Source organism: Erpetoichthys calabaricus, chromosome 14, assembly GCF_900747795.2.
Source record: "Erpetoichthys calabaricus chromosome 14, fErpCal1.3, whole genome shotgun sequence".
NCBI classification, from domain to species: Eukaryota; Metazoa; Chordata; class Cladistia; order Polypteriformes; family Polypteridae; genus Erpetoichthys; species Erpetoichthys calabaricus.
Genome location: NC_041407.2, coordinates 46642632 through 46702425, shown reverse-complemented (window position 1 = coordinate 46702425; position 59794 = coordinate 46642632). Strand labels below are relative to the sequence as shown.

Below are 59794 nucleotides of genomic sequence, written 5' to 3'. Positions count from 1 at the left end.
AGCGATTGAGTGCAGTTGTGTGTGACTGAACCTGTAACAGACTGCCAATTCTTCCAGGCTCACGTTTTGCCTAATGCCTGATCCTACTAGAACAGGCAATCTCATGATACTCTTATTTAAAAGGCTAGTTTTAAAAATGGACAGAAGGACAGCTGGGCATTGGCACATTACTTTATTTATCTTAGTGATTCTGAGTAAGCTCTGTCCTAAGCTCTTGAACATCATTTATGGGTCTGAGTTTGATAAAGCTTTAACTATTATTTTAGTCTTCATTTTTTTTTATTCTACACTGTATGTTGTCTTCCTTCTAAGGACTATGAACTTAGCATACTGGAGGGGCTTGTTTGATCTTTGGAATTTGCTCCCATAGCTAGGTTACCTTTGCCAAAAAAGTCTGAAGGGCAGAATATAATATAGATCACTTTGAAATTTCTGTAAGAAATGTAAACACCTTACTAGTAACAGTAAAATACAGAAGGGCTCACTTGAAGCTGGGCCTGAGATTGTTTTTCATCGATGAGCAAATGACAGTTGCATAACACACTTCAACCACCCACAAGGTGAAGAAAGAGAGATAGATGGGATGCCTGTCAGGTGACTAGCAGGAGCAAAACTGATATAGAGAGACAGAAGGAATGGCATTGGGGCATGAAAAGAAAATTCACTGGTGGGATGACAACAGGCATTGGCTGAAAGTGGTGGAAAAGTCACCAAGACATTGCTGGTCTTTCTTCTTGTATACAACTGATTCTGGAATCCACCTGCTAGCAGTGGACAAGAGAGTCACTTCAATGTGCATGTGATGTTTTGGGGCAATGCACTTAATGCAGACTATTCAGCCTTCTTAAATATATCAGGCAGACTGGGACAAATAATATACAGTCAGCCTGCCTTATCTCTGGGTTTGGCATCTGTGGTTTTGATGCAATGCGGTTCAAAATAATATTCTCGGAAAAGAACATCTGAATATTCCACTTGCAGCACTTCATGATAATTACACACAAGAAACAACACGTGCAGGCTGATGCCACTGAGTCATGGTGTACCTCAGCCCATCCAACCCTCAGTCCCTCTGTATCTTCAAGTGGTTTTTGCACATCCATGGGGGGTTGTGGATGAATATACCTGCGGACAAAGCAGTTTGACCTGTAGTATAGCAATGGCTTTGGCAACCTATTGTGGTAATGCAGTTTTTTTTGGGTAATGTTCTTTCTTTATCAGTCTGCCCACATCTTTGTTTTCTTTTATTGTCAAAACCTATGAGGAATTACCTATGACTATGGTTGTATGTTCAAGTTCTAAAAACAAGGCCTGAGATATGTTAGATATGCTGTCACTTGGTTGGGACTGTGCTATAGGAGGAAGACATCAGAATAACATTATTGCTTCTCCACTTTTGGAAGGGCCAATTGAGACTATTGGGTGAGGATGGCCTCTAGACTCCACTTATAGAGTGGCTAATGGAGAGAAGGCCTATCAGCAAACCCAGGATAATTCAGAGGGATTGTGTCTTATTTAGCAAAAATCCCATAAGAACAGTTGTGACACCTCAAAGGAAAAGTGATGTCTAGGCTGCACTGTCACCTCTTCTTAATAATAATAATAATAATAATAATAATAATAATAATAATAATAATAATAATAATAATTCATTACATTTATATATCGCTTTTCTCAGTACTCAAATGTGACCCTCAAGGAATAAGCAACACTAAAAATAGATTGTTATGGTTTAAATTTATATTGCAAACTATGTCTAAAAAATTGAACTTCAGAGGCTCATTACTGCCAAATTTAAAAATAACAAAACCTATAAATTACACAATGTCCTAAATACTTTGTGCAAAGCACTGTGCATCTCCTTTTATGTATGAGTATTTATTTGGTTCCTTCTGTATGGCACTGTTGTAAAGGGCCTTGTCTGTATGGGTTGTAGCACATAATACATTTACATTGAATACTTTAGTATACAACATCTTGAAAATTTATCAAACTAAAATAATGTATATTTTAATAGCTGTGACCTTCATGTGTTGTGTAGAGTATTTAACAAGCTGAGCTTAATGTTTTTATTATGGAAAAAATATTTGCAGCAAATCTCAAACAAAAGTAATGGCACCACATTTAAAACTATTCTGCAGCTTTATGTAAACATGGAAGTATAGGCTGTCCACAGTACACTGCACTGATCATGTACTACGTCTGCGGCCTCATCGTGGAGTTCTGTATGTATGGTGAAGGTCACGTTTCCTGATCTCTTCCTGGGCTGCAAGTAACACATATTTAAGTGTCAAGAAACTTGAATGTGCAATACTGCTACTGTCACAACTACAATTGCTGTCATCCATGCTAGCTTTTCACAATATAATGTGTGTTGAGATCCTCACCATTTTTTCACTACCCAGTTTTCCCTCTTCAGTAGAAAAAAAACTTTTTCTTTCAGGGTAGCATTTACCTTTTCCTATTTTTCAGTTTGTGGCATTGACATGGTAACCTTGGTAAGTGTTGTAAAAATCCAACATATCAAACATTCCCTAGACACAAGTGGAAAATTCTGAATAAAATGTAACCATGATGCAACTCCTTTATGAAAGTAGGTTCTATTAAAATGGAATTCTTATTGCAGTAGTCTACTCATACTTCTGTAGTTCTTTCAACTATTTTCTGAGAATGTTTTCTTACTTAACTAGACATGTCTTGAGAGCTTTTGTTTGCCAACAACATTGCAACATTTAGGTGAGAGGAGGCACAAGCTTTAACTATTGTGTTATCTAGACTTAAGGGTGTTTCTTCACTGCTGGAACGGGCTGTACATAATCACAGGAGCACAGTGATAAAATGAAATTCTACAGATAAAAAAGACATGTTTAGAGGCTTTTCACTTTGCATTTTAGCTAGTTGACAGAGATCTGAACTAAAAAGAATTAATTCTGCAAGCCATGATCACCATTATTTTCATTTCAAAGTTTCACTTTGAGGCTTTAAACAATAAGATTGATGTACATATCAGGTGAAATCAGTCAAAATGCCTTTGCCATATGAAAGCTGTAGTAAGTGCATATTTATAGCAATCAAATAGGCAAGAAGAACCCCACAACTGCATCCCAAAAATGAACCTTCCAGTTACAATGAAGTATAAATCTGCTGCTTTTCAAAATTCTCCTGATTTGCAAAATATGAAAATAAATTTATAATTTGCCCTGAGCTTGCTTGCCTTGAAAATTAGTCTGACATTTAAACCATTTTACTAGCTTTACTAGCTTTTTTACTCATTTTTCTCTTACAATATTATCTACATCTGTATTTACAGTACATCTCCCAACCATTTCAATTTAGTTCAGATGTCAAACATAAAACTCTGCAATACATTAGAGTCTCATAATTGGATGAACAATTTTACAGCAAATTTCAAAACATAAAAAAAGTTTCCAGATTCTTTTCCATGAATTTTTTTCAGGAAGTTGGAAAAAAGTATATTATAGGGGGGTCAAAAAGTAACTAATAGTGACATTTTAGTCATTAAGAGAAAACACTGATCTGTACCTCCCTCTCTCTCTCATATATATATATATATATATATATATATATATATATATATATATAGAGAGAGAGAGAGAGAGAGAGAGAGAGAGAGAGAGAGAGAGAGAGAGAGAGGGGGATGACCAGCATCCTTACCTGGTCAGGACCCCTTCATTGTGGAAGGAATGGGGGAGTGAGCATACACAGGGAAATATCTCCCTCCGGATTGCTAGATGGCAGCTCCCTTGAGTTGCAGAGATGCCTCAGATTCCCACAAGGCATGCTGAGAGTTGGATTGGTGGCTCAGCCCAGTTGGGTTGTGGGGGTGCCACCAGAGGGTGCTGTGGGGACTGCAGAGCTCCATTTTGTTGGGCTTCTTCCTCACCCGGAAGTGCTTCCAGACTTGCTTATGAGATAAACATATTTATCACAATCCCCCATATAAGCAATCTGTTATAACTTTACATGGTAAAACTTTACTGATGAAATGAAATAAGAGAAATTCCTCATCAAATTGAGAATTTAGAAATGGAAAAGACTTTTATGTCACTTTGAGGATATTTTACTTTATTTGATATCATCAAACCGGGAAGCAAAATGCACTGAGGATTTCAGTTTAGGGAGCACAAGGAGTGTTTCGTAATGACAAGATGACAGGCCATGGATGTCAAACGTCTTTGGGTTAGAGGCTCAGATTATAGAGAGTAGCAAAGTAGCTAACTCGGTTTTGTATTTTGAAGGATTTTCCAACTATGTATCATAGATAGATAGATAGATAGATAGATAGATAGATAGATAGATAGATAGATAGATAGATAGATAGATAGATAGATAGATAGATAGATAATGGTAGTACTGTTTTTTTTAGCTTTCCAGCAAATCATAACAAAGCAAACCCATATTTTCATGAATGGAACAAGCTATGTCTTCACACCAGTTATAAAATGATTCCCTGATTGCATCAAAAAATGAACACTTTGCATCACTTTTGTACCTCAAAATTCTTCTTTCAGTTATTAAGCAGGAAATATTTTAATATCAAAATGTATGATATAAAGGCAGTTTACAGAAAAATTACAAATTCTACTTATACCTCTTAGCAAAATAAGGAAATTAATTTAGAATGAAAATCAGACAGCATTTGTTGAAAATGTGTTTCTGTGCAACCAGACTATAAAGGGTGTAATGAATATTCAGGAAAGGGTACTCAAAATTCCATCAATGAGAGAACAGAAAGGAAAAACAAATGTTATTGTAACAGATTGGTCTGGACTTTTAATTTATTCTGTAATTTGCTGTTCCTTATATTTGGTTAATAGAATCAAAGGGTGCTCAAGTTATAATAAAATGAACGAACTACATTCAATGAAACCGTTATAGCAAGAGAATTGTTTTTACTTGATTGTGACAAAATACATTATCTGGATTCCTCCTTTAACTTTATGCAAGAGTACATCTATTTGAATTTTCAGGGGCAGCTTCAAAATAAAGGCTCCCGCAATATAAAAAAACAAAGTACTGCACTCAGCTGAGTTAAGTTACAGTCGATCACCATTAAGACATATTGTCGACATAAGAGACTCTGAAACACTAATATATTACTTAGCGTTTAAAATGGTAATTACCGAGCCTTGATAGTCGAACCCTTTTTCCAATCATTGATTCTTAAAGCTCCACCTTGACATCTCTGACTACAACAAAACCCCAGATCTGGACGGGACTGCGCGACTTACCTAGAAAACAAGACGCACCAAGGCAAACTTTGAGTCGCCTATTAACCTAAGACTGCGCGTGTTTGGGGCGTAAGTGAAAATCCCAACAAAGCCGAAAACATGGGGTGCGGGTGCTCATTTCTAACAGGAGGCTAGTGAGCTGAACCCCCATTAACGAAAACGATGTGTGATTCTGCAGTGCCAACCACTGTGCCATCGGTGTTCAACCTGCGTTTTAACTCCGTGAAGGCATTTTAGGCACTCGCTACTAAACCTCAAGCCGCCGCTAGAGAAGGTCGTTGTAAATAAATAATACAGATAAAAATCTAGCCTAGCGATTGTTAGAAACGTGATTAATCCTACTTGTCCAGAGATACATTTGTTTACAGTATTAACATTTCGGTAAGTGTTAATATTATATTACGGCTTCATTTTAACCAATATGAGACAAATGAAGATTAAAACAGCAATTAATACGGCCAGAACTCACAAATAACTTGAGGACAAATCTTAATAAAGCAAAGACAAGTTTAAATGAAGATAAGTTAAGCAGAAGTTTTACCAGCCCAGCCGTAAAGACCTGAAGCCGTATGTACATTCCGCACGCACGCTGTCTACTTTTCATCTGCCGCCTTACTTGTTCGCTCCACGTCGCTTCTCTCTGCTCCGCGCCTCTCGATCAGGTCGCAGGCGGACCCCTTATCCCGTCGCCTTTAGTTGCAGCGCCTTCGGTGGGTGTCTCGCGCGCCTTTCTGGAGGTAGCAGGTAGCCTAACACGTTCGTGCAGTCTGTCTGGCAATACCACCTCCTTACCCCGTCTCTCCCTCTCTCTCGGTTTCTCTCTGCCCCCTCAGGCAATCACAGATTTTGCTGCCTGCTATTGGTTTATTGGGTGCGGCCGTCCACACCGAATTGAGAGAGGTGCTGCAAAAAAGGGAGTCGTGTTCATCGCACTGCTTTGCCAGGTCGTCAACTTACTCGTTATTTCTTTATTTTCCTTCTGTCCAGTTTGTGGTTGCTCTCTTTGTCAGAAGTAAAGATTCGTAGACATTTCCTAGTGCTCTACCATGGCCAATCGCTTTGTGTTCTCCACGCATCTGGATTGCATTGCGAAGTGCTTACGTACAATGTACAGTATTGGTGGGCAGGGACACGGAAGCCTTTTCAAGACTAATAGCGGCGCACCCGTAACTTTTTTTTTCGTTTTTTGTTAAGTTTTATTAATACTCTTGATTCTCGAAAGACACCAATATATGTGCACCATCCCTTTGTTTAAAAGATAGGCTTCAGATGTACGGTGTCATACTTTTCCCCGCAGTGACTGAAGAGTCAACAATATGTACATGAGAGAGTGTGCGTGGAAGACAGAGAGCTGACACAATGGTGTCTCACTGCAGTGTGGCTAGTGTGTGGACCTTACATGGGTCTGAACGTGGATTTCTTTGGATTTTGTAATTGCTTCTTTTCAACTTTCATCCCAAAGGCATGCAGGTTAGCTAATTAAAGATTCTAAATTGTCCATGTGTAAGTGTGTGCCTTGAAATGGCCTTGTGCCCAAGGCTGCCAGGACAGACACATCACCCTGAAATCCTGAACTGCTAGTTAAAAAATGGATGAACAGATGGACCAAGTGTGATAATGTGAGCAGATTTTGTGTAAGCACACATTTGATTAGTAAAGATATGATTACCAATAACGTCATGTTGGCTTAATACTGTAATTCTGCAATTTACTTTTGAGTTTTTAGCCAATGACCACAGTTAACTAATTCAGGGTTTTCACTTCAGTCCTAATCCCAATACAATTTCTTCTTTTAATTAGACTCCTCAATTAATTAAGTGAGTTGTTAAGCTGTTAAGAGTTGTTTGTCATTTTCAAGGTTCTGTGTTTTCTTGTGTTACTCCAGAAATTACAAACTGGCTATGTTAAATTATTACTGGATGAGGCAAGTATTTATGTGTTTTAGATGGAGATAATTTTGTTCTTTCTATCTTGCTATTTAATGTTTCATTTGTATTACAGTTAAGTTTATTTGAGCAATTATTTGGAAATAAGTTCACAAGTGGATAACCCTGAATTATCTACTGTACTTTACTATTCAGTGTCATTTCCACCTGTGTCCTCTCCATTGATTATTAATGGTCAGTACAGTATTCAGATAAGAGCAAACTCAGAAAAAGTGAATTGAAAATAAATGACAAGACAGAGCTAAGCATTAAAAATGATAGCAAAAAATCTTAATCAACATACATTTTATATGACTACGCTTTTTGAATGCAAAATAAGAGAAGGACAAGGGTCAGCTAATTAAACAATGAGATCAATGAAAGGTAAAAGTGACACACTGATTCAGACATTGGTTGAGACGAAAACCAGCAGCCACAGACAGACCCCAGGGCTGTACTTAAAGACCCTTGTACAACTCAGAGTGTGTCCCCATTCTTATTTATTGTTGTAAACTGTAGGCAGTGATTACAAGGGTAAGATTGTTGGTACAGGCAGCAGAAGTTAGGTTTTCAGCAGGATTGCTACTCTGTGATGAGCCATGGAATCTTGTGCAACCGTGCAGTTGGTTCTATGCTCTGCTGGACTGAGCAGTGCCACTTGGCATGCTCCAAACATCTGAATAGTATGCCCACTAATGCGTCAGCTTGAGTTGAAGCAGAGATGGACCACTGGGAGTAGCACCAAGAGCATTTTATGGACACATTGAAGGAATTGTATTTCATAGCGGACCTGTCAAGATCTGGATATCCTTCAGTTACAATTTTAATCTGTGGCCTAGTAAGAAGTATGGTCCACCATACTCATGTCCACGCTGTGCTGCAACAGTAAAATGAGGACTTCAGGATGCTGGCCTTAGAAACAGAGTTTCAAAGAAAAAAACATATGTAAAACTGACAAATAAAAAGAAAAGCTAAAAACGTACAAATGTTTGGAACCTCCCAGAAATCCACTGTCCAATGTCTCTGTTGTTTAGCCCATTTTAGCCTTTTCTTTTTACTGGTATTTGGCATGTACTAGTTAAGAGAGCAGCCCACTAAGGACATGTAAGGTGTGGATATTTCACAAACCAACAGTAGACTGTCATGTTTCTTGAGAAAGCTGTTACACTAACAAGTCAAACAGTTAAATACCAGGTTTCATTATCAGCAAGAACTGTCTTCTAATTAGGAAACTGGCTGGAAGGAAAACCTGCAGCCATTGTGGCCCTCCAGGACTGTGACTAAGGACCCCTGGTTTATTCCTTATATCAGTGGGGCACTTCACTGTTTATACATTTCTGCTCCAAGTATATTTCATATTAGAATAATAAAGTCACTGGGATTGGCTCCAGCTGACCCCCGTGACCCTGTAGTTTGGATATAGCAGGTTGGATAATGGATGGATGGATGGATGGATGGATGGATGGATGGATGGATGGATGGATGGATGGATGGATGGATGGATGGATAATAAAGTCAACGTAACTAAAAATAGAGGCACAGAAAATGAAGAAAAATTGACCACTCAGAAGGTTTGCAATAGTGGGTGGGCTGGCTTCACTCATGATTTAAAGAATGGAGACGAGTAACTGCTTTACAGATCTTAAATGGGTTTACCCAAGTTGGCTACTGAAGAAAATTTTTCATGGTCATGATATGAGGGTCTTCTAAGAATTGTAATCATATGGAAGCTAATGTAATCTATTAAACAGGTTTTATGGGAAGACTTTCAGAACAGAAAGGTAATTAATTCTATTTTTCTACATCCATGATATACAGGAAATGCTAAAGTATGTAGATTAAATTCAAACCAATTTAACAAACCGAATTTATTTTTATGCCATATACATACAATTTTCAAACAATGTGCTGTACATATTTACAGGTTTACAGATTAGATTCCATATTTACTGACAGATCTTAACCAAGCATCCACCTCTGAAGGGGGCACCAGTCTGTCATAGGGCACATTCACAAACACACCTGCATTCACATACCAAGGGTAATTCACCACTGATGGGGGAACAAAAAACAGTCCACAGCTTTGGCAATCTCTGGTGGGGAACGTGTAGATTGCGTCATAAGTGATCTGGAAGAGACTACACCCATTATGACGGTGAAATGCTGATAGAGGACCCCTCCCGCTGTAACAGAGCATCACACCTGGAGCGCGAACACTGACCTCTAGACACTGTCTTAATACTTATAGGAGGAACACAAAAAAAAAATGTGCAATGCTGAAATACTAACCTATATATATGTAGAAACACCAGTGAAGACAGATGACTTTCTGGACTTGTGGCTCCGGTATAAATCCAAGCTCTTTTTGTATACAGCAGAATTAACAATTTTAACTTCACTGTCCTAACAGTTAGAGTATACTGTGCACTCCATAAGTGTTGGGACAGGACAGCCAAAAATGGGTGATGGACGTTCTATGGGTATTGGGACATTAATTTGGCAACGTGTACAGCACTTTTATCTCACCAATGGCAAGTGTGATATGTAAAGGATAAAATGAAAAAAGTGAATTTACAAATGCAGCATGTGTGCTGTGGTCAGTTTCTTCTATATGGGTGTTTATATAAGTAAACATATAGGAGGATTTATTTTTATCCTTGTAATGGCTGCTGAATTTCCAGTCAGGATTTAAGGTTATAAATCAGACGAGTTGGAATTATTACTAAGGGTTAAAATCTGCCAATGTGTGTTTGTGCAGTTTATAATAAACGCCCTGGGGAGATGAAGTGAAGAACATGTAAAGGCCTGACAACATTCCTTTACTCCTGAAATTTGTTGTAAACAGAAATAAAAGCTTTTCTGAACTTGAATCAACACAATCCTTTACGTAAGCCACGATTGGCAGTCTCAAAAGAATTTGTTTTTAACACTTCACTTTTATAGCAGTTTTCCTTTCTGAATTTTATTGTTTTTACAATGTTAATGAAAGGAAACTCAGAGTAGGACACAATGAGCTGACGTTTCCCTGAGAAAAGCTTCTGAACAAGGACAAACAATATGGGGCAAAATGCTTTAGGAACAACACAGTAAGAAACATTAGAGTGTGATTCACAGTGGGTGAAAGTGAACTTGATAAAACCTTCACAGCTGACCAAGGTGTGTGTGTGTGTGTTACAGTTTAGTAATTATGGTTTGCAAAAAAAAAAACAGAAAAAAAGACTCAGAGAAACAGGTGATCAAATGCAGCAGGCTGCACAAAGAGTTTTAGATTTGTAGCCCCTTTAATAATAACGTTGGCACTCACAGCAAAGGAGTGGTATGTAACAGGCTAACAAAGACTCAGCTCATTGGAAACTCACCTGGGTGTGAAAGAAATCCAATGCAGGATGACAAAAGCATTTTAACAAAAGGCTGAAAAGAATTAGGCAGCTGAAGCCCAAGCAGGAAGTTGCCTCCCCATGAGGGTAACACTGGCCCTTTGTCAGGAATGGCTGCGCCAACCAGTCCGACAGACTGGGTAAATATGCTTATGTTTTTCCTTTGCAGAAGATATGAAATAAAAGGTGAAAGGGCAAATGTGAGAAACTTTGTTAATAAAGGCGCTCTGACATATCACACTTTACCCACCAAATTTAACTTACATCTTTTCTAATGAAATACTTTGCTAAACTAGTTATCTGTAGTCCCCATTATGTAACACAGTATTATTTTACACCCAATTACACTGGTAAACCCCCATCCAGTTCTATTCTGTTTGAATCTTGTATAAAATACCCTCCAGCTGTTAATGGGACATGACCTGACTCCTGCCAATTGAAAAGCTGATAGGAAGAAGCACTTAAGTTCTGGATTTGAATCATGTGAGGGCTTTGTATGTTCCCCCCATGTCCATGTGGGTTTTTCCTTGTGTTCTCTGGTTTTCTAAGAGATGTGCACGTTATATTAAATGGTGATTCTAAATGGCTAGTGTGAGAATCAGTGTATGTGTTTGAGTGGACCCTGTGGTGGACTGGTGCCTCATCCCATCTTGTACTGATGCTGCCAGAAGAGGTACAGGTACCCTGTATTAAATTAAAGGGATTTGAGAATTTTATGCTAGACTTGTCAATAATAATACTGATGTTTTGGGGAAATAGTTAAATTCAAAAACTCCCATCATTCAGCCTGGTCTGGCATTTAATGGCATGCATCCAAAGTTGTAATTGGATGAGAATGTTAGAGTCAAAGTGAAAGAGGTTTTGTGGCATTGAAAATGGAAGTTGAGCTAAATGCCTTAAACTCTGCATTGAATTTTAGTTTAGGATCTTCTATATCCATTTTATGTTATGTTCCCATTCCCTCTTCTTTATTGCACACAATGTTTCACTGCTATATTTCTTATCTATGTCATTTTGTATAGTAGCATTGATATAACATGTAATTAAAAAAGCAGTTTCCTTCTGTTTGGATTACTTTACTTGACATGGTTCACTCAATTCCCTAACATCAACTGGCACTCTGTCCTTTATTGTTATTTGATGGTGTAGGTATAGGCTGCTTCCTCCTGTGAACTTTCCAGACCTTGAAATCAATCAATTTTTTTTGTTCAGTAGGAAGAAATTAGAATGTTTTAGGGGTGTAAGACATTTTATTGTTGGCATTCTGGAACACATGATCCAGACCAGAAAAGTATCGGCCACTTGTGTGACAAATTTAGAAATTAAATAAGCCAAATGCTTTTTTCTACCTACAAAGACACTCCAAACTTAAATCAGCGGGTGTTTCCGTGACGTCTCTACATTACCTAATAAAAATACAATTTTATCTCCTTACTCTCAATTTCAAAAGTCCCTTCACAACACTCTCCCTATTTTTAATAGCTGGTTTTAAAATCTCTCCTCTTAACTGAAATACTATACAATAATAGGGGAATACTATTTTAAGAATATTAAATTATGTTCTAAAAATCCAGTTTATTAGTACAGGCAGTGTCAAATGGTTAATAGACTTTGCCTGTCCATGTAAACACTTTCCATGGGGCTTTTGTGTCAGCTATGGTCCTTTGAATATCCCTGAAGCATTCCATTACATGTTCTGGTTCTTGTCCTCTGTGTTTTCATTATGGTCTTCTTTCTGTCTCCTTTTTTCTTTTTATTAGGAGTACAGTTGCATATTTTCTTCTATATCTACATACTGTTGGAATGATCTAGTCATAAGCTCTACTTGACAACTTAAGCCCTTTTCTTTGGCACAATTACTGCTAAATCTGCATTAGCCTCAAGGGGAAGCACTCAAGACTACATGGAAGAAGATTCTGAGCTTTCAGGACATGCTAATTGATCTTTCTGAACTCACCACTAAGAAATGCTGTATGCTTTGCTCATGCACAGATTATTATATATTTAAATCACACCTTTAACCAAAGTAACTTACAAAATCAAGGTACAGTACAGTCATAACACACAGATTTCAAATTCCTTGCTCAGCGAGTCAGATATGGCCTTTGAACCAGGCCAGTTCCTTAGCCACTGCACCACATCACCTTGAGGATGCCATTATGAAAAGGCAGTAGAAGTGTCATGCTGTGGGGGTGCTTCTCTATGTAAGTGGCTGGAAGGCTTGTTAAGATAGAAAGTAAAGTTAATTCAGAAACATAAAAACACTTGAACAAAGCCTTGTGCATTCTGCAAGAGACTTATGGTAAGATTCATTTTAAAGAAGGAGAAACAACTGCAACAATCAGCCAAACCTATAAAAGTTACCAGATACAGTAGATAGATAGATAGATAGATAGATAGATAGATAGATAGATAGATAGATAGATAGATAGATAGATAGATAGATAGATAGATAGATAGATAGATAGATAGATAGATAGATAGATAGATAGATAGATAGATAGATAGATAGATAGATAGATAGATAGATAGATAGTGGAGTTACCCAAATAAAGTCAAGACAAGGCAAAATTACTGCATATAAAGGATACTGTTTAACAATTCTCCCCATCCAATGCAAGGGAGCTAAACAGTAGAAGCTTACATTGAAAGACTTGTGTCATTTCTGCCATTGATGTCTCTCCTGAATTTTAACTCATAATGTGACTAAATTGTGCATAGATTGATCATAGATACACATCCAAAAACATGTTTTTCTTTTTAGGATGGCATCATGACATAGTGACTAGTACTTCCACTTCATGAATTCAGCATTCAAGTTTGAAATCCTGCAGTTGGTTGTTGTCTGTAAGGTGTTTCCTCCAACCTCTCAAATATTCCTCTCCATTCCCACAGTTGTGCAGGTTAGATTAACTGGCAATGTGTGGCGCTGTGTGGCGCTGTGTAAATGTGCGTGGATTCTGTGATGGACAGGCACTCTCTCCAGGATTACTGCGTTACAGACATTGCTGCTGGGATAGGCTCCTACATCCCACAACTCTGAAGTGGATTTAGTGCATTTGTGAATAGCATGTTTTGTTATTTATCAATATGAAAGTAATTGGACTGTAGAAGCAAATTCCTTCACAGATCTTGATTTTTCACAACTTCAGCAAGTGAGGAGGCCATGTTTCATTTTATTTCTGACATTTTGTTTGTAATAACATCTGAAATAGAGTAAGAATGTTTCATCCTTACATCATTTCACAGGAACTAGAAAACAGTGAATAGATGGCATTTGACACTGCAGGCATTAACATTCAGAAAACTTATTATATGAGTTACCACTTACTTTAAAAGCATAGAAACAGATCCAGGAAAGCAAAGCTGGTCCTTCAATCCTTTTATTTCTGTAAACTGCTTTTTCCATTGCGTGATATGATTCACAGAGCTCCTCCCAGCAGCACTAGGCGCAGAACCAACCCTGGATAGGGCACCTGGCTGTCACCAGGCACCCTTACACATACATCTATCATGTCTCATCAACCCTTTCATCAGCATTGTATTGTCTTTCTTAGGAAACTAATTACACAAATGGCCATTAAAAATTAGGTCCTCACTATCTACATTTTTTTAGGTGTGTTTTTATATGAATTAAAATGTTAAGTGTCAGTGCATGTCATTTTCGATCAATTAATCTTAATCATATTAATTTAATACTACAGCTGTCCATATATTCAAATTAGGGTGCATGGTCTTTCTTTAAATATTACTTAAAATGATCTTTTCACCATTTCATACAATCAGAATTACACTCATTCTGTAAATTTGGCTTACTGATTCAAAACGGCAGATACTGATAAAACCTTCTTTTTGTTTTCCTATCTTGCTTAGCAACAAAAAAAACAAAAAAAAAAAACAATTTAGGGCTATTAAGACTGCATATTGTCACAGAGTAATATGTGAAAATGTCTAAGGAGGCATGATTACATTTTAGAGACATTGGGTAGAATACCCCAGGACTATGATGACACTCTCCCATTTACATTACAGCCATTAATATACTGTATTGGTATTTCTTTCAAACAAACTAACGATCATAGTGGTAATAAATCACTAACAAAATATAGACAGTGAAAAACAAACAGCAGTTTTCACTTTTTCCAATGATAAAATGGAGTGTATAAATTTCCTCAATAAAAAGTTTGCACCTTTTCAACAAAGAAAGGCACTCCTAGTGTTTGATTTACTCTGAGTAATCATAAAATGATGAATAATCCTAAATGCTTCTTCATTCCTCATTTCCTGATTTAGGTAAGTATAATTGTTCTTATTTCATCTTAATTTATGCTATTAATGATATTCAGCCAAGTTTGACGTGTTACATTCTTTGCTTTCTCGCAGTTTTATTCCATATGTCCCTGTAGAATCTTATGTCCTATCTCAACTCTGATGTGTGACTTATACATTTAATGTAAGACTGAAAAAATATATTAATCTGTGAGTCTTTGGTCCACCAGAAAAAAAGAGTAATTTGAAGTGCCAGCATAATACAAAAGCAATTAAGCAAACCTGGGGATTAGTACAGTGTACCAAAAACAGCCTTTAGAGCCTACAGCCTACCAGGACCAGGGGCACTACAGAAGCTTACTTCCTTTTGGATCTGAGCTTCATTTCTAGGGAATATAGTAAGTACTGTAGGTGATGAAATATTTCCATTAATTTTAGGGGATCAGGTTGCCATAGCAGATCAATTGGAAAGATTGCAAAGCAAAAGCCAAACCTATATCCTGTATCAGAGTTTTATCCATCCATGGTTAGGCACATTCATCCACAACAGGCCTCTTTACATTAATAAATTAAACTAACAGCATGTCTCTGGATTGTGGGAGGTATTTATAGTTTCTGAAAGAAATCAATATGTATTTATAATGATAACTTTATGTTACAACCCAATTGCTTGATTAGAAGTTAATCCTTACTGAAAACAGAACCTTTTGTCTAAATTTATTTCTTGTTAGTCTTTTTATTCTGCCACATCAGGTCATTCTTTTTTTCAGGGTTTTTCCTTTAAGAGATTATCATCCAAACGATTTGGTTCCTCAAGAAGTTTAGCAATTCACAGTCCTTCAGTTTTTTGTTTCCTTTTACCAAATATTTTATCAAAGTAAATACTTCCTCATGAACATGCAACATGTAAATGAGACTAGTTTAGATGGTGAACTGCTGGCTGCTTTGTTGGCGGCTGGTTAAGAAAACAAGAGACAATTATTAACAAAGAATGCTGCTGTTTGAGAGTATAACAAGCAACTACTGTAAGTGTTTGCAGTCTTAACAAGTGGGTTAATAAAAATGAAGCACAAGCATATTTTAATTTTGGCACAAATGATTAGCTTATAATTAATAAATTGAGTGGAAATAAAAACCTGCAGCCACTGTAACTTCCAGGACTGAACTTGGGAGCTCCTAATAGATACAGTAGCATTTAAAAATGTGAAATCACAGAAAGAAAGACAATTTACTTACTTTATTGAAGAGCATAACAGGGTTTAGGGGTGGTAACACAGTTACAAAAGCTTCTCTAATACCCATTTAGCATTTAAGCATAATTAATTAAGGATAGTAATAATAATTAATCACATTTATATAGTGCTTTTCTAACTTACTCTAAGCACTTTACATAAACAGTTGGTCACCTCTTTAACCACCATCATTTATGCTCTAGTACACATACCACACATGAACTATTAGATGGTGAAGGGTTGAGAGAGATAGTTAGCCAATAAATGATGATTATGGGGGCTAGAATGACCAGGCAGAGGTGGGCAACTTAGCCAGGATATCAGGAACACTGTACTCTTTCCGAAAGATGCCAAAGGACCTTTTATGACCATTGAGAGTCACACCTCAGTTTTACTTCTCATAATAAGGACAGAACCATTTTTTAACACAGTGTTACTGCACTGGGGCTTTGGAATCCACACTGACCACAGGGTAAGTGCACCCTGCTGGACCCACCAACACCTCTTCCAGCGGCAACCTAACCTTTTCCTAGGTGGTCTCCCAAATACTGGCTTGGCTCAAACATGCTGAGTTCCAAGGGGATGATTACCTGTTTGGAAGTGCAGGTGGTATGGCTGCTGAGCTATGAGAGATGATCATTAAGTCACTAGAGTAATAGCTGCTGAATACGGGGTTTTGTAGTCATAAATGTGAATAATAAATTACATATCAGTCATTTCAAACAGTAATAGCCATTTGCAAAATTATTTTAAAATTAATTTTATGGTACCTTGCTAAAAAAGTACCCAGTTTCTATCAAAAAGTGAAAACTTCTTGCTCACTCCAAACTTTTAACACTAGTGTGTATGGAATAGCACTTCATAGAAGTCTTAGGCACATGTAATAAAATTCTGTACAGTTTATAAATACTGAAAAAATGCAATAAGGAGCAGTAAACATAAAAAAAAAACTGAATGAAATCAATAATGTATGTGACTACTCTTTGCTTCTAAAATTTCCACAGTTCTCTTTGGTCCTCTGTTGTGCAGTTTTGTAGGAAAATCAGCTGGTAGCTTGTTTCAAGAATCTTGGAGAAGTTGTCCCTGTTTTTCTGCAGGCTAAAGTAGGTTGAAGTGGTAAGGACATATGATGAGGAGAGACAATAAATATGTTGGTAAAAGAGTGACATAAATGAAAATACAGGGGAAGAGAAAGCATGGGAGACCAAAGCAGAAGAGGATGGATAAACTAAAAGAAGATTTGAAGGAAAGGGGTCTGATTGGGGAGGAGGTACAGGACTGAGCTGTATGGACAGAGGTGATCAGACACATTGACCCCACATATATAAGAAGGTAGAAATGATTAGAAGAAAGAAAAAGACATCTAGAGCAGTTGTTGGAAAAATTGCTCATCACCTCAGTCCTTGTGTTCTTGTTTCTTCTTTAGAGGAATGGATTTTGGGATCAACCTTTCCATTAAGACCACTTCTGACATGACTGTAAAGTGTTGTATATGGGCTGCAGTGGTCTCTGTGAGTTCAAAGCTGTTAGCAGTGGTGGGCTCTCTTGATTAAAAAGGGATTTTTTAATGTATCCCTCATCTGCTGCACTCATTTCCCATGGCCAACCACTATGTTTGTTGTTTTCAGCATTGCCCACAAAATTTCTGCTTGGGAGTAATTTTGCCATGGCTAGATGACCACCTTGTGAATTTGTTGCTATATTCACTCTTTCTGTGGTGTATGATTTGATGACTTAAAGGTTCAACTGTAATATCTGCCATGTCGTCACCTTTTTGTTTTGGTTGTAACTTCACCCAGCTTGAATCCTTCTATACGTGTTTCTGTTTAAGTTGATCAGCTTTGTTCAATTGACTCATTGCATAATTAGCACCTGTTTGTTCTCTTTGTTTTTTCGAGCACTAGGCTATAGGCCTACAAAGCTATCATGTTTTTATCTGTCACTTTCCCTAAAGAAGTGCAAAAATGTCTGTAACATTTATGTTTTTGAAAATGAATCTTTGGAAATAAGAAATTTGTTCTTTTCTACTGATATATTAATGCAGAAAAGAAAAAAACAAACATCTCAGACAAAATGTATTTAAGAAATTAAGGATGCCTTTTGTACTGTACTATACTGCGTACATTTATATGTAAAAGAGTCTCAGCTCCACTTAATCCAGCTCTGGGTCAAGAAGCTTACCCTAAACTCAAAAGAAGAAACAACCACATACAAAACACCAGGTCAATGCAGGTCCACACACAGACGTCCACACTGTGCCCCATTCACCTGACCAACATGTCTTTGGAGATGAGGGAAGTGACAAAGTGAATGTGTAAACTCCACATAGACAATGACCAGGAGCAGAATTTAAACCCAGTGTGCTTGCTCAGTGAATCAGCAGCTGTAATTGAATGTTGTGGAATATGGCCCTGACACAGACAGGCAGACACTGTTGGTTCCAAAACCAGCACACGTTTATTATACATTTTATCAAAGTGACACACAGCACAAAACCCACTTTCACCCCCAAAGTCCAGGCCTCTCACAATGCCTTTCTCTCTTCAGGTCCGCCTCCAGTCCTCTCCTCCCGAGCTCTGTCTTTCTGCCTCCCAACTCCAGCCATCAAATGGAGGGAGGCGGACCCTTTTATATCCACCCGGATGTGCTCCAGGTGACTCCCAATGAGTGCCTGCCGGTACTCCCTGGTGTGGAGGAAGTGCCGGCTGTGCACCCAGAAGCACTCCGGGTGTCCCTGGTCTTCTTTCCCCCAGCACTTCTGGGTGTGGTGGAAGTGCTAAGGGCCAGGGTTCCTCTGGCATTTGGGCACCCCCTGGCAGTGACCAAGGGCCTCTATAGGGTTGAGCTTCCAAGATCATTTCCCGTGGTCCCCATAGCCACCAGGGCAGTCGCCCCCTCGTGGTCAGGAGTAGGCATAATCCCCCCTCCGGTCCTTCCAGGCATCCCAGCTGGGTACCACCCCCAGCCACTCACCACAATGGGCTTCAAGGAGACCAACAACAGCATGGGCATTTTGGAAGAAACTGAAACCAAATGTGCGTGTCATAAATAATGAATGAGGGGTAATTTTTGTTCACTTCAGCTTATATTTTATAGTAATTTCCCACTTATATTCTCAAAGTGCTGTACATATTTAGAAATGTAATACTGTATATTTAAAAAAAATCAAAGGCACATAATGACACAAAAAACATAATTACATTTTTATTTATTTTTTTAACTTTAAGTCTTAAGGGGGAAAACAGAGTAGCCCAGTGATTAGTGCTGTTGCCTCAGAGTTCTAAAGCCTTGTGTTCAGTTCCCGTCCAGGTCCCTCACTGTGTGGAATTCTTCTTGAGTCTGTATGTGTTTCTTCTAAATACACGTCCTCCTTCCAGTAGGCATGATTGTCCATACTCTGTGTCACATCCAGCGCTAGTTTCTGCATTGTGTCCAATTATGCTGCAATGGAATCACAATGGAATAAGTGGGTTAAGAACTGTAAAATTGGATGGGTTTTTAAATCTCCTAATAGTGGTGATGTGAAGGCGTCCCACAACCTGGGACTTTTAAAATAACCAGAACCCAGAGCAAGTTTAAATGATCTTTTAATAAAGCATGGCATACCAGTTTTTCATGTGTTAGTACAGAATTGTAGCACACCCTTAACGTTTAACGGCTGGAACGTGTCTTAAGCTGCACATGTTGGCTCTCTGTTGTAGTCCTGCCCATTGACTTGTTCTGACTTATACTTGCGTGCAGAGTCTCCCACAAATGTGGCAAGCACCCAAATGCTAAATGGATTGCAAGCTGCCTTCCTCAGCACGACAAGTCAGCACTGGCTTCAGGAATGAATGGTAGAAATGTAAACTTGGGCACCAAAATGCAGGGAGAAGAATCAAATCCTGACAGCTATTCTGTCAAGTCAGTGCTGTATTACAAAAGCCTCGGGGTCACTAGAATTGAGAAACCTGCAGTTTGCTCTCAGTTTTATGGACAGTTCTGAGTCTTGTTAACTTATTTGTGACACAGCATTATGAGTCATTTCAAGAAAAGCTAAACAGACTGTTCTAAGGAACTAGTGTTTTTCAGTTTTTTGCAGTTTTTGAATTTCTGGTGATCAGAAGCAGAGCAGCAGAAGTCCTCTTTTATTGACAACTATAATGTTGTTTCTTAATGTTTTCTGTGGGTAGATACAAACACCTTTCTAACTGTATAAATATTCTTATATGGTAATTTGCCACTGTCTTAAAGATGGATGTTTTGGTTTCATCGTTATGTATATGCATGTTTATCACAATTTGGCTTCATGTCAGTTAGTCCTCTGCTGAGGTATGCGACGTTTCCATATTCCTCTGTTTGTGTTGAGCTGTGAAGATACTTTACTTTTTTCTAAAATCATGTCTGTTCTTGCCTGTGAGGGATATCAGAGGTGTTATAGGGAGATTGTGGAAAGACATCTGGGTGGAAAACATTTTATCTGAACTAGGTAGTTCATCTACATTGAAGGGATCAAACCAATGGAAAACAAGCCCAACTTTGTATAACTATCAGAGAGCATAGATCTTCAGGAAGATGGCAGGCTCAATCAGCAATAGGAGCTACATCACTACCAAACTGGCCAGTTCAGTTATAAAGAGTTATCAGATAAAGGTTAAGTTTGGACCAAATTCTACAGTACAAAGAACTTAGAGTAGGTGCCTTTAATGTGTGACCTATTTTCTGTCTACCTCCAGTGAGTATACAAGTATTCAAAATCTGTCTCCTCTGTCATATTCTAACATTTCTGTGTTTAAGCTCATGTACTTGTGGTATGTGTAAATTTTTGTTATTTGTGTCTATCAAATTATTTGTGTGTTATCATGAGTAAGTCTTTGTAGATCTGCCAGTTAGGCAATGTGCGTACAAGAACACAGAACATGGCTTTTAACTGACCACTAGCATGACCGGGCAGATAATTAACTAATAGCAAGTAACTTGAGAACCGAATGGAGGTAGGATGGTGGTATTTGCTTATAGGCCTACACAGGCATTGTAAAGATGAAATCAAAAGAGAAAATCAGGAAAACGCAAAGGCAGCAGTCAAGGAATTAACAACAATTAATAAACAAATAAAATTTAAAAAATCAACCTAACATGACTTATGGGAAACAACAACAACAAAAAAAATACAAAACCTTGGAAGCATGCATTTTCCAGGTATAAAGTCAAAGCCCAGCATACTCAGGCTGAACTGTTCTTGGGCCTCCTAAACGTTTACAGATACAGCTGTACATGCATGTATTTAACAGATAAGATTAAGGGGCCAAAAAGAATGTTTTCCTTTTCATTTTATTGTATTTGCTATGGCCTTCAGAAAACCCCTTCCATCAATGCTGAACCCTCTTTTTTCATTAGGTTGGCATTTTCTTCAAGACTTTAGAGTCCTTCATCAAATACCTTTTTAATTCAATAGTGTCTTTTGTCTAGCCACCATAAACACCTGATTGATGAAGTGCTGCTGAGATGACCACTCTTCCAACAGTTTCTTTCATCTCAGTAGAAGACATCTAAAGCTCTTTGGTAGCATTATTGAGCAAGGCCCTACTTCAGTAACCCAGTTACTCAGTCTGGCCAGACGGCCAACTCTAGGAAGAGTCCTGGTAGTTCCAAACCTCTTCCATCTCATAATTATTGAGGTCACTGTGCTCCTGGAAAACACTCAAAGCTTTAGAAATGGTTTTATAACCTTACCCTGATCTATGCCTCACCACAATTTGACCACAGAGGTCTACAGAGAGTTCTTATTGACTTCATGGCTTGGTTTTTGTCCTAACAAACAGTGTGAATTGTAGAACCTTATATACACCACCTTTCTAAACTTGGGTAGAGTGGTGGTCCTGAGGCTAGGGATCTGCACCAGTAATTGGAAGGTTGCTGGTTCAGATCCTCCAAATGCCAGAGGTGATTCCACTCTGTTGGGCCCTTGAGCAAAGACCTTAACATGCAATTGCTTCATCCTGGGTATGACATTAATATTCATCCAGCCCTGCAAGCAGGTCCTCCAACTTGCAGGGAAAACTCGATGGGTGGTGGCAGGACTGGCACTACAGCCATTGTAAAAAACCTCACACTATTCAATTCCATCAAACTAGTGTGGTGCTGAGCTGTCACCTGCTGCACTTAGGTCCTAATTTGGGATCCTGAGGTGGTTTGTTGTGTGGTGGGTGTGGCAATGTGCGGTATCAGTGCAGGCTCCCAACCTCTTTCTATACAATGTCCAATCAATTGGACTTTTCCACAGGTGGACTGCAACCAAGTTCTAGACACATCTCAAGGATAATTAAGCAAGCAGGATGCATCTGAGCACAATTTGGAGTGTTCCAGTAAATTTTTGGTATACTTAATATAAATGTGAGATTTCAGTTTTTGAAGTTTAATTGTTTACAAATCCTTCTAAAACATCTTTTCATTTTGTCATTATGAGTTAATGAATGAAGACTGATGGAAAAAATGCAATTTAAAATTAAATCTGCAACATAACAAAGTGTGCAGAAAGTGAAGGAATCTGAATATTTTCTCAATCCATTGTAGATAGATAGGTAATGCAGGTATTTCTGAAAACTAAATTCAATTCTCTTAAGTCAAAATAGCATAAGAAAAAGTCTAAATTAATGAAAGCTATTTAGAAGTATTTAGTACTTATGAATGCTTTGAAACCACTTCAGTTTTTCTTTTGTTCGGACTATCCTGAGTCTCAAGAAAACCCCCACATATGACAAACCATTCGACTTGTCTTGATGTCTAGTTTTGTAGAATTTAGAGCTTTTTGGGTGCTCCCTGCTATTTTTGTGCTTCTAGTCCTGAGAAATCCTCATTTTTTAGGCCACTTTTGGAACATATGTTGCGCACATATTTACACCTATACGGTAAAGAGTTAATCCATAGATGTTGTCATGAAAAATTATCAGAAGGACTTGAAGTTTGTGCATCCCACTTCAGGGGTTTCACTTCCTAATGGGATATGAGGGGTCCAGAGAAGAGAAGATGTAAAATCCATACAGAGAGTGACCAACCCAAGGATCAAAGTCTCCTGTTATGAGGACCATTGCTAACAGCATTTTGTCACCAGTGACTATAAATGTACACTTATGGTGACAAATGTGCTTGCCTATACTAAGATTATGGGCAGACTGTGAATAGAGTCATTCTACCAGTCATTCTTCTCACAGAACACCTCATTGTGGCTCAGATGGCATCTTTACATTAGGGGAAGTACCATATTTACTTATCCTATTGGGTTGGCTCCAACCAGTGGCGTTGCAGTGTCCCGCTTGGTACAGCTGGGTTTAGATTATTTGTTAAACAGGAGTTTTTGCTCTCCTTACATTCCTCCTACTGGAAAGTAAACATACAATCTGAAATCTTTTGCTTAAGTTGTAATTATGCGTCCCCAAAAATTATCAGCCGGTCAATAACCTGGTGAGTAAGGCTGATATGTTTTTTAATTTCAAACAAACTGTTATGAGGCAATGGAGTGCAAAAATGTGTTTAGTCACTGACAGTCCAGAGATTTCAGCTGGCTGTATTCTTTGAATATTTTTAATGTTTTGGTTGCACAGACAAATTTCACACAACTACTGTAAGTGCATTTAAAAATGACAGGTGGAAGAATCTCTAAGGTCAGATGGCTTTAGCAATGAAGAGGATGCTTTGGTCAAGGCAGTTTCCATATGGCTAGGAATCCCAGATCCAAGAAAAAGACTCACAGCAAAAGTTATGAGTAAAGATGTGTCAACATGTGTGACTCCATGCCAGTCTAATAGTGGCATAAAAGGCTGCAGGGCCATTTTAGATATGCATTGCTTTTTGTAACTCAACAGCACTAATCAGCACTAACACAGAATGACGGTGGCGTGTCACACACTTGCTCCGGTGCTGTAGTTCAGCCAAGTTTCACTCCCCTCAGCCTCAATTCAAACTAGTCTATTGAGCTCTAAGGTTATCCATGTGTCCTGACCAGTCTGATTGTTGTATTTTGAGGTGCTTCAGTCTATATGTCCAATTTTACTTTCGGATTTTTAAATTTTGAAGAAGATATAAAACAATCAGATTTCTGTTTGCCATGTTTGTGTGCTGGTATCATCACTATATATGAAGCAAATGTTGGTGGTGTGCTTAGAAATGCAAATAAAAAAGATATTTCCCTTTATTTAGAACAGAAGTGTTCAACAGAAGACCTGTTCGCTACAGTGTCAGTTGTTAAAGCAGCTTGTCACTGATATGTTTGCAGGTTTCAACAAGTAAGCGTGCCCCTGAGTAAGATAAGTACAAGAAAAACATTTCAGCGTCACGGATTCCTGCAGTGAGTATGTTCACTCTGCCTTCGATAATGTGCATTCAGACTTACCCAGCTGCCTTTACAAAAGAACTGTTTCTGGTTTGAAAGCAGGTAAAAATCTCTGCAACTAACATCTAAGCAAACATACAGTGCATCCGGAAAGTATTCACAGCGCATCACTTTTTCAACATTTTGTTATGTTACAGCCTTATTCCAAAATGGATTACATTCATTTTTTCCTCAGAATTCTACACACAACACCCCATAATGACAACGTGAAAAAAGTTAACTTGAGATTTTTGCAAATTTATTAAAAATAAAAAAATTGAGAAAGCACATGAACAGAGAAATCGAATGAATTCAGTTAAACTCCTGTCCACATAAAGGCTGGCAGCTGGGTAATGGATATTTTACAACTGTGAATAGTGGAGAACATCCACACTAACTCAAGTACGTACCTGGATAAAGGCATTGAGTGTGTGTGGGGTCTGTTCCTGCCTTGTAACTGATGCTGCTTGGATAGACTTCAGCAACTTCTGACCCTGTAACTGAGTAGAAAGGTTAAAAATGTTTTTATTTTAATGTAAGCACATATATTTTTTGTCAATCTTTTATTAATTGGTTTACTTTTGTTTGGCGCAGTGGTTAGTGATGCCACTCCATGCATCCAGCTTCCAAGTCTTGCTCCTGATTGTTTTCTGTGTGCAGCTAGAATGTTCTCCCTGCTTCTCTGTGGGAGATGTGCAGGTTGGGTTAGCTGGTGATGCCAAGCTGGGTATGTAAATGAGTGGCCCTGTAATAGACTGGTGTTCAGTCCTGGGCAGTTTCCTGTCTTGTGCCCCATGCTGCTTGTTTATTCTCTGGACCCCAGGACCCTGAACTGAATTAAGAGGGGTTTGGGAATGGCATGATATAATTTGATTTTTATGTAGTACTAGTGGTGGGATAACTTTAATACATATTTAAGCACACACTGCACACTGTTGGAAATTCCTTTTGACTTTTACCCTTCTTTCAGTTTCTGGTACAGTAAAATTAAATTATTTTTTATTCACTCTGACACCAAAGGTAGGGCTGCCTGTGAGTAACAGAATTGGAAAATCTACTAGCAGAGGCCCATCTTAGCTGTTGGATCATAATTGGATTCATTTTCTGCAGCTTATGAGTCTGCTTTTATTCAAATGTTGCCTTCCCTATGCATTGCCATCATTTTCTGGGAGATGTGGCGTTCCTACTTTCTTTAGCATAAATAAAAGAAATCTTAAATTGAAATATTTTTAAGAACCTTTTTATTCATACTCATCAATTTTCAGAACAACTTATTTGAGAATAGGAATACTTAAAACTTGATTCATCTAGACTAAAGTGTTAACTAAATCGAAATTACTTTTCCATATGTAGCGAGGTCCTGCCTTGCTTCCATGAATTATTCCAGGCTGGTGACAGCCCTTCTGCCACCACTAAGATTACAAACATGCATTCTCAAACTTGCATAATCCACTTCCAGGTTGCCAGAGCCTATTCCAGCAGTACCGAGTGCCAAGCAGGAGTCAACAACAGACAGAGTGCCAGTCCATTGTGGGGTCCATCTAAACACACATCCTCACTCACAGAGTTAATCTAACCTGCATGGCATTCACACACACAAGGGAAGAACATGCAGACTTGAAACTGACAACATTCAGTCTTGGGAAACTGTGCCACCCTGCCATTAATGTTGTGAAATAAAATAAATGAAGCTGTTTAGTTTATAAATAAAGTTGTTGGAGAACAGAATTTTTTGTGAGCACTTAATGCAAGACTCACAACGAACAGTGGCTTTCTGACATGCGGACGTTAGATCCAATGCAAGGTTAGTATTTCACATTGTAGCCATTCTTTCATAGATTTTTTCAGGTAAATAAACTGTTAATAATGGACTTTGTTTCACAGACCTACCAGGAAATAAGTAAATCGATGGCGTTTATCTTGACATTCCTTGAGCCAAATAATGTGTGTCTGAAAATATCTGCTGAAACAACTGACTATAAGTATTCTGTGATTAAACTGCTGCAGAAATGTAGACAGGCAAAGTAAATTGAGTGAAAACATTTTAGAAATCAATATCTTGTTCTTATGGTTAAATCAGAAATTTGAGGAGATTGGAGAAAATGAAGCTGCAGATTGATGATGTTTTTACACTTTGCAATTGGGTTTCATACATAAAGCAACTGATCACAGTGACTGTATTTCCATATCATTGTACAATAAAGAAGTACATTTTGGGAATTAATTCTGTTACAACTGCTGACAGATTCATTTGAATTTTTTTTCTCACTTCATGAAAATAATCAAACAAGGAATAAATAACATCATTCATTCTTTAGCACTGACACTGAAACAAAGAAGATTCCCAGGCTAGTTGTATCAACTAATATCTGTACCTCATCTTTTAACAGAATGCCATCTCAAAAAGATTTCCACCCTGAGTGTATGGTAATATTATAATTGGAACACTTTAAAATAAATATACTGTATTGCTGTGTATAGCAGAGTATGATGAGTTCACATTCTGATGGGGTGTACCTTCCATTTTCCTCAGACCTACTGTTAGGCTTATTGGTACGTTTAATTTGCCCAGTTAGTGTGCCAGTAGCTGTTTACAAGGGTCTGCATCTCCTACAACAGCCAAGCATTGTTTGCTCTTTTGCATAAACTGCTGCAAATACAACCCACCCTTACAGGAAGAAGAGCATTCAGGAATTCAATAAATGAATTCATCTAGATGTGCAAGTGGCAACAACCTGTGGTCAGGACTCTGCATATAATAAGCAGGGCCTAAAAACAATTCAGGAACCACTTCAGTTACATTAGATCAGTTTCTTATTAACATAATGATTTCAACAGCAATCTGCAGCCACAGTGAGACAGTATAATCCAAACTAGTACTTTAAGATAACATCAAATATTCCTAGTCAACCTCAGAGCTCCAGGGGCTGGAAACATTGAACTCATGGCAGGAACCAAAGCTAGATGGGGCACCTTCCATCACAGGGGCACTCTTGTGCACACACATAGCCTGTTTGCAATCACCAGCTAACTTAACATGCTCAATTATGGAATATTGGAAAAGACATGAGTACCTTGGAAAACCTTGGAAAACCTTCGATACTTCAGTTTAGTATACCCTGACTAGAGCTGCTGATTAGCTGTGCATACTGCATGTTTGTGGTTAGTCATAAGTACTAAAACATAAGTAATATATTTATAAACTGTTACTAACCCTTGCCTACCCTGTTTCTCTTCTCGGTACTCACATGTGGTACTTGATGCCACTGTTCTACTGCCAAGTTTTTTGCCTGCCGTGGAAAAGTCATCTCAGATAAAGGAGCACTGGAATCATCGGGTAAAAAGGTCCTTTCATCAGATTGACAGGCCCAGCACTGGACAATAGAGGGGAGTTGGCTTGTCGGCAGATGTCTGCAGAACTCTTGACTGTTTCTGTCTTGTCTGACTCCTTTTCTACGTTCTGGAAGTGGTTCTACAATTAGCTGATGTACAGATTTGACACTTTCTAACTGTGGATCAGTGGTAGATGTGGTGGTTATCACTGCAGCTTGACAACTCCAATGACTTTGGCTTGACTACCAGTTCATTTTGTGCTTGGAGATTACATATGTTAACACAACCTGAATAAATGTTGACAAGCCATTAGAGTCTCAATGTTATTTTCTTACTGTTTTATTTGGGATTTTTGATGTCTACTATTGAATAAAAATCTATGTGTTGCTTGTGAGGTTCTGGTGCCCTGAGCAATGATCTTCCCGAAATGATTAAAGAGGAAGCAGTCCTGTACCTTTTGGAGTGTTACAATGGATGCAGGGTTGAGATGAGGGTCCACTAGATGTCACATATTTCCACCCCTATTTATGAGTCTCATTTTTTTTTAAATCAGTACTTGGCCTGTACTTTACTTCTAATGTCGACTAGGTTGCTGCTTCACACAGTCTCATGCTCCATCAGATTTGTATTTCATCATCAAAAACACCAGTGCTCTTTAAAACAGATAAGACCTCACCAATCAGATGAGCTGTGATTTCAGGGCTTATGACTGCGTCAACGTGCTCTTAAGTGACATATAAATCTTGCTGCTTTTTTTCATGTAGCATGGAGCATAAATTCTTACCCATCTAGTACTTATTGAAAAACACAGCAAAGTGTTTTGTAATACTTGAAAGAAAAACAGCAAGGACACATTTTGGCTGCTTACACTAAGGATTCATCGCTTGCACTGCACCAAATATGGAAAATATTTACTGTATACTGTATGTTACAGCTGTTGAGAAAAACACACAGATTTTCTATTTAGTTTATATTATTTGTGTATGTATGTGGTGTGCATTCATATTCCCTGTGACAGGATCCCACTCTCTGCAGGCTTGATTCCTGCCTTGCTTCCAATACTACTGTGATAGGCACTGCCCTTACCCTTCTGAACCAAACTAAGAAGATGATAAAAGGAACGTTATTTTCCCTTGTGTACATTATATTGTATTCTATACCATCCCAGACAAATGGGGTTGCTGCACTGCTGGAGACCTGCTCTGTCAGCTTGTATCGACTGTCCCACATGCACAGTATGAATGCACTTATGTTATTCAATGTTGATTAATGAAATAAACAAACCTCTACTATGTGGGTGATAAAGACAATCTAAGCCTAGAATTCTCAATCTGCTGTATCTGTACTTATGTCCACTGCCCAGAGACATTCATATGAATTTCTATCAGTGCATACTACAATGGATTGGCATCCCATTTGGTTCTACCCTCAATTTCTGTTACTGAAATAAACTCCGCTTCCTGGAGACCCTGAGGAATGAAGAAGAGGAGGCAGTATAGAAAACAAATTAAGGTCCCATCAAATGTGTAAGATTTTTAGTTGATTAATAATGCAAAGATCACTTGTAGAGCAAATGAAATTACTATGGGCTAAAGCAGTTTACAAAAATAATTCAGTGACCCAACTTGACTGACAGATTCACCAATGAATTTCACCTCAGATACCCATGTGAAAATGTCACAACTTTTCAAAGTATGTTGAAATTTTAAAGGCAAAAAAAAAAAAAAACCTAAAGTATCCATCACTGTCATATGGAACAACAAAAAATGTGCCTACTAGTAAAAATTATTTCTGAGTATGTGAGTACATGGAACTTTACTTTTATCCTTTAGGCATATTTGATTTGTTGGTAGAAGTGTTTTTGGCCTTATAAAAGAACTGTGATGGAGACTCTTCCAGGTGGGGAGAGTCTGTTCTATGGGTAGCATGTGTTTGCCACATCAATGACAGGGTGACATGGTGGACCCCTGAATGAGGTCTAGAATGGACATAAGACATGCAGATCCTTGGGGTCAAATTGGGGGCTTTTATAGTAAACCAAACGCAAGACTTTGATTTCATTCATAGCTGTCCCAAATCTGAAGAAAGATGCGAAGCAGAACTTGAATTCTTTTAAAAGACAATTTTATTGTTGCTTAGTAGTAAAAAATACAAATCATTTCTATCATATCACAAAAATATTTCAGAAATAAGAAAATGAAATGAAACAATTATGTGGCAACCAAGTGAAATATTTCCAGCTGTTCCTTTCATCTCCTCACCATATAGACTATTATGACATAACACCTTGGAGTCAATTAATTCAAATACTGTACAGGATAGCATGCTATCCAATAGGATATGAGCAGGGGCTGGAAGAAATTACAAAAAGATGATTCTGTGCACACTGGCCAATGAATTCAAAGGAAACCTGAGCACCAAGCAGCAAATCTCTGAGACATAAACCTTTTTAATAGGCCATGCAGCATACTGGATTAAAATGTAGGCTTAACATTATAATAATCCATGACATTATAAAAAATACAAAAAATATAAGGCTCTTACAAAGATTCACTGGACCCCACCAGACTGAGATGATGTGATTTGATTTAAATAAGAAGAAAAGAGCATTGTTGATGATTTTAAACATATTCTGAAATTCCCCCAGGACACTTCTAAAAAGAAAATGGAGTGCTGAAATTTCCTGTAAGTATTGAATCCCAACTGGGCTTCATAAAAATAAACCAAGTCACATGTGCATTAACTGAATGGACATTGCAGGCTAGAGTTATTAACACAAATGGTAAGAAAAGAAGACCAAGAGTTACAGCAGACACCAGCTTGTGGTGGCACTCCAAGTTCTATGACTTAGTTGGTTCTGAGAAATAGGAAGGCCAATCAGTCATCGCTTAACATTTTTAATATTTCAGCATTCCAAACTGCAGTTGTTTCTTAAAAGACTTGTTTGCAGATTTTTGTCAGCCCAAGGAGGTGAAGGTTACTGAATTCTGTTTGAACAGACGTCACCGAAATGACTCTGGGTCAAACATAATATGACAATTCCATTGGTGGACAGATAATGCTACATAGACATTGTGACGCTAACCCTGATTAGAAATATTAATAAATATAATACTCTTCTATAGCTTGAAATTTAACCTTTTTTTAAGCACTTAATCTTTCTTTTTTTAATGTGATCAAGTATTTGAGCAAGTGTCATACATGCTTTTCATCACCGACTACCAGTTCCATGAGGGTATAAACATTAGCACAAAATGTTTTTGACTGTCTCCACTCTGAGGCACACTGGGTACTTTTAAACTGTTAACCGGCCAAGTGCTTGGCACTGCTGACTCTCTGCTCTTCAGTCCTGGGATTGAATCCTGGCTCAGTCCCTATCTCTGTTGAGCTAGCATGGTTCTTCCGGTGAATACATGAATTTTTCTTTGGGTACTGTGTGTTGAGATTAGGTGACAACTCTAAACTGACAAAGAGTGTGCCAAGTGATGGACTGGCACCCTGTCCAAATTTGTTGCTGCCTTGTACATGATACACACGCCTGGAAACTGAACTGGGTGATGTATGAGAGGATAGATGGATAATTGGCCAAGCAGAAAAACAAAAAAAAATTAAATGAAGACTTTTTTCTTAACAGTTAAAAAGAAAACAAAAAATCATCTGATGATATATGCCAGTATGAATTCATGCATCAATATCTCAGTGATCTTTCTACAAGTAAGACCATGTGTGTGCATATGGTACCTAGATGCTGAAATCTATTGGAGTCAGGCATTCAAACAAAATAAAACATACAATAACTGTTCCTTTATAGTTGTTCTTGTCTTTGTATCTTTTGCACAGTCACTGCGCCTTTTTATGTGCACAGGCTTTTCACAGACAAACTAACTCCATTAAATTGGCCACCCATGCATTTCCCATTATAAGGTTGTTATGCAGGGACTTTTCAAGCTGCACTGGAAACAAGACAATAAACCCCTCTGAAGGGGTATCAGCCAATCACAGGATACATTTATACACATAGCCACACTCAAACCAGCGTCAGTGTAAAGTCACTTAATAAGCTAATGCAATAGCCATGTGGATGTGAAAAGACAGAAAGCACATGGAGAAGACCATTAAATGTGAAGAGATTTCACAGACTCCACATTGACTGAGCCAGGAACTCAACTGAGCTTCTGAGGTTTTGAAGCAACAGCGTAACCAGCGCAGTAATGATTTGTCTCCTATATAAGCTGGGTTATAAAATTAATATCATCGACTGCAGTATATAAATGCATCATGCAAAGCATTGTTGCTACTATGATTAGGCTGCTGACATTTATTATAACATAACTAGCTATGTAAGCCCGTGCTGTGAAAAGCCTGGGCTCCTAGAAACTATTGAAATCATCAGAAAAAAAACGGAAACTCAGAGTCGGCGGTTTTGTTTTGTGGATGTGCTTGCCCCCCTTGTCTATCAGCGGCTAAGAGGGTTTCTGTCTTGTTTGTCTTTCAGCTTCATGCTCTTGCCTCGTACTTCTTTCTTTTTCCGAATCTCGTGAACTTGGGGCCATCTTGCCGGCTCTTTGAGCTTCATGCTGTAGCCTCGCACTTCCGGGCCGGACAGATACACACACTTCCACACATAGACGTATATATAAGACTATTTAAATCTGCTTAACCCCACCCAGTTCATTGTAAAGTACTCTCTGTCTCACACGCGCACACACACACACACAGACACTTCCAGGGGCTAGTTTGGAATCTTTGAGGATTCAGGAGAAAAACCCAAACAGACAACGAGAGAACGTGCAAACTTTGCGCAGATAACTATCAGGTGCAGGACTGAAACACAGGGCACTGAATTTAAGAAGCAGCATAACTAACCACTATGCTACCATGCCAGCCACCTTATATCACTCAATTGAAAATTCATTTTATCCAGGATATGTTAATTGCAACAGCATTGTAAAAAATAAATAAACTTCTGTATCCAAAATGTGTTGAAAGTGGTGTTGGAGTGTAGGATCATTTTTTAAAAATGTATTACCTTCACTATATCTGCCACTCCCAGTGACCCTGAATGAATGAGTATTTGGTCAATTTAACATACTCCATGCAAAGCTGCATTATTTTTGCCAAAGTCCTTCAAAGTTTACAGAGTTGGTCATTCGCACCAGACCCCAGCTCTCCTCTATCTTCAGCTTGAACGCTGATAAGTGATAATGACAACACAATCCCGGACTATAAAAAGTACTAAGTTACACCAGAAACTGTACAAACATCATTCCATGTGTTTTTTTTTTTTTTAGAATAAACATTGAAATAATAAAACAAATTAAGTGCTCTAAGAAATCTCCTGGCTGGCAGAAGTGGCAGTGTACAAACGCAGACCCTGACAAGTAATAAATGTCTGACTGAAGCCTTAAAAAAGGAAATCAGGCAGCCACTCTGGCAAACAAAGGGCCTGCCCGCAAACCCACAGTCAGTCTTCCATGCTCTCTGGAAAGAAACAAGATGCCAGCTTTGGGGTTATAATGCAGGCTTAAAGACGCCAGCAGTGGCCATGTCTGTCACTACTTATGCATGTTAGGATTATAGGCTGGGACCAACAAGCTATGACTTTGGAAAATGTTACCATTTTCCTTGTTGCTCATCAGAGACACAACATTCATTTGATTCCGCCGCTTTCGTTCAACTATACAGTCCCGGCAGCGCTTGCCAAGCAGGTAGAACATCTCAATAATGCTCAGGATGATGCAGAGAATGGAGGTGCCCACCATGAACAGTGTGAAAATGCGTTTTTCTGTGGGCCTGGAAATGAAGCAGTCCACAATATTTGGGCATGGAAACTGAGAGCACTTCACCATACGAGGGAAAGTGTAGGCTTCATATATATAATAGAGCACGTAGAGAAAGGCTGCATCTACCACAGCCTTGAAGACTAGGCTCAAGAAGTAGGTCCACCAGAGGCCTCCTCTCTTCTTGCCTGTGTCCAGGTAAAGACGTCCACAGTTCTCTCCATGTTTTTCCCGATTTCTCCTCTCACGTTCTTCCCTGTAGGCCACATGCATGACAACAAGAAATGAAGGGCAGGTCACAAAAATCAGCTGCAATGCCCACAGGCGGATGTGGGAGACGGGGAAGAAGTAGTCATAGCAGACATTGTGGCAGCCGGGCTGAGCTGTGTTGCAGGTGAAGTCCTTCTGATCATCTCCCCAGACACGCTCTGCTGCCACCACATACACCAAAAGCCGGAAGATGAATACCACCGAGAGCCAGATGCGCCCAAAAGCGGTTGAATATTTGTTCACCCCACTCAGCAGGCCTTGCAGGAAAGCCCAGTTCATCTTGAACGATAGACAGGTTCACCTCTAAGATCTGAAATCAAGAAATGGATGACAGTATCTTTAGTGAGAATGTTCAATAACACATTATGCAGCTTAGATGTCAAAGAAAGAATTTGAAGACAGTCAAGATCCCATATGCCCAAGTGTGTGGAAAAAGAGCTAAAAAATGTAAACATCAAAATGCTGTCATGCTCACTTTTCATATAACATGTCACAAAAGGCATGGGACTTGTTTAAAAATGATTGGATACTTTATTTTAGACTCCCGCTACCATTTCCACAAAAGCAAATTTCCACTTCCTGCCTGATATCTACATTCCCAGGCTTTTCAAAGATGACCTTCAGTTCACGTTTTACTAGGGAACTGTAAGAAACCTGCTGTAAGTGGTCATAGGGGCACCTTCGACACAGTCTCTGCCACAGCAGATGATTAGCTTTCACCTTTAAGACTGAACCCTGATACATGATTGACAGAACAGGACATTTTCAAACCTGCTTAACACAATTCAGGCTCTCTGGGAAACTGGGCACAAAACAGGAAATACTCCTGGACACGGTGCCATTCCAACACAGAGTTCAATGTTCTGAACTCTTAGCATCACGCAGAGTTAATTTGGAATTACCAGTTATCCTGACTTGCACATCTTTAGGGATGTGGGAGAAAAACTAGAGCACCAGTAGGATGAAATAATTTGGAGACAAGGAAAACATTCAGAATCTACACAGACAGTGACTGGCCACAGGCTTCAAAACGAGGAGAATGCAAACATGAGGTAACAACACTAAGCAGAGTGCCACCATATAGCTCATTAAAGTCATGAATACTTATAAAGAATCAGAAGGCACAGTGGTTAAGGATATGTTCCGGCTTTACAGATCTGAGTTCACTTCCTGGTTTTGGCACCGTGTGGGTTTTACATGTTCTCCCTGCACTCAAGTGGACAGTCCAGTCTCATATACATATGAGATTAACTGTTGACTGTAATTTGGCTCTGGATGGTGAGTGTGCCCTGTATTTAATTGGGTGACACATTCTGCCATATGTAACTAGTCAGCGAGTACCTCTGCCACCTAAGCCTTCTGCTGTGTGACATGCTCTCGGAAAAGCAGTAAATCCAAGTTTCCAAGTAGGAAATTCTACATCAACATCCTACAAACTTGGAGCTAAGAGTTGGACAATACACACAAAACAGAGCTGCACAGATTGTCTGAGTTGTGATGTAATGTTGACCTCTGACCTCAGTCAACTTTGTAAAATAAAACATATAAAGTCTGCCTCTGTTTTTTATGTTTCTGCTGCTGTATACATCTAAGTTTCCCCTTGGGATTAATAAAGTTCAAGCTAATTTTATTTTACACGTAATCTAATCTAATTTCTGGTCAGTCAAAAATGACATTTGTTTTGTGGAATTTCATTTGGAGCAAAGTGATAAAAAAATTAGTACGTTTTGTTTTTGCTCTTTATTTCCACAATTAATTGCATTTTTTCAGCAGGCCAAGCAACAAATCAAAAGCAACCTTGCATTTTTCTGAATAGTTTGACTACAAACCTAGATGAATGCACTGAAGTTGGAAGGTGAAACATCTTTGAGCTCTGAATAGTCCGATAGCACGTGAATTAATTCATTAATTAATTAATCATGGCTCATGATGGTGCCGGTGTTCTTTGAAACCCAGTCTGGATTAACAAATTGGCAGCAATCTCAAAAGGCTAAACACACCAACTACTGGTTCATGCTCTCTTTGGGACTATTTCAGCATTTGCAACTTAAGTTTTGAATCAGAAACACGGAAACATCACATCCTCCATGGGAGGGTTTCCTCAATCACAGTCCTGGTGGTTTTTGTTCTAACCCAGTTACTTAATTAGAAAGTAATTCTTGACAACAATTTGGTTTCATGGCTCGTTAGTGCTTTAACTCTGCTATGTCAGGTTATTCTCATATCCTGGATTTTCTTCCCCTTTCTAAGGATATCATCGAAATGATTTGAAGGCTAAAATGGAGGAGTAATTCTCAGTCCTTCACTTTTTCTCTTCACTTTCCTTCCAAGTATTTAATTTAACCCAATAGTGCATGATGAATACATACAGGTGTGAATGGTAACAAGCTAAATGGAGAAATGTTGGTCTCTTTTGTCATTTGCATGTTATTGCTAGGGCGGCACGGTGGTGCAGTGGGTAGCGCTGCTGCCTCGCAGTTGGGAGACCTGGGGACCTGGGTTCGCTTCCCGGGTCCTCCCTGCGTGGAGTTTGCATGTTCTCCCCGTGTCTGCGTGGGTTTCCTCCGGGCGCTCCGGTTTCCTCCCACAGTCCAAAGACATGCAGGTTAGGTGGATTGGCGATTCTAAATTGGCCCTAGTGTGTGCTTGGTGTGTGGGTGTGTTTGTGTGTGTCCTGCGGTGGGTTGGCACCCTGCCCGGGATTGGTTCCTGCCTTGTGCCCTGTGTTGGCTGGGATTGGCTCCAGCAGACCCCCGTGACCCTGTGTTCGGATTCAGCGGGTTGGAAAATGGATGGATGTTATTGCTAATTAGGAGCAATTAAAAACCAAGAATACAGCTGTTTAAGACTAAAATAAGCAATAAGGGTTCAAAATCTTAATGAGCGAGACAACTAAAGTGAAGCAGAAGTGTTACTTGAGCTATAAGGGCTTCTTATTAAGCAACTGAGTTGGAGCAGAAACCTGCAGTCCCTGCAGCCCTCTAGGACTGTGATTGAGGACCCCTTCTCCATGGTCTCATGTTGTGATTTTGACATGAAAACATATGTGAATTTCTATAAACTGACTGTGGATCATCAGCATATGGAGACCCAGCAAAATGACTCAGGCTCATAGCTGTGAGCAGGTCGACTCATCTCCATCCAAGGGTGGACACATTGGCTCCTGGTTTCATTCTAACCAACTTCTTAATCAAAGGCTACTCCTCAGTGGTAACTGTTAGCCCGGCTTTCTACATTCTTGTTTTTTCTCTTAACCAGATAAACTTTGGTAGCCCAGACACCTTAGATCAAATGGTTTGAAAATGTAAAGCCATGTAATCTAGTTTTGTATGAAATTAAGCAGGACTCTGTTCAACATTGGTCTATTTGCCTGACTTGTCAGTAATATTACAATAATTATGTTTCTAAAAAGCTGGCAATGAGCATTAAATGGCTTCAGGTGCCAGTGACATGCGGCTCTCTTACAGGGGATGTTGCGTGCCGCCTTACCAGTTTGTGGCTTTCAGTTCCTCCATTTTTGTCTTCTTTAAACTGACTGCATAACAACACAGTGAAGTTGAATATAGCTCTGTAAACTGGATTTCGTGAACAGAACTGAGGCTTCTCAAATGCTGTACAAAAAGCTAAACTGATACAATCAGTGAAGTCAAAAATATGAAGAAAGAAGTCAAATTAAGCAACAATTAAATAAGGGGCTGACTACAGTAAAAACATGGGCATGCTAAGGCCCATCACAGGTTGGTGGTCTTAAATGTCCCGGGTTTTGAGATCCTCAATACAGTGTCTTTTGGCTGGCTTGGCATTCATGTTCTGCTGAGTGACTGAAAAGCATATAACATTCAACCCAAATTCCAAGTAATAAAAAGCCCCTGCAACGTGAAGCACAATGGCACACCTAAATCCACATCACAATAAAGTAATAACACATCCCATTCTCAAATCCAGTTCAGAGTTGCAGACTATCCTGGGAGCAAAGGGCACAAGGGAGGAATGACAACTGGACAGAGCATCAGTTCATTACCTACATCTACAGTCACACTGGGACAGTCTGGAATCACCAGTTAACCGTGTTTTGGGGGGAAACTGGACCACTCAGGGGAAACCAGTCCCAATGCAAGAAGAATGAAAAAACTACACCTGGACAAAGACTGGAAGTGGATTTACACTCAGTATGCTAGATATGTGAAGCACAACTGCACAAATTCACTGTCCCCACCATACGCAACTTGTGCCCTTTCTATTTAGAATTTTCAGGTAAGAACAACAGAAGTTTCAAAGTAAGGCAGGTCTACTCACTGATCATGACACCAGAGCCTGGCGACATGTTGCATGTTGATTAGCACACGCAAGGAAGAATTTCACTGTATTCTGCACATATGACAATAATGATACAGTAATATGCTTTTCAGTCATTACTCGAGCAAAGTGAAAAAATACTGGAACTCCACAATCACTGAAACTATTTTAGATTTAAAGTCTGCGTTTATGAAAACTGGGTCATAAGCAATCCACTTCCCTTAACTTGTTCTGTATTTGGCCGCAGGCCATTAATCAGGTGCAGGGCCACAGCCTATACCTGTCTCCACCCGACAGCAACTCGATCAGGAGCACTATGTGTGTTTTAAAATTTTACTGGATATAAATGACATTATGAGTCACCAAAACGTTCGACTACAGTTAAATCATATAGAGCGGGGTTGTCCGCTCCGGTTCTGGAGAACCACCATGGCTGCAGGTTTTCATTCTAACCTTTTTTTTAATTAGTGACCTGTTTTTGCTGCTAATTAACTTGTTTTCAATTCATTTTAATTGACTTGCTCTTGACACAATAATTGTTTCTATTTCATTTATTAGCAGGCGAACAATAATGAGATACAAAATGAGCCAAAACAGGACCAGCAAACTGCGTCCATCATACAATAACTAAAAATAAAGAAAGAATAAGGTTTCAGGAATGTTGATCTGCTCAGGACCCCAAAACATTTTAACAGAGCTCTTGGAAAAGAGAAAATCAATAAATTTGGAATGAAAGCAGCAACAAGCTCCATTCCATGATGGAATTAATGAACGGGTTTAATTAACAACAAAAATCAGAGCCTAATTAAACAACTGGTTAGCGTGAAATTGGTTGGAGTTTGCGGCCCTGACTTAGTTGCTCTTCTGTAGGCTCACTCGCTTCACATTTCATTTCTGTTTGGGTGCAACATAAGGAAAGAAATTAAGCAATTCAGGGGAACAAATCTTTAAAACCCCCTTTGGATTTGTAATCTCTGCTACAGTTTGACAGCGTGGCACACTGATGCCCGCCCTGGGCACTCTCTTCAAACACCCATTCGCGTTCACTTTCCTCCCGGGCCTCTTAACACTTGCGCATCAGGCAGCTCTGAAGTGGCTCGCTGTGAGCGTCCTGCGCTTGACTCGTGTCGCATGTCAGGCTGCCCCATGACCTGGTCCAGTGCTCTCAGGACTGACTCCTCGAACGAAAAATAAGGGGGGTAAGAGTACAGAGAGAAGCAGAACGACTGACACACATTGTTAGCAGTGCCAACACCCCGAAGTCAAAGCAGCAGCCCTCAAGTTTTTCGACGTCTAACCGCCCGCCATTGAGGATGGATGACAGTACGGAAAGGAATTATGTCCATATAAACAGGGACGGAAAATGCAGATGGTGATTATTAACGGGAGACGACCGAATTATGTGAGAATTGGTAAGTTTGTGAATGAAGGCTTCGTTAGGAATTATGCACTAACTGCCGATTACACGTACTGCTTTTCTTGTTAAATTGTTTTTGTTTACTTGCATTACTTACATTAATGTATTCTCTTAAAGGGACGGAAGCAGGCCAATTTTTTTTAAACATTTGACACAAATGATTAAATTAGGCTAACATTGTCAAACATCTAGCAAACAATTGTCTCAAACTTCTTTTAACTGCGCGAACACGAAGTAATTTTGTGAGTGCTTTCCTAAACTTTAAACAGGCGATTAGGTGCGCTATAAAAAACTACTTCACACACATAAACAAAAAATCTGATACGAAATGTGTATATTTGTCTAGACAATTTAGTATGTCTTCTCCAGTTCATTAGCACAAACAATGCCAAAGTAGCAGGATTTTATTTTCAACGATTGTTACATGAAAAAAAAAATCGCTTTTGACAGACCTACCCGATTAGGAAGTAGCTCGGCTTGAAGAACCTTTATGGAACACAAATCACAATTACGCCCAGAATCTTCCCATCTTACCGTCAGACGCCATGCAGAAGATCTCGCCGAGAGCCACCGTGTACTCCGTGCCTACGAGGCGAGGCTTAGGAGCTCGTCTCAGGGCGGAGGGGCACCATGTGCGAGGGAGGAGCAGTCAGTCAAACCAGAGAGGTGGGGTGTGTCCCGGACCGGACGACTAGAGGCTACGCTAGCAGAGGTGAGGTTTCTCCATTACGAAACATTTGAACTTCGACATGAGAGATGACGAATCGGTGTGTTTTGAGCTCCGCGGTGAAACGGCTCAAAACCCAGTCCCAAAGAAAACGTTTACACGGGTCGAGGAGACATCGCAGTATTCAAAGCAATTCCAGTTATTCTAGCGAAAGTTTCGCAATAGCTTACCTTATTTTTCGCTGACATCTTCATATTAACGCGTACGGCGACATCTGCGGTGTTCATACAAACCTGTATGAATCTAACTAAACTCATAGTGAATTTACTAAATATATAAACATCCAAAACTGAAAAATGTGATTTGAACTCCGATTCTATGACATTTTAGCAAAGTACTAGATATTTCCTGTCAAATATAGTGACATTTCCTTCAAGTTATTTTTCCACTTCTTCTTACATACTGTAACTCCTCAAGCTCTGTGATGTTTGAAAGGATGTCCTTTGAAGAATTCAAGTCAAGGCTTTGTCTTGGCCTTTTCTAAAGCACGAAGCCACCTCATATATGCAATTCTTTCATTGCCTTTCTCAAATATTTAGGCCCTTGTCTTGTTAAAACGTATCCCCAAGTTGAGTTTCACACTGATGGCCTTTGTTTTTAAGGATTTCCTTTGATATTTTTTTAGAATTCACAATTGCCTCTAGAACGTCAAGTTGTCCAGGGACAAAGTTAGTAAAACGGACACATACAAGAACACTTCATTCACCATTATTCATACTAGCAATTTCGTTATGTTGGCTGTTCAATGTGTAGGGCTTCTTGTTCAATTAAATATTTAGGTTTGGGACTTATCTGCCCAGAGAACCAGGCAAACTTCCAACAGGCAGCTTTTCTCTTCTTTTTTTGACACAAAAGGTTTTCACCACATGTGTTGTGTTCAGAATTCTTAGTTACACTGATGTACTACTTTTATGAGAGGAAACTTGGAAGAGTTGTAGATCTACAGTGGGTACGGAAAGTATTCAGACCCCCTTCAATTTTTCACTCTTTGTCATATTGCAGCCATTTGCTAAAATCATTTAAATTAATTTTTTCCCTCATTAATGTACACACAGCACCCCATATTGACAGACAAAAAAAAAGAATTTTTGAAATTGTTGCAGATTTATGAAAAAAGAAACTGAAATATCACATGGTCCTAAGTATTCAGACCCTTTGCTCAGTATTTAGTAGAAGCACCTTTTTGAGCTAATACAGCCATGAGTCTTCTTGGGAAAGATGCAAAAAGTTTTTCACACCTGGATTTGGGGATCCTCTGCCATTCCTCCTTGCAGATCCTCTCCAGTTCTGTCAGGTTGGATGGTAAACGTTGGTGGACAGCCATTTTTAGGTCTCTCCAGAGATGCTCAATTGGGTTTAAGTCAGGGCTCTGGCTGGGCCATTCAAGAACAGTCACAGAGTTGTTGTGAAGCCACTCCTTCGTTATTTTAGCTGTGTGCTTAGGGTCATTGTCTTGTTGGAAGGTAAACCTTCGGCCCAGTCTGAGGTCCTTAGCACTCTGGAGAAGGTTTTTGTCCAGGATATCCCTGTACTTTGCCGCATTCATCTTTCCCTCGATTGCAACCAGTTGTCCTGTCCCTGCAGCTGAAAAACACCCCCACAGCATGATGCTGCCACCGCCATGCTTCACTGTGGGGACTGTATTGGACAAGTGATGAGCAGTGCCTGGTTGTCTCCACACATACCGCTTAGAATTAAGGCCAAAAAGTTCTTAGTCTCATCAGACCAGAGAATCTTATTTCTCACCATCTCGGAGTCCTTCAGGTGTCTTTTAGCAAACTCCATGCGGGAGTTGGCCTTAATTCTAAGCGGTCTGTGTGGAGACAACCAGGCACTGCTCATCACTTGTCCAATACAGTCCCCACAGTGAAGCATGGTGGTGGCAGCATCATGCTGTGGGGGTGTTTTTCAGCTGCAGGGACAGGACAACTGGTTGCAATCGAGGGAAAGATGAATGCGGCAAAGTACAGGGATATCCTGGACAAAAACCTTCTCCAGAGTGCTAAGGACCTCAGACTGGGCCGAAGGTTTACCTTCCAACAAGACAATGACCCTAAGCACACAGCTAAAATAACGAAGGAGTGGCTTCACAACAACTCTGTGACTGTTCTTGAATGGCCCAGCCAGAGCCCTGACTTAAACCCAATTGAGCATCTCTGGAGACCTAAAACTGGCTGTCCACCAATGTTTACCATCCAACCTGACAGAACTGGAGAGGATCTGCAAGGAGGAATGGCAGAGGATCCCCAAATCCAGGTGTGAAAAACTTGTTGCATCTTTCCCAAGAAGACTCATGGCTGTATTAGCTCAAAAGGGTGCTTCTACTAAATACTGAGCAAAGGGTCTGAATACTTAGGACCATGTGATATTTCAGTTTTTCTTTTTTAATCTGCAACAATTTCAAAAAATTTTTTTTGTCTGTCAATATGGGGTGCTGTGTGTACATTAATGAGGGAAAAAAATTTAAATGATTTTAGCAAATGGCTGCAATATGACAGAGTGAAAAATTTGAAGGGGGTCTGAATACTTTCCGTACCCACTGTATATTTCACTTTATGCTTGCTTACTTTTTGCTGCACTGTGCAAAATTTCAACAGAAAATTCATTCACTTCTTGGTAGGGCTCCCATTTTTGTCCTTTGTGTAACATTGGATTTATTGAGTCAATTGAAATGGTTTCATAACCTTGTCCAGACCGATGAGCATCTGCTAATTTGTACCCCCCAGTTCTGGTGAGGAGTCCTTACCTTGTGGCATGATGCTAGAATCTAGAGAGTAAATCAGCTGCTTTTGTGCAAAATTGGCTGGGATGGAGATCTAGCATACTAAAAAGTGTCCCATTTTCTACTCTTCCCTTCTTAAAAGGCCAGGTGATCTCATCTCACATGAACAGGGAACACAGCAGGCATGACTCCTGTATAAGAAGGCTACTGATGGCAGGATGCCACCATCCCACTTTTGTTCAATTAAGGTCCACAGTGGGCAAGACTTGGTTTGTTATTCCTTAAAAAAAAAAAAAAAAAAAAAAAAAAAACAAACACACACACAAACCCCTCCAAATGAACCAGCACTAATGTGTTAATAACGGTACTGACACAATGTAGCAATATTGCTTTTATTTTATTTGAATACAGTACAAGTTAGTAGTCATTAAAAATTAGAGAAAAAAGTGGGATTTTGAAAATAGTGATATGTACATAAAGGTCAAATACACAGGATTCGAAAGCTGCTGAGGTGTCTATCCCTGCCATAAAAAATAAAAATCTCAGCATAATAATCCTTTTTTTAAAAAAAAAAGAAAAAAAAAGAAAACAACACCCTTCGTTAGCCAGTCTTGAAATTTACACTACAAGTGTTGGTACATCTACAACTTTGAAGCAATGTTTTGTTTTTCCTTGGTTTCTCCTCCTCAGCATGGGTCTGCTATGGCTGGGTCCCAGTAGTAAAGTTAGAAAGAGAAGTTTGAATTGTTTTGAGTAGTACAAAGTAATTGCTCAAAAGGCAAACCGTCACCATCAGCATTAGCCCTTAACTCCAACATTTCACTGAATTGGATGGATGCATAATATACTCATATCAAAGATACAGAACACCACATTTCCTGGCAAGGATAGACCCCTCTCCTCTTCACATTGAGGTATTTTAAGGTTTTATATATATAATTTTTTTTTACTTTGAACTAATGTTTGTAAAGACTTCAAATTTTACTTGAAAATGTAAAATAATTTGTTTAACGAAAATAGTCTAAAACATCTGTATGACTTTAAAATACGTTTTCCATTTTACTTCTAGTGATAGAAAGATCAATATCAAAACATTTAGTCCTTATTGTTGGGTAAGCAAAAAAAAAAAAAAAAAAAGGCGAGGACGACAGAATTGATGCACAACCACCAAGAAAACCTGTGGCTAATGCAATACTAAAGTAGATTTGTTATTTTGGCAGCATGAATACATATACATTTGCCATTTAATATCCATTTTTTTAAAAACTAAATCTTCAGTAAACAGATCCACAATCTGTCACCCCCCCTCCCAACCCCAAGGGGAAAAAAATAAAATAAAATAAAGCACCCCGTCCATTTGTCAGAAGACAGATGCAAGTGGTCATCTCAGATCTGAACTTGAATCATAATAATCTGTTCATGTTTGGTTCAAATGCAGTCTTCAGAATCTGTACAAAGTTTGTCTAAAAAGAAAAGAAAAAAAATCAGATTTGAGCACATAAAATGAAAAGCAAAACTTCATGTTAATGAATCAATGTTAACTTTGTTAAATTAAGATATTAGAGTTCTCTTAAATGGCCTTGCTCTCATATTTCCCCAAGTTCCTTGGACTGTGAAGTTTGAAATTTTAAAACCTAAGGTAGAAGCCAAGACTAAGTTAAACAAAACTGTAATTGGTGAATGGTATTAGCAAATTGTCCTTGCACTCCACTAATAATGCACTGAAATTTGACTCCCCTTTTTATTTAAGAGCTTTTCTGACACTACTTTTAAAGGCCCCATTACATCAGATTACTTTTCCAGTGATTTAACTATAAATTAATTTGCATATTCTTAGAAAGTTAGAGGATAATAGGGGTGTGACGATGCGGGTCCGTTCCACACTCCCATCTGACTACTGGGAGCTCTTGAACCTAACACCATCGGTAATGTCACCGAGATGAGCTGACAAATCGGGACAATTTTCAAAAGAAGCCAGGGGATATTTCCAAAAAGTGCCAATGTGCTTTTATGTCAAAACAACAGTGTCTAAACAAAGTGCAATGCATCGTAGTTTAAATAAATATTCCATAAAACAAGTGCAAAGTGGGGATTAAAACAATAAATAAATCCAAGGTTAAAATCAGAAGTTAAAATGCAGTCTCTCTTATTACGATCACAGCCCACCTCAGTCTCTCATTCTTCCCGGCTCACCCATTGCTCCCGCAGCTGGCGGAGACCCAACAGCAATGAGCTCTTTTCGGCCAACCTCCGTCTTGGCTTCTTTACGGACATCACTGCCAGACCGTCCAAGGTCGGCTCTCCTCCCTTCATCCTTCGCGCTCACGTAGTCGCTCCTCAGATCCCTCGGGAGGACACCTGCCTTGCTTATCCCACTCCAACAGAACATTCAGTGGGGCAAACTAGACCCTAGAGTGCTACAAACAAACTCTCCTTTGCGAGGCCCCAGCTTGTGCGGTCTTCCTTACAGATGGCCAGATCCTCTTAAGCACTGCTCTTTCCCATCCTTTAACCTCCATTATCTTCCTATTTTTCTCGATACATCTATCTATCTATCCCCCTTTTCCTGGTGTCGACCCGTATTATACACCCCTCCCCGCGCCTCATTAACTCCCCGCTGTTATGCAATCGCGCCCACGGAGAACGACACCTCTATGTGGGTTAAAACCTGGTCCTTTTTTTTTTTGAAGCCACGGACCCGCTATACCACAAGGGGTTGCTCCCATGGCTATGTCAAACAATCTAATATACCCCAGTAACTCAAACTACTCCATGTGGTCACCCTGACATGTTTGATTATGTCTCAAGTTGTTGTCAGATTCAGACAGCGAGATACACAACCAATAAGCATTCACCAGGAATGAATACAATACAGCTGTGAGGGATAAGGAATGTGGGGTGTTTTGGACCTTGAAAATAGAAAAGAAGCAGATATGATGCTTTACATACCACTACAGAATGCAAAAAGGAAAAATGGCCAGAGATTGTGGTTGAACTCCCCATACTTTTAAACTCTTCAAACAGTATCGACTCTGCTAGGTGGAACTTTATTAGCTCTCAGAGAACGGGGCAAGCATGTCATTCTTTGAAATAGTGAAACCATAATGGAAAATCAAACTGTCAGATAATCTGACATCCCTTGTGATTAACTAGTGATACATATTTTATATATACATACACAGGGTGATTCTAATGGGTGGGGTGCCAAGTTATGATGTACAGTAATCTCTCGCTACTTCGCGGTTCACTTTTCGCGGATTCACGACTTCGTGGATTTTATATGTAAGCATATCTAAATATATAACGCGGATTTTTCGCTGCTTCGCGGGTTTCTGCGGACAATGGGTCTTTTTACTTCTGGTATTTGCTTCCTCAGTTGGTTTGCCCAGTTGATTTCATACAAGAGATGCTATTGGCGGATGGTTGAGAAGCTACCCAATCACAGCACACAGTTAAGTTCCTGTGTGCTGCTGATTGGCTCAGCGACGGAGTGCTGCATTAACCAGGAAGTCTCATCTCACTCATTCAGCATTAACGTGCTCTTGCTACTGCATTCAGGGGATTATCACCTTCATTGTCATCATTTTTACTGCGCAGCATATTCATCACGTCATATATAGCTACATGTACTTCGCTATACAGTAAGTGAAAACTTATCTACCGATTTCATATTGCTTAGCAGTTGTCCCTATTATTAATAGAGTAAAGGGTTGATTGTAAACAATACAGGGAGGGTTTAAAAACGTCCAAATACACGTTAAATAATTAAATAAAATATGGTGTCCCTACTTCGCGGAAATTCAGTTATCGCGGTCGGCCTTGGAACCTATCTCCCGCGATAAGTGAGGGATTACTGTATTACTGTCTTAACTCTTTTAGGGCGGATGTCGACTTTTGTGGACAGGAGGGGTTGAAGGCGAATGTCGACAAAAGTCGACATCCAGGGATAGGGGGCGACAATCAGCTGTTAATGGCAACAAATCTCACTGTCACGTCACAGGCATTCCCTCTGTGCTTGGAGGAATGGTTGACTCGGCAAATAAACATTGCGTGTACGTGAGTTGCGAAATGTAAACAAAGGCAAGATGGCACCGACATGTGAAAAGGCAGCGAAGCAAGTGCAGAAAAGAAAACACTCGGCAGACGATGTTTTGCGCATTATCGCGGAGTCAGACTCTTGATTTTTCAGAATCGGACTTTATTGGCAGTGATCAGGAGATCGAGCAAGAGAGTTAGAAGCAGGCATCAGCTGATCAGACACCAGCCGATGCCGCGTGAGCGGATCTGCTGCCAGTTGAGTGCCTTCGCGCAGCCGATGCATCTACGGCAAGGTTCGCATGGGATAAATACACAGACATTGATCCGTTGAGAGCCGATCTGGCTACCGGAGTTTACAAGACGGCATGGCTTGCTGTTGGACACGACAGATCACCAGCTGCTGTACATCAGGCTGCTCTCTCCTGATGCTGCTTTTCAGCTACTGTCAGACGAGACAAACAGGTAGGCAGAGATTTTTTTTGAATCGCGGGCTGCGTTTGCATCGCATGCTCGTTTTTCAAAGTGGAAACCCACAACGAAAGACGAGATGAAGCGCGCTGTGGCATTACAAATAGAGATGGGACAGAACTGGTGATATAACTTCAGGGAGCATTGGTCCAAACGTGTTTTGTCCCCTGGTGGCTTAGGTACGTGCTGCTGCAAAGTTTTATTCACTTCTGTAATAAACAGAAGCAAATCCCATGGGGTGAGCCAGGCTATAATGCCATACATAAAGTTCATAAAGTTTCAGAAGATGAAAAGAGGTGACGATACGGTTTTCATGCAGGCAGAATACTTGGTGGCAGTGGCATGGCATGATGACAAATGGGTGACTTGTCTCTCTACAGTACACACTAACAATATATGTTAGAAAGTGCAGCAACAGACAATTGAAAAATAGGCACCAAAGCAACACATATTGTAAGGAGTGCAATGTGGCAATGACTGAAATTGGCTGCTTTGAGCGAGATCAGACTTTGCTGTGTAAAATGTATGTGATATGTATGTGAAATCAGAGTATGCAGGCTCATACAACATGCAAGACAGTAACATTTGTCAAAAGTAAATATTTTTTGTTGATCTGATATGTTAAACAATTGCTTTGTGTTCTTTTTTTAAAAAATGTTAGTTTTTGGAAAAATATTCAGCCCTGGGAGAAAAGAAACAAAAAAAAAATTAGCCCTAAAAGAGTTAATGAAGCAATCGCATGTAAGCATGGCACAAAAGGAATCGCTGTTTGGCAAACGGGTCATTTCAAAGGGACTATGGCTGCCTCATTCCCCGGACATGTCACATCCAGATCTCTTCCTTTGGGGAGAGCTGAAAGTGTACAAGAACATGCCTCGTACACTGGAACAATTACAGAGAAACACTGAAATTGCTGCCATCACCCCTACAATGTTTGCAAATACCTTTGCCAATATGAAGTGCCTTGTCGATCTGTGTTTGCAAGGCAGCGGCGACCATTTCCAACACTGAATGTGATTGGATCGTTTACACATCTATCAAGGAATGCATTGTGTTTATTTCATTTTTATCACTTCATTATTATGCAAATAACATGATAAGTCTGGGCCCTGCACATTAGAATCTCCCTCTGTGTGTGTGTGTGTGTGTGTGTGTGTGTGTGTATATGCCTTTATGTATGTATATATACACACACGCACACACATTCAGGCAACAAGATCAGCAATTGAGGTTGTGAAGTTTGACGTACACTTCAACTAAAAGTTGTGTAACTGGATTGCAAAAGCTAATGTCACTTTACTGAAGCTGGTCTGCTGCAGTACATAGTGACAGTTCAAACAGGAGTTCTTATTGTGAAAACTGCACAGGACTTGAACATGGATCCCTATCATGATTGTATAGCAAGGTATCGAAAGCTTAAGCATAACTAGCATTTTAGCAGCAGAACACACTTTAGTTGACAAAATGGCATGTGACTAGGTGAATCAGAAAAAGGAATGTTTGTGTATAATGTTGAGATTTCTTCATCACATTAAAAAAAAGGTATAGCTGGGACCAAGCACATAAGTAGCATCCTTCAGTGTGTATATACATATGTCCCTTTGTGATTTCAGAAAGGGAACATTTTTAAAATTACCTCAAGCCTGTTTGTCATTTCCTTCCATTTAAGCCTGTACATCCACCAATTCCGCTGGCATAGGTGACTTTGGATGTTTGCTCTCAAAATGCTGCTTAAATGTCTTGGGATCAGGCATCTGTGTCTGAAGGGGGAGGGGAAAAAAAAAAAAAAAAAAGTAAAGCACCACCTCTCTGTAAATCATTTGTGCTCTTAAAAATGCTTTAAAGTACTTTATTTTACAACTATTCCGAAAAAAAAAAAAAAAACATTTGCACAATGGCATGTTACAGGCTTCTTTAACCCACTCTGAAGTATTAAAACAACTCCAGACAGATATCTGTACTAAAATCATAACATGTTACATTAATGCCCTCTAGTGCTATAATTGTGTACTGTATCTGCTCCTAAACACAAATGAAAAACGGCACATTAAGGGAAAAATCCCAAAATTATTATTATTTTTTTTTTTTTAAATCTGTTACTTGCCAAGTACTACAACCAACCAGTGCCAAGAAAAGTTTAGATTCCCGTTTTTATGGGAAAACGTTCTTGACACAATAAGCTTCTAAGGGGACCAACGCTGAGCAAATATCAAACAATATGAAGACATCCGTGAACAAAATTTCAGTTTACTGGTGTCACATTATCTACATGTTGCTAAAACATTGCTAAATAAGCCACCTCCAGAAAATCCTCTTGTGAAGTGCTAGGGAATACATTCAAATGAGAATGATCATTTCCCCTCCCCGAGAAGTGGTTCATTTAAAAATAAAGCAAGAACAATTTTGTAAAAAAAAAAAAAATTTGTGGCCAAAGGCCTGGAAATCTGACATATGGATTATTCGACACAAGTAAGTTGTGATTTTTCACTTGGATATTGTTTGCAGTTTTTTTCAGCACTGGTCCCCATGGTTGTCTATTCCATTAAATAACCATCTCTGTTGTCCATAAAAACAGAAGATTAAAATTATTTTTTTGATTATTACTACAAATAGAATAAGTGGCAAAAAAAGGAAACATTTCTGGTGCCACAAAACCACCAATTTACATTAAAAAAAACATAAAATTTAGTGCCAATTTACTACCACATTTGGGACACTGTCATCAGTTAGCTGCAGTATTTCTGCTGTAATAGTTTAAGGATTTAATTGGAACTGCATGTGTCAAGGCATGACTGACTGGCCACTACTAAGAGACAATAACTGGAATATAGCAAATAGTCCTGTACAAATAAAAAAAAATCCAGTGAATTAGTTTATAATATAGTTTACAATACCCTGACTTTTCAACGACAGCCATATAACCTGCGCTTCAGAACAGGTCATCCACCTGAAGCAAAGCATGTCTGGGCCCAGCCAGTACTTGGACGGGAGACAACTTCGGGGAAAAAACTTGGGTTGGTCCTGGAAGAGGTGTTGATGAGGCCAACAGGGGGCACATGTGTGGATTCCAATACCCCAGTGCAACGACCAGGGCATGGTGCTGTAAATATGGCGCGGTCCTTCAATTGAGAGGTTTCACCAAGGTCCTGAGACTCTGTTCATTAAAGATCACTGGACACCTTTGTAAAAAGAGTAGGGTTTATCCCGATATAATGGCTACACTGCTCATCATGACCCTGTCCATTCTGACAGCAAATTAGAGATGGAGGAGGGCTAGGGTCTCTCTCATCCCTTCATTACCTGAATGCTAATGTTGTGCGTACTGGCACAATAATGGCTGTTGTTGCATCATCCAGGTATGTGCCACACAATGGTGTTGGTTGAAGTGGTTCCCCTCTGTCTAAGTGCTTTGATTAGTGAGAAAAGACCTATATTAAATAATACTCCACTGCACAACATCTTAAATGCAACTTGGCTAATTTCTTTAGCATTTTATTATCTGTCTAAACAATTACAGTGTGATATTCCATTAACTGGATTTTAGAAGTGTGAAACTTTTACTTCAAGTAAAAGTTAGGACTCTGTTGTAATGCTGCAGCATTGTTTTTGGTAAAGTATTCTACTGAAAAATTTGTTCTTTGATGCACTTACATAATTACATTCAAGTTAATGATTTTAATTAAAATTTGATATGTGAAAAAAATAATAATTTAACTGGGCTGCCACCCAGATTAATACCCTCATTTCACTCAAGAAAAAAAAAAAAAAAAAAGTCCCCGTTTTCAGTATTACAAAATTAGGCCTGGCAGGAACATATTAACAATTATCAGCCTGAAGGACAAAGAATATTAAAAATGTACTAGTCTTTTCTGTCAGATTCAGACAGATATCACAACGAACAAAAATACCTGACAGTAAGTTTAGAACAAAGTAGTCTTTCACTAAAAGGTGAATCTATTTCTTAAAACTGGAATCAGTCTTTCAAGATTCAGCCTCAAACACATGAATAGCAAATTATTGTAGCATTTAATGTGCCATGTCAATGTCTATTTTTGATATCTGTAATTCAGTTTTTACTAGTGATATGTGACACTCTCCACACGAAGATCTGCCGAGTTTTCAATTACAGGTCTGTAATTACAACATTAAAAATAGGATCCAATAAAAGATGCAAAATTAAAATTGTCAAATTGAAAACTCCACTAAAGTCAATGGGACAGATGATCGTGTGTACATTACATCAGGTAACTAATTTGCATTCTAATTAGTTAAACTTGTAAACTGATGCTTTTCTCATTTAACTATTCTACATCTCCAGAAAAAGAAAAATAATCATTAGGATTAGTCAAATATAGGCAGGTAAGTGTTAAAACTGTTTTCCCATTTGTAAAAACATCCACAGAAAAATATTAAGAATTGTAATTTGCAAGGAAACCAGCTGGCACAAAAAGAAAAAAAGTTGCAACAGCGGTTTTAATTCAGTAGTTAATCACATTTTTTTAGTGAATTACAAGATATGTATTTCAACATTCAGCTTGTTGCATATTTTTATTTATCATATTACAGCTTGAACATAGACAAAAAAATTCTCAAAACTAGCCTTCAGTGTCCCCACACTGCAGTTCAGACTTTTTCTGAAGACAAAGCTGCATTAAAACACCTAGTTAAAACAAAAGCATTCAAGAGGAAAGTACAATCAAGGGCTTACTTGCAAACCTGGAGGCACAACATAACTATTGTGTTTTTTAAGGGGTTAGGCTTAAGAGACAGCCCGTTTTACACTGCAACTTACAATGTCTCTTGCAATGCAGAATAATTTTAAATCGCTTTAAACTGGGTAACAACTTATTTGATACGGATACTATTCAATTTGTGGGAATCGGCCAATATGCAAAGCTGTTCTTCCCAGGTAATATTCTCATTAAAGACAGCACTTTTTCCCAAAACTGCCTTGACTGTATACATCCCTGTATATGCCCCCCAAGTAACATGTGATGCTTCAGGTATGCGATTTTCTACATAACGTTCATGCACACTCCAAAACGTCACCTGTCCACATATGCAAAACTAAAAACTAGTATCATATGGGCTTTGACTCAATTACAACAAAAATTATCACAAGTTATCAATAACAAGAAAATCAATATTCAGCGGCTGACTGGATTGCCCTGATGACACCAAACAAATTTTGCAGTGAAATCAAACCGACAAAAATATGCAAACAAACTGAAAGAAGTTGTGCCAGGCAGAGAAATACACAATTTTCAATGGCAGGAAGTAAAAGTTAGATCCATTAAGACAGCAGTTATAAAAGTAGGAAGAACAGGGAGGTGGTTGAGGTCTTGCACCGCATTTACCGAAGCATGCAGAACAGCTTAAACCTTGCCAACATTTTTTCTTGTACATGTATGAGGGACTGCAAGGAGTCGAATTTAAACAACATCCAAAAGCACCCTCTGTGCAAAGCATATCAGAATGCAATACATTCACATAAACTGCCATATTGTGCAAACTAGGATGTTTCCGTTTTACATTAAAGTCGCTACATGATGTAGGAATGGGAGAGTGTGTTTAACTAATGTTTACAACTCATTGCTTCTAGCCCAAAATCACTGTGTATTTGCATTCCCCAGCATAGAACAGTTTGAGTTGGGGCCGATAGTCCTTGTTTAATTACTAACTGGATGTTTACAATTTGTTCATTTTTGAAGTATTTGCCAAAATAAAGTAAAATTGAGGATGTCTCATTTTTGCAGTGACTAAAACAGAATATTATACTACCTTGAAAGCAAAAGCTTGAGTGGATGCAATGTCAAGTCTGTTTTATACAGATTATACATGAAGTGCAAAGTGTACAATTATGCACATATATAATTACCAAAAGCAATTTGCATCTTGCAACTGCAAAAATATGAAACATTTAACACAATTTAAACTGGTAAAAGCTGGTAATTGCTAGTCAAGTCGCTCAAGTATCACATGTAACTAAGAAAATTGAGAAGCTTATTTTTCTTACCGATTTTTATAGAAATTTTGCAAAAAGTAATAATAATAATCATTTTATTTATATAGCGCCTTTCCCATGCTCAAGGCACTTACAGAATAAATAAAGAACGGCAGAATATACAGTATATAGTATTGTACAAGCCAGATAAATAAATAAAGATTAAGACAGTAAATTCTGAGAAAAAAAGACAAAATAATTGATGGTCTAGCACACACATACAGGTTACATTAGCATCTTGACAGAGAAGTAAACTGAGAGAAGGGTAATAAAGTCAAGTATAGCTAAAAGCCTTCCTGAACAGATGAGTTTTGAGTTGTTTTTTTTAAAAGAATTCATGGAGTCAGCTGACCTGATTAATTTTGGAAGGTCATTCCAGAGTCTGGGCGCTATACAGCTGAAGGCCCTGTCACCCATGGAGTGTAGATTAGTGAGGGGCACAACAAGATTACCAGAATCAGAGGACCTTAGTGGGCGGGCAGGCACATAGTGATGGAGGAGGTCACTGATGTAGTTTGGTGAGAGGTTATTTAAAGCTTTGTAGGTTATTAGTAGGATTTTATATTCGATTCTGTAGGACACAGGGAGCCAGTGAAGACGGAGCAGGATGGGTGTGATGTGCTCGCTGCTGCTGGTTCGTGTAAGGACTCTTGCAGCTGAGTTTTGAATAAGCTGGAGCTGTGATATAAGATTAGAAGGGGCACCTGCCAGTAGGGAATTACAATAATCGATGCGGGATGTGATAAAAGCATGGACAAGTTTCTCAGCATTAGAGAAGGAGAGGAAGGAGCGAACACGGGATATGTTACGGAGGTGAAAGTAAGAAAGTTTCTTAATGTGATTTATGTGGGCGGAATAAGTGAGGGAGGAATCAAAAATGACACCAAGATTTTTTACAGTAGAGGCAGGTCTGATGAGATCACTGTCAAGATGGACTGGGAAGGAGCTCATTTTATTAAGTTGCATTTTAGTCCCAATTTGCAGGAGTTTAGTTTTATTGCAATTTAATTTTAAAGAGTTCTGCTCCATCCAGATTTTAATTTCACTAAGGCAGGTTGTGAGCTGAGAAAGCTCTGATGAAGTTCCACTTTTAACATTGAAGTAGAGCGGAGTATCATCTGCATAAAAATGATAACCCAATCCATAACTATGGATAATATGGCCAAGGGGAAGCATATAAATACAGAAAAGCAGAGGACCGAGGACAGAGCCCCGAGGGACTCCTTGTGTGACTGGCGCTGAGCTGGATCTGCTGTTGCCAAGACTAACAAACTCTTGCCTATCAGTCAGATAGGACTTGAACCACTGGAGGGCAGTGCCAGAGATACCCAGCATGTTCTCCATTCTGGACAGTAGGATGTCATGTCTAACAGTGTCAAATGCTGCACTGAGGTCTAACAGAATTAATATGCTAGTTTGTCCAGAGTCTGCTGCCATAAGCAAATCATTGGTTACCCGTAGCAGAGCAGTTTCACAGCTGTGCCGCGCCCTGAAACCAGACTGAAAGGGTTCCATCAAATTATTAGAGGTTAGGTAATTGGTGAGTTGGGAAGCTACAACACGCTCAAGAACTTTTGACAGGAAAGGTAAGTGGGAAATAGGCCGGAAATTGTTAAGATTGTCAGCATCAAGGCCAGACTTTTTTAACATTGGGGTTACAGAAGCAATTTTAAAAGTGAGCGGCACAGAGCCAGTGTCAAGGGATGAGTTTATTATTGTTGTAACAGTCGGGATTATGGCATGAAGGCAGGATTTAAGTAGTGTGGTGGGGATGGGGTCCAGTACACAAGTAGTCGGCCTCATCTTACAAAGCAAGTTATTAACAGACGCAGATGTGACTGGTGAGAACTTAGAAAAGGAGCTGGATGGAGTGGGAAAACAGGGAGAGATATAAACAGATGATATATTTATGTTAGTTGAATTATTTAGATCTTTAATTTTGTTACGGAAAAAGTGGAGGAATTCCTCACAGACTTCAGTAGAAGAGGTAGTTGGACCAGATGCGGGTTCGAGTAGTTTATTAACTACAGAGAACAAAACCCTTGGGTTATCATGGCCACTTTCTATTATTCTGCCATAATGGATGTTCTTGGCAGAAGTTAGTGCTTCTCTGTAAGCTCTTTGGTGGTCAGAGAAAAGTAAATACAATTAAAACAATAGTTCATTGTGTTAATGCCAAAATTATTAACCCTGCAGGAAATATGGTTATGACTAGGTGACAATTTACACTAGATAAATGCAAAATTATCCTAGCAGCATAATCTGTTTATAAAAACATTTTCCAACACAATATTATAGCACACTTTCCTTCTGCCTTTGAATTATACATTGGAGATGATACAGTACTAATACATTTTCCATAAATAAATAAATTAGAGACTTGCGTGCTGGAAATCATTTTGTGGTACCACAAAACACATCCTGTGTCTAGTTAAGTCTGAAAGTAAATAGAACTGTGTACTCCTACAGTAGATGAACTGATATTTACTTAGACATTACTGAAATGCAATAACTATAAACTGAACTTTGTAGCAAATCCTTTAGTTTTAGTGAAAGGGGCTCTGTGATGGTACCCATTATAAAACTATTACATTTATTTGTGAGGATCTGTTGATCTTGATGTTGGAAATAAAGATTGGAGATGCACTTGTTGTTCACGGATTTTTTTTTTTTTTTTAATATAAACTATTCAATTGACAACCGCCCCAGGTGTTCACCAAAAAAATACCCTCAGTACAGTAATGTTTATATGTTTATTGCTACCTTGGACAACTAGCTAGTTTTTAACACAACAGTTTACACATTTGATAGTCTACTGCATTATTTTGCTCTGTAAGTTGCTTAGTGATATAAATTGCACATTGACATGAATTTTGTATAAGAACAATAAGACCCTAAACAATCTGCAATAAAAGAGTAGCCCAACTTAAAGTAATGTACACTTGTATATGAAACACTGAACTAGATCATCAAGCTATATTTGTGAATATCTCAGACAAAAAAAAAAAAAAAAGGTACCGATAAAAGGTTTGTTTATTCACATTTGCTAATATATACCACTTAAGTTTGGAGTAAACATTTAGATTTACAGTAGATCAAGAGTGTATAGTTCCCTTCAACTCAAACAGCTTGTTCTCACCCTGCAGACAGGACACGTGAAGACTAGTGCTGCTTTTGCAGCAGCCTTTTGGTCATTTCCTTGCTGTTTTTTCTTCTCTGCCTGCCTCTTTGCATTTTTCTGCTGGGACTGAATCTTCTGCTGACCACGAGCCATGGCGCTACTGTAAAAGAATAATACATCTCTAAATCAAGGTAAGCAACGTCTCTGAAAAACCCCATGAAGTGAATGGCACTATAATTCTGACAAGTGGACACGCATGCAGTCTGCAGCAAAAATTAAAACTGCACATCACTACATTGTGAAATACCAAAATATGGAACAAAATAATTTCTGCTATAGTGCACATAACAACTATAAACCACACTGAAATCACAATATTATCCAAAGACTAGCTAACTAGTTCCTTAAAATACTTCTTTCATATCAAGGTCATCCATCACAAAAAGAAAATTACAAAATAAGATGCAAAAATCTGATCTAATTTACTCAATTCACAAAACCTTTGAACTGTCAAATTCTGTATAAAACATAACACTTTAATGTAAACACTGGAATTGAAAAACACATTAACATTTTCTTCAATGTACACTACAACTAAGCAAAATCTACAAAGTTTAAACATTTTCTTTAATCTTCCTGCTACAACCCATTGCTCACATTTTACAGACAGGTGGACATAAACGCACGGTTGGGATTCCATATTAAACCAGACAGGTACTGTATATAAAAACGGTAACAGCGTTTTGACCAGTTAGCACCATATGGTTGCAATCGAGGAAAATGCTTCAGAAAATACATCCTGTCAAAGGTAATGCACTGTGCAGTAAAGCTGTGCTTCTTTATTACGATCCCATCAAAGTATGAAAACTAACATTTCCACATTAAAAATATGGCAGGCAAACTATAACGGACCGAAAAGATGATTTAAAAAAACGGCCACTAAAGTTCCACTATTCTGTCGTGCGAATACTGCGTTTTTGAGGTGATAAACAAAACAACTGGTGATACGGTAAAAAGTCACGATACCACACTAAACGAACCACGCAGAGTAACTGATTTATAACAGGCGTGTATTTTAAATCGCACCAATGCAATTTACGTATCAGATTATCTATCTATCTATCTAATCACAACGAATGACCATTCTAATCCGAATAGATGGCCAACCTGGGTTTGAAACTGCAACCATATGGCTTTGCTAAGACACTGGCAAGTCGGGTTGTATCACGGCTATTATACGCATTTAGTAAACAAAATGGCTATATGCGCTTTCTAAAGTGACAACGGTGTACATCATGCTAATTCAACGAATTTTCTCTTAAAACGCAAAATAATATTCCAGGCATTACGTCACTTGACATATGGAAACATTCGAAAACGAGCAAGTTCAAAGATAAAACAACGACATTGCAAGTTAGAAGCGGGGCGGACTGTTTGTTTGTTTGGTTGGTTGGTTGGTTTAATCAGGGGGAAAAAAAAAGAAAAACGACAGAGCCTATTCTATCAATTTATTTCTTCTCTGGTCCCGTTTCTGCCAAGCGTTAACAGCTCTAATGACGGCATTTCCGCGGTCGCATTCGGCTGTAAAAGCATATGAAAATGGGCGCAGAGTCGGTAAAAGTCTTGCTTGCTGGGTACTTTTAGCACAGCATCCCAGTCTTCCGATTGGGTCTTACCAGTATACAAGCCCGTATTCTTAACAACGCTTAAAAACGACAAGATTAGGTAGGCCCCAACACCGACATATTGGACCAGGGCTTTTGAATGACCTCTTGGTTTCCGTGAATTCAATACTTAAATTATCTAAATCTTGCCCGTTATTAAACAGAAACTGATCGTTCTTTAAAGGGCTACTTTTGGTTCCCGGACCGCCCACCCCAGACTGGCATCTTACCGTCCGGTCTCAGCGAGTAGGTACCGCCGTCCTTTCTTCAGCGCGTTCTCAATGCGGAAAACCAATAGTTCGAAAGAGCTTATAGAGGTTGCGAGCGCGCCCCTAGCGGTGTGGCGCGAACATACGACTCGGCCAATTGCACGCTAAGTTTCGACTTCAATTGCACAACATTTGTTATGAAAACTAAGCAGTTACTTTATGTCTTTCCCTTTTTTTTTGTTGCCTTGCTATTTGTTTGGCATCAATAAAAATTGATTACAAAAAAGTTCACGTATTTTAAATCATATTTCTACTAAATTATTTGTTTCTATATTACTTTACCCCAAAACAAACATGTATTTTATTGCATTTTATCCATCTGTCCATAACATTGAATGGATAATTTCATTGTAATTATATTTTATTATTGTATTAATCTGATATAATTGTGTTATTACATAGCATTTGAATTAATGTCAATCATTTGACCCTTGTAGTTTGTCAGATGGAGAAATTACTCAGTAGCCTGGAATTTTAAGGTGTTCCTTGGAAAAATCACAAGACATGCATGAATATGAGCAAATCGATCTTCACATAATAATCTTTCTAATGTCTAATGTTGAAAATGATTAATACTGGTGTGCCGCCTTCCTTGTTATGTCTACATAGTGATAAGCACATCATGAGTCAAAAATAACGGTAACAAAACCCTTGTGGTGTAGGATTTAAATAGAAAGGGACTGGTTCTTAACCCCAGAGACAGAACCAGCCCTTCCAGGACAGAAGTATATTACAGGAGGCACTCATTACATTGTACTCATTGGACCAACATAAGACTCCCGTCAACTCAACTCAGTGCTCAGATTTGACTCTTAGGCTATTGGAACTATGAGGCATCAACTTAACCAATTCACTAGTGTGTCATGCACAGTGTAGAAGGGATCCTGTGAAATCAGCTGTTGTGCCCACTTTCATGTTCATAGTTAATTGGATATAACTGCTATTAAATAAAATGCTCTTTTAATAGCCTATTAGAAGCTGGGCATGATATCAGTTTAGTGAATCGATCACCTCATTTGATTAATCTAATCTAGATCGTACTTATGCTTTTGCTTAATTTGTCATTAATAATTATAAGTACATAATAATTACTTACTATTACTATTCTTGTTCAGACTATATTTAATATACAGTATACTGTATTTGGTATCGAAATTTCCGCTCTGGTTCTGCAAGACTTGAGTAATTAGTTTCATACCAAAGGCCATCAGAATTCTGAATGCAGAAAAATGTCTAGTTCCTGTTTAACCAGTGTCATTCCAGTGTACTACCTCATTTTATGC

At 38.8% G+C, this 59794-nt stretch overlaps 3 protein-coding genes and 1 long non-coding RNA gene across 10 annotated transcripts in view; 1 reads left to right on the top strand and 3 right to left on the bottom strand.

The window, feature by feature from the left end:
• The window catches only part of LOC114665394 (gap junction beta-3 protein-like), an 11573-nt gene extending 5224 nt beyond the window's left edge, over positions 1-6349 (bottom strand). The window contains exon 1 of one of the 5 annotated variants that reach the window (XM_028819934.2): positions 6210-6349. The gene's annotated coding sequence lies outside the window, so the exon portion shown is untranslated. The other 4 variants (XM_028819929.2, XM_028819932.2, XM_051936349.1 and 1 more) reach the window with 4 other exon arrangements.
• A 23493-nt stretch (positions 6350-29842) lies between these two features.
• LOC114665444 (gap junction beta-5 protein-like) lies at positions 29843-40282 on the bottom strand. Of its 2 annotated transcripts, none has more exons than XM_028820017.2 (2): positions 40033-40282; positions 29843-34095 (listed from the first exon to the last, which is right to left on the bottom strand). In XM_028820017.2, exon 2 carries the CDS (start codon positions 34062-34064, stop codon positions 33291-33293), a length of 774 nt encoding a protein of 257 aa, XP_028675850.1. In that variant the 5' UTR covers positions 34065-34095; positions 40033-40282; the 3' UTR covers positions 29843-33290. The 2 variants fall into 2 exon arrangements, with proteins under 2 accessions (XP_028675850.1, XP_028675849.1); XM_028820016.2 differs by having other exon boundaries at positions 39955-40280.
• A 3244-nt stretch (positions 40283-43526) lies between these two features.
• On the bottom strand, positions 43527-58563 carry zgc:91910 (Zinc finger protein 706-like). Of its 2 annotated transcripts, none has more exons than XM_051936353.1 (4): positions 58473-58563; positions 56597-56738; positions 49071-49213; positions 43527-44404 (listed from the first exon to the last, which is right to left on the bottom strand). In XM_051936353.1, exons 2-3 carry the CDS (start codon positions 56729-56731, stop codon positions 49118-49120), a joined length of 231 nt encoding a protein of 76 aa, XP_051792313.1. In that variant the 5' UTR covers positions 56732-56738; positions 58473-58563; the 3' UTR covers positions 43527-44404; positions 49071-49117. The 2 variants fall into 2 exon arrangements, with proteins under 2 accessions (XP_051792313.1, XP_028674715.1); XM_028818882.2 differs by having other exon boundaries at positions 43527-44410; positions 49090-49213.
• Positions 44264-49288, top strand: LOC127530161 (uncharacterized). The gene is made up of 2 exons (XR_007936674.1): positions 44264-44404; positions 49071-49288. It is a non-coding gene; the product is annotated as an uncharacterized LOC127530161 (long non-coding RNA).
• Positions 58564-59794: the final 1231 nt, after the last annotated feature.

Bases quoted from the DNA above. Each gene is read 5' to 3' on its own strand.
- LOC114665444 (XM_028820017.2), bottom strand. From the start codon at position 34,064: ATGAACTGGGCTTTCCTGCAAGGCCTGCTGAGTGGGGTGAACAAATAT.
- zgc:91910 (XM_051936353.1), bottom strand. From the start codon at position 56,731: ATGGCTCGTGGTCAGCAGAAGATTCAGTCCCAGCAGAAAAATGCAAAG. The intron at 49,214-56,596 runs GTGAGAACAAGC...CTCCCCCTTCAG, and splicing joins TCACGTGTCCTGTCTGCAGG to ACACAGATGCCTGATCCCAA.